This window comes from Protopterus annectens, chromosome 8.part0, assembly GCF_019279795.1.
Source record: "Protopterus annectens isolate FY-2018-M chromosome 8.part0, PAN1.0, whole genome shotgun sequence".
NCBI lineage: Eukaryota > Metazoa > Chordata > Ceratodontiformes > Protopteridae > Protopterus > Protopterus annectens.
Window position 1 is genome coordinate 958,805,984 of NC_056741.1, and position 72,089 is coordinate 958,878,072.

The following is a 72,089-nucleotide window of genomic DNA, read 5'->3' on the forward strand; positions in this document are numbered from 1 at the left end:
GCCATTCTCACAGGCAGTGTAGCAGTCATCAACCAAGGATGATTCTGCTGCTTGCGAAGAGAATGCTTCTTATATTGATGTGCCAGCCTAATCCTATCCTGCTATTATATCCTGGGACCGAGAAGTGGGTTGCACAGACATAGGAGCTGTATCCATGCATCCATAAATAAGGAGGGGATATGGTCATCACATTATCATTGTCTACCTCCATGGCCTCTGACTACTGTGCTGAGATATGGCAGCCATTATCATCAGGCCCAGACAGTTTCTTGACATCTGCCATGCGTACAGCCTTGGTGGAGGACCCTGACAATGCAGCACATATGAAAACACACAAGCATACTTAAATAAATGAATGTAGCCTTCACCAACATTCACTGTCCAGTACAGGTAAACATATATAACATTGAGTGATAGAAAATCTTACGTTTGCATACATTGAACAAACTGATGCTGTATTTGTAGTCCTGATGTACCTGCAACAAAAAGAAGACAAGCTTGGTAACCGTACTGCCTTAAAATAGGCAGGCAGCACATATTTACAAATATGTTAGGAAACATACACCCAGGATATTGCCATCTGATATACAAGGTGCTATATATAGTTCTGGTAACAGGTCTAGTATTCCAGTGTCAATATCTGCACTGCCTCGTCTCTCAGACAGATATATCAGGAAGTCCTCTGTGTCTGTTAATGGTGATTGAGGTGGTCTACCCCCCCACCAGTGACCCTTCTCTTCTGGGCCAGGTGAGTTGCTTGTAACACTCATGTGCAATCATCGATGCTCCTTTTTTAAACTTACTTTTAGGTTTTATTGTGGCCAATAACTACAGTGATTTGTTCTAAAAGCTCCCACAACACATGATTTCAAAGGCCTAGTCTAATTTCATATCCTGGAGCATCCACTGGTCATGCGTAAGGAATACCTACAGCAGGATGCTATTTTCTGCCAGGAAAACTTCACCTTCCATTGTCTCTCTGCATCAGGCATGACTTTCTCTAATAGCAAATAAATATATGTGTAAGTTGGTGGCATTTCATACACATTCTATTCATTCCCCAGCAACATACATACATGCCCAGTGCTCTCATGGCTTGTATTACATCTCACCCTTTATGTGGCATGGACCACATACATTAATACCTTCATTGCAGTGCAACCAGTATTGAATGGTGCTAGGTTTTGCACTGTTACATTATGCCATGTTTCTCCTCCACCTATAAAGGGGTCTGTATATCATAACATTGAAGTCTTATAACTCCGAATGTTATAATATCGACCCCAGTAGAGCGAAACACCAGAATACCGAACAGTCAGAATAGCAAATTTTTTCCCAGGGAAAAAATTTGCTGTTCCGACAAACATACACACAACACAAGCACACCAAAATAAATAATACACACACACACACACACACACTTCACAAAACCCTACACTAAACCATACATACACCACTAGCTATCCACTTACCTTAACCCAACCCTAACCCTAAGGTCCATCACTATCGCACACTCACCTTACCTGCTCCCTAACCCTAACCCTAACCCTAACCCACCTACCCCACCCTAACCCTTACGTCCACACAATCGCACACTTACCTGACCTGCGCCCTAACCCTAACTCACCTAACCCACCTTCCCTCACCTAACCCGTGCCCAATCGCGTACTCACCTTCGTTCGCACACTTACCTTAACCCGTAACCTTTGCTGCACAGTTGAGGAAATAGTGAAGCTGCAGAAACGGCCCACTGAATACTTTCCCTAGGAAAGTATTTGGTGTCCTGCAGCTTCACTATTTCCAGCATTTGCTCTACTGGGTTCGATATTATAACATTCAAAGTTTTTAAACTTCGATGTTATAATATAGACCCCTATAAAGAAACCCCCCACACACACACACACACACACACACACACACACACACACACACACACACAGACACACACACACACACATGCTCACACATACCTTCACCCATGGTCCTTCATAAGAGGTGCTTCTAAAAGATATATGGATAAGACCCCTCAAAATGGTGTGGCCATGGAGGTCTGAGGACCACAAAGTTCAGTATAATAATTCCCACTAGTAAAGCAGATTACAGGACCCTCCAACCATACAGTGGAACAGCTGCAACTAGTATGTGACTGTATCTTTAATAGCCAAAGTTGTACTACTCAATGGTTTCAGAAAGAGCAATGTCCACCAGGTAGCTGTAACCCTCTCTTACAGTACATACAGTGGCATATCAAAGTTACATAGAATCAGTCATAAACCTACAGACGTAATGGGTATGTACAGTGAGTATGAGATACACAGTCTTTGGCCTACAGCAGGACTTATGTCTTACATGTACTATAACACACATCAAGCCTTCCACTGCGGCAATTAAAGTTTTGCACAGCACATATTATACTGTGTCAGAAACCGCTGTCCACGTTCCTATCTCCTACCCAGTTAAAAGACACTGTTTGCGATATTTCAATAAAGAAAGTTTTAAGTTTCTAAATTTCATATACCAGTGCTAAGGCCCTAAACCACAGACTCCATCGCATTGTATAAACATTGATCCCCAATCCAGGTATCTAAACTAGTTTTAAATACAAATAGAAATGAACTGTTTCAAACTGCTACTAATCACGTATTCCATATTTTAAAACAAAAGGAGTTATGAACCTAAATATTACTCCTTTTTAGAGTTTTAGCTCCTTCCAGCACATTAGTGTATAGTAGAGTTCTCAGTTCTTTATCATGCAGTGCCTTATATGCTAGGCAAAGTTCAGCTCTTAACCACCTATAATTTAATGAATGTAAGTTAAGTCTCTGAAGGCTGTCTTGATAAGAGAGGTGTCTAATCAAAGTTTTTTTTTTCTGTAAACTTTCTCTGCACACTTTCCAAAACCAGGACACTCTCCTAGTAAGGGTACACAATTGTGAAATATATTGTAACAGCAATCTAACATAAGATGTAAATAACTTTAATAAAACACATGGGGAATTTGGGTCTGATATTCCTAGAGAGCAAACATAATATGTATAATGCCATATTTTTAACATTTTTTTACATTAAGCATAAACTTCAGTCTGCTTGTCATGATAACATATCCTTAAAATGGCTGACCTTCTTCATGTAACAATCTGCCATTCTAATACTGTAATCAGGTTTTACAGTCCCAAAAACATGATGGCATGTTTAACATAATTAATATGCACACTTTGTTGACTAAACCAATGTGAAGATTCTGATAATTAGTGATTAAACATATAGATGTCATTAGTGTTGGTAAGATAGACTCTGATCTTGACATCATCAGCAAAACTAGATATCTAGAATTGTCTACACATTGGTAAAAGGAAAAAGGCATAGTTAAATAAAGCTGACTCCAAAAGCAAGCCCTGAGGTACATGCCAATTTGAAAAGTGCCTTAATACTTTAATGTACTGCTGCTGATCTCCGAAACATTCCTTAATTCAATCAACAATCCACCTACCAAAACCTGTAGGCACCAGTTCTCATTCTGTTACCTCATATGAATTGTTGGCAAATGTTCAAAGTCTGAGGTCACTATACTCGTATGTATATAATGCCACTCCAATGCTTGCTCACAAGTGAATTCCATGAGTCTCATACGGTGGTCATTATGCTGATGAGCCTCTATAGAGAAAATACATCTGAATCAGACTTTCTCCAATGCAAGTATGACCAAGTCTGTGCAAAGAAGATTGTTAAACATGATGCACTTATATAAGTACTCACAAAGTGCAATGCATATGTTTGTTCTGGTGAATGGTCCTGGTAGGGATATGGAAAATAATGTTGCATTATTACAGTAAGTAAAGGTGCTAAAATGAAATGCATGTAGGTACTGTGCTACTGTTATACTCCTTATATATCACAGTTCATCACCTTAGGAAACCTTGTAAACTGCAATAGCCCCGCTACGTTTGCCCTCACTACGCTCGGGCTCTCTTCGCTCCCCTCCCTGCCCCCAATTCCCTCCCGTCCCAGTACCTCTAAATTTATAGTACTATAGCCACTCCCCCACTTTCTAGATCCTATCTGCTTTCATCTGGGATAATTCCACCCACCCCTATTCTACTACCTACATTTAATAGCACCTATTAGCTTTCATCTGGCATTCTCCCATCCCCACTTCCAGTACCTTTACCTCACCACTCTATCTTCTGGTGTTGCATCACCAGGTAAAACAGTTCCTTCACTCACTAGCTGAATCACATATAATGATATACTCCTCTTTACTACCTCTCTTGTTCACACCCCTCATGTTCACACCATACCTCCTTACCTTGTATGAAAACCAGTTTCTTATGGGATTTCAGGTCCCAAAAGGCCATACTATCACCCCAGCTGTAAATCCTTCCACCTTCAACCATACTTACAGTACCAGATCCTATCCAACATCTTGTTCAGTCTATCAACATCTCAACCCCAGGCACATTAGCTCTAGATCCAAACACTACCACAAACTAATAAACAAATTCCTGAAGTTCATCACCAAGTATAGACTCAACCTAATACTTGGTGGTGATATTCACCCCAACCCTGGCCAACTCACTTCAGATACACATACCCCCTCTACTTGTAATCTAAGCTACAAACCTACAATTAATAGGCCAACTAACTCTCTCCTAGTCTGTCATCTCAATATTAGAAGCATTAATAACAAGGTACATGAATTGCATGCACTTCTGGATGTCCACTCCTGAGATTCTCTGTTTATCTGAAACCTGGTTAAAACCTAACACTAAAGACAATGAAGTGTTACCACCTGGGTACAACATACACAGGCTGGATCGTGCTTCGAGGAAGGGGGTGGGGTAGCTGTACTCTATAAATCTGAGTTGAATGTCACCATAGATGTAATACAACCTCCTCAGATTAATAACTCTGAGATTCTTGCCACCAAATTGCAACTTAATAAAAATAAATGCATTAATATCATCTGTATGTACATTCCCCCAGGTAACAATATATCTACATTTGAAGATATCCTGCACTGGTTATCATGTCACTACCCCCAAGAAACCCTACTACTTGAAGACTTTAACATAGACTGGGGCACCTTTTCCTTAGAATCCCCAACCACCCATATTAACCTGCATGCATTTACACAAATCATATCCACCCCTACCAGGATAGGTAAACCCAACCAAAAAGAAAGTATACTTGACTGGGTACTCATAAACAGTCACCCCCAACTGTACACCTCTGGTACCCTCCTTAATGGCCTAAGTGATCACCTTCTCACATATGTAATTAAGCACAAAACCATTAATTCCCAACAACCCTTACTCAGAAAGGTTTGAAACAATAAAAACTTTGACCCTGCCAAATTCCAACAAGAACTAAACTCATGTAATTGGTCTACTCTAAAACACCTCCCCTTAGAGGAAGCAGTAGCATACTTTAACAACAAATTCCTTGAGATCCTTGATTTGCATGCACCTGTTCGTTCAAAGAGAACCATGGCAAAAACTGCACCATGGCTTTCTATAGAGTCTAAACTCAAAATTACCCTTAGAAACAAAGCATGGGCTTTATGGTGTTCTTCTAAAGACCCTCAAGATCACATTAAATACAGGCACTCCAGGAATGAAACCAAAAAATCAATTTTACAAGACAAAAAACAATACTACTGTAATTTAAAGACAGTAAATCAAAATAACCCTCAGAAGTTTTGGGCAGGTTTAAATAATCTACTACGTCCTGGACAAACTTCAACCCCAATCCCTGCTACTACTATTGATAAAACCCCTGAAGATGTTTCTGACAGTTTTAACCGATTCTTTATTGAGACAATTCAAGCCCTAGCTAGCCAACTACCTCCTAGCTCCCCTGGACCTGAAAGTAGTACCCCTAGAAACCTACTTGCGTTCAGCTTCCAACCAGTCACCACTTCACTTATCCGTACCTTGATCAAAAAATTAAAACCCACTACACTTTCTGCTGATCAACTCCCTGCCGAGTACCTACAAAAATCAGCTGATGCTATTGCTTACCCTGTCTCAATACTAATCAATCGAACCATAGTAGAAGCTAAAATTCCCACCATCTGGAAAATATCCTATGTAATCCCACTTCACAAAGGAGGCAGCTCTACTGAATTCTCCAATTATAGGCCAATAGCTATACTCTCTCCACTTGCAAAGATTATAGAAAAATGTATTCATAGACAACTCATGCACCACCTAATCCAAAATCGCCTTATGGCAGACACTCAACATGGCTTCCGTCCTCATCACAGCACTACTTCAGCCCTCCTAGCCTTTACTAACACCATAAACCATAATCGCAACAATAATTATATATCCTCAGCCCTCTTTTTGGATCTTTCCAAGGCATTCGATATGGTTGATCACCAACTTTTAATCCACACCCTGCAAACATTCTGTCTAGATACTGGAGCCCACCAATGGTTTCAATCCTACCTGAATGGTCGACAGCAGGCTGTCCTCTGGCAGAACAAACTCTCTAACCTTCTACCTAACACCCTCGGAGTACCACAAGGCTCTATACTAGGGCCCTTGCTGTTCTCCATCTTCATTAACGACCTTTATACTGTCATCCCAAAAGTCAGCTGTATCCAATATGCTGATGACTCTACTCTGATTTGCTCAGCCACATCTCCAGTAGAGTTATGGTCAGCTACCCAGACCACCTTTAATACAATAGAAAAGTGGCTTTCTGAACATCATCTGATCCTAAATCCCAAAAAAACTAAAATGATGTTATTTTCACCAACACGTAGGTCTACCGCTTTCACCTTTACCATAAAATCAAATGATGGCACAATAATCTCCCCTGACCCATCTACAAAACTATTAGGTGTCATCATAGACAATAATCTCAAATTTGACCTACATGTTAACCAAACTATCAAAACCATCAATAAAAAACTAGGGTCACTTTACAGAATAAAAGCCTTCCTAACCCCTCCAGCTAAAATTGCCATAGCTCGCTCTCACCTTCTTTCAACCCTTCTGTATGCATCCCTCTACTCTCGAATTTGAACAAGACTGTCCTTAACAAACTCTCAATTTGCTACAACCACATTGCCAGGTTTGCCACTGGGCTGCCTTTTAGGACACATCATTGCATCAATCTAAATCAGCTTGGTTGGCTTGAACTACCTAGCCTAATCCAGTATAACCAACTGATTATGGCCTATAAAATCCTCTATAATCCGGACAATTCTCCTGCACTTAAAAATATTATCACCCCCTATAACAATCCTAGACCACTTCGATCCTCTAACAAACTACTAATTCAGACTAGCAAAATTAATAACACAGCCGGTGATTCTCTCTTTGCAAACTCTGTAAGTTGATCCTGGAACTCTCTTCCAGCTGATATTATCTTACTTTGCACCTTAGGTCAATTTAAAACTAGACTCAAACAACATTTGTCACTTAACTGGCTATGTTAATGTATCAAGCCTGACTAACTCGAATGTGTAAAAATCTGTTAACCAGTTTACTGTGTAATTTAATTTAATCCTGACTTGTGCTCAGGACTAACTGTAACCTATGCAACTTGTTTAACTTGCTTACTTATGTAATCTCTGTAAATAGTCTGTTTGTAATATGTAATGCTGGTATTATGTAATGCTGTATCTGCTTACCCTTGGAGCTTTTCTCCCCGGGCCTCCGCTGAAAATGGACATGCATCCAGTCGGAGTATCCCGGTCAACAAATGTAAAATAAATAAAAATAAAATAAGTTCATGCCTTAATACCATTCTGTCCTGCAATATATATTTTTACTTTATATTATGGTAGCACCACAACTATGGTGGCATTGTGATGTGTAATGCAAAGTCTGAGCCCACTCTTATATATCACCTGTCAACAAAAGCAACATGTAGAAATGAGAGTACTATCATATGCCTCTGGACTGTGACCTGATACATAGTTATGGCTCTGAAGGCACAGAGAATAGTAGGACTCCAGTTTTTGCTCTCTGGAGAGCAGAATATTTCTGTACCTTATATACTGAGATCATGGGAGAGCTTGTTGGGAGAGGTCGTCTTATGAGATTTCATGGTATCAAGTGGATGACTGTCACAGCATTGCCATTGCCAAGGCAGTAACTGCTGGCACTGGCTTTTACTACTCTAGTGAGCAGTGTGAGCACCACTATAGTATCCCAAGGAGGAACCATCTCAACCTTCAAAGTCAGTGGGAAAGTGAGTATGGATGGAGTGTTCCAGAGAACTGTAGGAAGTATGCATCCATGTAGTTAAATGGGCCCTTGCAGGAAAATTATTTCATAATAATTATATTTCTTGTTACTGTTTTTCAGCTCCAGAGCAGATTGAGGAGAACAAACCCCTGTATAAGAAGTGAATGCAGGGTCTGTGCAGATGCAGATATAAAAATGATCACTGTCATTGTATAGATAGGTTTTGTGTAGCATAACAGCAATGTATTATACACTGCCATGGTTGCTTATTAATGATTATTAATGCCACTTCATCCTGCTTGAGGCAACTACTGTATATTTGCTGGCGTGATACTCCACATGCACACAAGACAAGTCCAAGGGATTTGTTCATTTTCCATTTGCAAATATATGCCCAGTGCAGCATGCCACTTCATCATGCCAAACAGTGCCAGATATCTAAGACTGAAGGCCTACTGTCATGCTATTGGCATTGCCATGGAGTAGAACATCACAAGCATATAGGGCACTTATTTCATTATATTTTCTCTGCATCAAACCAACGAATGCCCACGCAAGTGCACCAGCTGCAATCTTTCATTACATTAACCCTATCCCATAATTCTTATCAGCTTACAGTACATACGTGCCCACCATATGCTGTCACCTGTCATTTTTTCAACCAATGTTTGCCTTTAGAATGATACACTGGAACAGTATACTGATTGCTCTACATAGTTATTTACAATGTTCATGTCTGTTATTTCACATGATGTACACATACTGGCACACAGACAGACACAGATGCACACGCACACACACACACACACACACACACACACACACACACACACACACACACACACACACACACACACACACACACACACACACACACACACACACACACACACACACACACACACACACACACATTCCTTCTATTGCTTCTTATGGCCCATAGCACCATACTTACCTTACTGTCACCACTGCTGGCGGTAAGTGGTTCCATTAATGATAAGTTCTGCACTCCAGACAAGTGACAAGTGGAGTACCTCGGGGTTCAGTCCTGGGACCGCTATTGTTTGGCATCTACTTCTCTGAAGTACAGGCCAACACTAAGGGACTCTGGCTAACAAATTTCGCAGATGACTGCAAACTGGGAGCAATTATTGAATCCCCATATGATGTGGATACTCTACAAAAGGGCCTTACAGAAACAGATGTTTGGTGCCAGAGCCATGGGCTCAAGCTCAATGCCAAGAAATGTATATTTATCCCCTTTGGGAAAAAACATGTATCCATGAATTACCATATAGGTGGCAGTACACTATACACCGAAAGTGTGATAAGAGACTTAGGGACACAGGTGGACAGTGGTCTCACCTTCGATAACCACATCGCCACAACAGTCAGGAAATCCTTCTATGTGGCACACCTCATCACTAAGGGCTTTTCATCCAGAAAAAAGGAGGTCATTGTCTCACTGTACTCATCGCTCATTAGACCCCATTATAGAATACAACCCCCCATTTGGTATGTACCTCTCAAGACATCTGCAACAACTGGAAAGGTCGCAGAAATACCTCACTAAAAGAATCACAGGCCTAAAGCAGATGCCCTACCCTGACCGCCTTAAAAAACTCCAGCTATACTCTGTCGCATATCATCTACTCAGAGGCGATCTCTGCTTAACAAACAAGGCCATGTCAAACCCAGAGCTGTTGGACATGCTACACTTAAAGAAATCCCAATCCCTCAGAGCCACACGCTCCAGGGATCTAAACCTTGTCATCACAATAAACAAAACATGCTGGAGGGATAGGTTCCTGACCCAGAGACATCCCAGACTCTGGAATAGATTGCCCATACATGTCAAGCAGAGTGCCTCTTTGGCCCTCTTCAAAAGGAACCTTGATGACTGGATGGGAGAAAGGAAATTCACCCCGGGGATCACGTCAGTCGCCCTGCTAGATAGGGGTGCAGGGACGTAAATAGTGTGGGAAGAAATAGCCAGGGAATTGTTATGGCTAGGCTTGTATAGGCCCTGGAGCTGATAGCCTAGTACCAACCTATGAACCTATCACATTGTTGTGTAGCACCTTTAAGGTTCTAGACATAGTTAAGGAAAGCTTTGTGGCTGTCTTTGTCCTGGGACACTATCTTTACCTCAGAATTTGTTTTGGTAGACTTAATTTGCCCTCTTAGTTATTTGATTAGCCTGATGGGAGATTTTTTCATTTTTCCTGCTGGGCATTGCACTTCCTAATTATAGCTATGACATTTGCCTTTTGTTGTACAATCTGTTTAGATTTTGTCATGGTGGTTTGCTTTTTGAGTTTATTCTGGGCTTGTTTTTGATAGGCACAGCTGACTCTGTGCATCTATTAAAATGATTGTAAAGTGCTTCTTTGCACAATTTTACATTGGTGGCTGTATTATCCTGATTTGCAGGGGTTTGAAATTCTGTCAGGTAATTGCTAAATGATAGTTGCTTGCCTTAGAGTAGTTCCTAACTGTTACAGGATTGGCTGGCATCACAGCATTGTTTTTTTATTTTAGAAGCGACAACTTTATGATCTGACCTTACCATTCAAGACACAGCACTTGGGGGATGCTGCCTCTTCCAAACATTTTGTGAGTACCAGATATAGTATGTTTTCATTGCTAGTGGGCAGATAAGCTAACAAATCCAATTGGGTTTACAAAGTCCAGGTATCTCTAAGCCTGCAAGTTTGGAACCATGTAGGATTCCTACATAATAGAAAGATTGTTAAAGTCTCCCATGCATATGGTATTGGGTGGAATGGTAAGTGTCTCTGGTAGATCTAAGTATAAACTATAGGTTTTATGGATCATAGAGGGTGACTGATAACGTACAAGAATATGATATGGGATTCTACTTATAGTAATTTGGACATGGAGAAGCTCAAGTGCATCATCCTACTTGACCAAGCATGAGGTGTATTTGTTTCTGATATAGATCGAGATACCTCCTCCTTTAGTCCCCGCCCATGCAGTAACTGGTCTATATGTGTGGAATGCATTGTATATTAGCACTGTCAGGGTGCACGCCATGGCTTTAAACCATGTCTTGGTAACTGCATGGATGTCTGCTTTCTCCAAGGTGAGGAGAGCTTGTAGCATGTGGAGTTTCTTGTTTAGGTTCCTAGCATTGAGCAGTAAAATCTATACATTCCCTTGGGTTGATTTTGCTAAGTTGGAAGGTTTGTCAATTTGGTATTGCCTAAAAAAAACACTATGGAGGAGAAAAATGTTTTAGCTAATATTCAAAAGACTAGTGGAGACAAGTGCAGACCATGCTTGGCAAAGCAAAGTGGTCTGTTGACCATGTCCTCCCATGCTAACAAATACTGTACCCCCTTTGAATGACACTGGAAGCTAAGCCAAATATTAAAGTCAACCACCTTCTGTTGGAATAGTGATATCACACTTGGTGAAGGTAGAATGCTGCTCAATGCTCGGCTCACACTAGCCTGTTTCACATTATCTGAGAGCTTCATAATGTCTTTCTTCATATAGTCTAAAGAGGTGCATCTCAGGTTGTTTATACCTACATGGACTATGACTGAGTCATACTGGTACTTGTAGTTCAATGACCTGAGTGCATAAGTGAATTGGTGGATCCTGGACCCTGATAGGCAACTGACTGTGATTTTCTTTTTGTTTAGCTTGAAGGGTGTAGTATCTGTACGTCTTACAATCACTAGGATATTTAATAGTGTGTAGGCTCACCTTATGTGCTTTACAGTTAAGGCCCGATGGGGTGTGGTTGTATGTGTGATGTTGCAGTGGCGGATCTAGAACAGCTATGGATGGAGCTACCACTGTCTAAAAACAGATGTCAGCAGTTATCCAGTACTAGACATTCTTAAATCTTGATACACTCATCCTTCATTTTCTTTTCATGTTCTGTATATTTAGAAATTTACATATGAAGATATGAGCACTGCATTGAATAAAGCGAATACATTTCTTACAGACATTAAAGGCATAAGCATAATTTATAACACTATGTATTCATTTTTGTGAAAAGCAATTTCATATTTCGCTTACCCCATAACCCCCCAGAGTCTGCCTACACCATCTGGATGACATCATCCTATATTTCCTGTATTTTCATATCTTGTCTTAGTCTTCAGCTTTTTCTTCAGTTTCTTCAGCACACTAACTGGCCAATACTTCACTGAAATAAATTGATTAAGCCAGGGGTCCGGGTAGCTGGTAGGACCCCAGAAGCTATGGGGTTCTAGATTCTCTAAGGTATATTTTTGAGATGCTTTTTAATCTTTTGATCCAATGAAGTCCTGAATAAAAATCTTGACTAAGGAAAGAAAGAAGTTGTGTAGAGTGTTTAAGGTTAAAATAATATTTCTTAGAAAACAAAAAGAAGTATAAATGTTCATCTATTTTCTCAGGTCAATTGCTTCTCTTTACAATCTCAGTAAAGGATGGCCTCATGACTAAGAGATTACAAACATTAAGACACTCTAACCTCTCAAATCTAAGTTAAAAAGAGCAAATCATTGAAATGAAGGTTATTTTTTTGGTTTTGACCAAGTTTTGAGCAAAGATGGCAAGAGGTATACATTTCCACTGATATCTGCTTTGATCCTGCCAGGATTAAGGAAAATAAGAAAAACTTATCTCCTGCAATCCACAATGTGGAAACTCACAAAATGACTCACCCCAGCGTTTTCTGACCTTAGACATCTCTCTCATATGTTACATACACTGCAGCTTTATTCAGGGTTATAGTTTGGCCCACAACTAGAACTGGATCATGGACAAATGGGGCCCTAGCCTGGGTGATAGATTGGAGCTCCTCAGAGCAGCCCCTCCTGTGACAACCCCCAATCCCCCCCACAGCAGCCCCCTCCCCAGCCATTCCAGTGTTCCATTACTTGGCTATTTCTCCCCATTTACCATAAACACTGTTCAAACCTGTCAATGTGTGCACTGTTTTCTTATTTACTTCTACAATGCTTACAGATATTGAAATAAAATGCACAAACACTGATAGTCACTTACTATGCAAACAATACAGTCTCACAATGAAAACAGACTTAGCATGAGCAGTAAACTTCTCTGCTCTTGAAACTCACATTCATTGAAACTGCATTAAAACCCACATTCAAAGAAAATGCATCTGTCCATTAGAGAATTAAGATTATCTTTGGTCTGTTTTCAAATCATAGGCCCCTTACACACATTTTTAGGGCCATAAATATATGTATGTATTCTTTGATTTTCCTTCCTGATTGTATTAAATTATATTCTTTGTATAATATAGCACCACCTGTTAGAATGTAAAACCACAAAAATGCTTAGAACAAAAAACTAGAAAACCAAAAAAAAAAAATTACCTTATTCATTTTAGAATTTTATATTATACTTCCTGACTATTTAGGAAAAGTTTTGATTGGTCCAAGTGTGATTGGAGGAGAGCAAAACTATGTGACTTCAGTCATGGTTTTTCAGTCAACTTGCTGATTTGTCACTTTAATTCTGATGAAGTTCTATGTATATTTTATTAAAGAACAAAAATGCTCAGTCTTTTAAATTAACGGTCTTGTAGTGGTTCTTCTCAGCCACTTGTTAGAATGTGTTTTAAATTTGTATTTTTGAACATTATTCCAGTAAGCAATGAAACAATTTATATAAACCAATAATGACAAAACTAACCATTTCAGAAAATTTCAGCCATAAAAGGCCACTCGAGCTTCTGTCATTACAATCCAACAGTATTGGTCAATAAGCACAATCTCTGCAAAAGTGAAAGTATTCCAAATAATTTCACATTAAAGAGATCTGTAGCTAATGAAGAGGTTGCTGCTGACAAACAACTTTACATTTCAGTGTGTCATCTACAAATTTAGTGCCCGCTGCCCTTGAAGAATTAATTGTCGGTGGGCGAAGCCTAGATGGCCAACTGAGAGCAGTGAATTTTGAGAGATCCATAAACTAGCATAATAATATAGGACAATTTTATTATTTTCAATTTTAAAATGTCAGAAATCTATAGATAAACTACTAAACTACATAAGTATCAATTTTGGTGGAGATATACAAAAACTTTTCTGTCAAGTAACTTGGAGATATATTGAGTCACTGAATATGAACAACTCAAGGAATTCTCATCCAGATACTGCTTTGAAAAAAGAACTGCAATTGATGACATCTACTTTATAGGAATTACCTTTGAAGATGGATGGCTTTAAAAATGACTTAGAAAATCTCAAATTAATTTCTCAAAACAGACTGATACTCTTAAGGAACTATTACAGCAACACCATACAAAAATAACAAATACAGAGACTTCTCTAAATGACATTTAAGGGAGACTCAAAGAGGAAGAATTACAAAAAGAATTTCTGCTTAAACAGAATACATGGCTGCTTAACAAAATGGATGACTTAGAACACAGGGAAAGGAGAAACAGCATAAGGATCTTTGGTCTGCCTGAAAACACTGAAGGAGAATATATTATTTCATTCTTAACCTGGATTCCTGAATTTTTAGACTTGAAAGAGGGACTTTCATTTGGAATTGAAAGGGCACATAGAGCACTGAGGAAACCTGCCTCTACCTCAACAAATACTCCACCTAGATCCATAGTTATAAAATTTCTTTCATTTCTGAACAATGAACTAATATTAAAATCTGCTTGGCGAAAATCACCCTTAAAATACAATCAAAGTCTGATAATGTTTGACAATGATTATTCTTCAGAATACTAGAACAAAGGAAAAAAGTCTGGCCAATAATAAAACTGTTGAAACAAAACAACATTAAATCACAGCTGGCCTTTCCAGCCAAGATAAAAATACTTTTTGCCAATGAGATGAGAACCTTTAATGACTTAGAAGAAGCTACTATATTCATCAAAACAACAACATAGTGTCTATCCCAGAAGAAATGGAATAGATGGCCCCTATTCTTAAATGAATAAAAGAAACAAATCTTGGACTGATGCTAGAAAGAAGAAACAAAAAACTGATCACAAGATAGCTGTCCCAAAAAAATAACTCTTACAACAACATCTCTCAAAGTATCAACTGATATGGTATATCACTTGTCATATGTTTTTATTTTAAAAAAGGAGGGTTTATTAAACAACTGAGAAACAGTAATGATTTATTCAGAATGTTCAAAGAGTCCAATAATTCTTCACAAACAAAGGTAGGTCAAGATGGGTTACTATTTACATGATATATAAGCCAAACAAAGAAGCATATAATACAGACATAGAAGTTTCTATTCCCCTACTTGAACTCAGTGCATACTTATCTTGTTCATTTTTCACTGATTTTACTTATAATAATTTAAGTAATTAATTAATTAACTAATTCAACAATGTACTATTTATCAGAGTTCAGACTCTAATGTATCAAATTAGCATAACATATAATAGCAGTAACAGTGGAATGTTTTGAAAAAGAAGCTGTCATGGAGACTAATGCCTTCTTCAATTAAAGTATGATTTAGAAATATCATATATATCCTGTGTAAATAAATAGTAGCAAGATCTTAGTACAAATCTCATCATTATTCTGTCTAAATATAGTTAATATCAATTATGGTGGGTGGATGCAGCTGTGTCTGGCAACTAGGACAAATGTCATTATTATTCTGTCTAAACATAGTTAATATCAATTATAGCAGGTATCATAGCTTGAAGTGCTATTTGATTAAGCCTGACATGGTGTGTGTGAATGCAGCTGTGTCTGGCAGCTATTGTATGTTGCCATTTTCATCTCTGGGAAGCAGTGGGTTGCAGCTTGTGATTGAGGTTTACTGATGCTTGTGTATTAGGAAGAGATGTTTGGTGTTTTAGCCTGAATTCAGGGGAAGGGGTTGGACAAAACTGTGATTTGGGATATTTTTGCAGAGAATAGTTTGTTTATACATCTGCTGAGTGAGAGGTGGGAAGGCTGGAATAATGTGTCATCTCTTATTGTGACAGCTTGTTGGGAGTTTCTCTTTTTTATCTGTTTGTTCTCCATTCTTTTCCAGACTGTTGCCTCACTGAAAGGGGGGAGTTTAGGCTTGAATTTGCAGTGAAGTGAAGCTTTGCCTCAGGTGCATCACAAGCCTTTGGTATGCAGTATACAGACACACTAACAAAAACAGATGCTCCCAGGTTGCTATGGTAACGGAGACAGAGTGACAATAATGCTTAACGGCTCTGAGGAGCCTCTGAGATGATTCTCTGTAATGAAGTTTTTGGTTTAAAAAAAAAAAAAAAAATATATATATATATATATATATATATATATATATATATATATATATATATAATAAAAGGGCTGTTTTAAACCACATGTATACATATTGATGGTCTCCTAACACTTTGTTTAGCTTATTAATTTGATTCTTGATAAAAAAAAAAATAAAATAATAAGCGCAATTTTATATTTAAAATGTATTTTGGTCCAAACATATTAAGGACTTACATAAGAGTGGAAGTCTAAGCTATTTCGAAAGACTAAGAGCACTTGACCTTGTGCAATACCCTTTGCAGTAGTTTGGAAGGTGAGCTTGGTCGGACGTGTTGGGCATATGGGGATAGCTGATTCTAGGGGTGTTTGGGGTTGCTGGGAAGTGCTAGAGAGTCATCAGATTTCCTCATGGAAATATCTGTGGGAATGGAAGGTGCTGAGTGGTTCACTGGCAGAAATAGCCACTGCATGGAACAGGCTGGTAAAATGGAACAGGACAAATATGGGTTCAGATATTTTAAGAACAGCCTTGAAACACACCACATGAACTAGTGAATGGTATTTCGGCAAAACTGGATGGACATTGTTGCCCATGCTTGAAATACTGATATTTGTGTATGTAAGGATGGAAATATAACAAATAAGAAACTAGAAGGGTCTCATAATTTAAAGTCTATGGACTGTATAAACATGCTTGGAAGGAGCTAATAATAAGAATAAGCATTACAGCTTGTGGTCTCTCAAATAACTAAGCAACAGCCAAAAAAAAAAAAAAAAAAAAAAACGCACAGTGCTTATGTAATGCATGATTTTAGTAAATCTAGACATAAAATATATAATCATCATATAAGATGAAGCGGTCTGATAAATTTAAATATTAAAGACAGGATTTAATAACATGGGATTATGTATAATAACACTACTGTCTTAACTTGTTATAAATGATACTACATTGAACATCAAGGGGAAGCATGATGATTTTCTTATATAAGTAAATATGCATAACGGGTCATGTAATTGCTTTAACTTGAATTGCAATTTTTGTAACCCATCTTGAACATATATAATATGTAAGTGGTTACCAAGATAAATAATGTTTTATACATGACATCAAACTGACAAAGTTGTTCAAGAGAAACAATAGGAGCCTGAACTTGAAATGTCACAGAATGTAACAATCATATTCTGAACAAATAGTATTAAATTGGCAATAATCACTCAGTTTAACCTTTGCTGATTATACAAAATAGAATGTTGCCATTTAAATCTAAAAACTTTCAGTATACGCCATAAAATGGCAATTTATGAATATGGAAAGGGAACTTGTAATCATTAATCACAATAAGTGAATTTGCTGTTTTTAACCTATAATTTCACTAATTTTATAATACAAAATGACAGATATGAAAATTCTTATGTGTAGGAAATGGGGGAAGAGGGATGCACTGATAATTAAAATGCACTAACTTTCATCAATGTTCACATAAAACAAATTTGATGCTTTAAGTAAGTTAGCAACAAACAAAGTGATTACTTAAATGCTGGCAAGCAATGAAATATAAATTGTGATATATCCAGTAAAATACATTGTATTGTAAACATTAGGTATAAATATCATTGCCATCTATTTATATTAAGTAATAAGTTTTGAAAGATTTCATCAATAAGGGTGAATATGTTAAATAACTGTGTGCTATAATTTATATATGATACATCCTACTTTACTATGATTGAATTGCTTGCTATCTATCTTTCATGCAAATATTAATTGCTTATACAATAAGTAGACATTTATATTGTATTAGAACTCTGTCTAATCTACAATAGAAAAATATCTGTTCAAAATAATATAAATATTGCTCATTCCTATTACAAATATTTTCCATATGATCATTTAATTTGTGGAGCTCAGATGTTCTGGATTGTCAAGGTTTGAGTGATAATCTGATGGACTTAGGTTTATCCATCAGATTAGGAATGATTTTCATTCCATGGCTAGTGCAGATCTTAGTTTTGTTAACATTTATTAATTTAAATTTATTTCGCAAAAACATTTTAGTTTGCCTGACCAAAACATTACTTTATTGGTAAACACTCAAAATATAAAACTGACAAATTTCTTTTAAAAACTCAAACATATACTTTATAGTTATCAGAGGAAAATGTTTAATAGTCACAATAAAACAAAAAATGCATAGTCTAAATAACCTAAGATGGAGTTAATTTTATTATCTTTAAATACCAATGGCTTAAACAATCCTAGCAAGAAATTAAATCTACTGAAATATTTAAAACTGAACAAAGCACAAATTGTCTTCCTTCAAGAAATTAATTTCAAAACAAATGACAATTACAAATGGAATCCTAAGGAATATATGATATTAGCGCAATCCACTAATAAGGCAGAGACAATAGGGGTAACAATTTTATGGAAAACAAATGTGATTAACCCTGAAATCATTTATAAGTATGAAGATAAAGAAAGCCTTATGGCATTAGTAATAGTTAAATATAACAGAATGTGGACCCTAGCCAATCTATACTGGTTCCCAGGCATTGGAACAGGAACTGTTAAAAAAATATTTGGATTTCATTTCCAATAATTATAAAGGCAACTTAATATTAGGAGGAGATTTTAACTGTATATTTGATATTTCTGAAACTACAAATAAAAGACTGCTGCATACATCTGCTGTATCAAATGCTTCAAACAAGTGGGTAGAATAATTTCATCTTGTAAATACTTTCAAATTTAAAGAAGATAAATCTTTGGTGCTTTCCCATCAAGATCACAGATTTGGTACCCAAACTAGAATAGATAAACACTTGGTGACCAGGACTTACACTCTAAAATCATTAATTTCTCAATCACTCCCTGCTCCTTTTCAGACCACAATTCATTGATACTAAAACTTCAAAATGGGTACAAACCATTAATCTTTAACTCCACAATTCTAGCATATATAACTAAAATTAAAGAGTTCAAACCCTGGTTATTTTCTGAATTACAGTTCTTCTTAGATATTAATTACACAACAGAGATAAATTAAATAATGATATGGGACTCATTAAAGGCTTACATATATGGTAAATCCCTAACTTGGTATAACAAAAACTCAGAGAATAGGATTCTGAATTATTAGATCTACAATACAAACTTTTGTCAGTAAAAGCTGAAAAACATCAAAATCATTTGGACATGAAAAAGAAAGTAGAAGTATTAAACAATAAATACAACAACATTCTAACACATAAAACTAGTTTAGCTTTAGAAAAACTAAAAATTAATACTTTGGCCACTTCTCCCAAATATCTACATAATTTATCCACAAGAATCAAAACACAATCAAAAGCTAATAACATTAAAAGTATCTTCCATGAAAAGAAAGGGAAAAATGTATTGGATATAGGTGATATTCTTGATGCCTATAGAAATCATTATATGGAACATTTCCAAAAATAAAATATACATATTGATCAATTAAATCTAGATGAAAAATGCCCTTATATAAAAAAAATTGAAAAAATAAAACTAGATCTGCAAGCACCCATATCCTACAAAGAAATTACAGATGCAATAAAAGAGGGTAAAAATAATAAAGCTCCAGGTATAGATGGCATAATTATGGAAATATATAAACATTTTCCTTCAAAGATACTATCCCTCTTCCATAAAACTTTATTAGAAATTCAGTCACAAGCTTTAATACCACACTCTTGGAGATATTCCTTAATCACACTGATCCTAAAGTAAAACAAATCCTCAAACCTTTGTACCTCATATAGACCTATATCATTATTAAATAATGACTATAAGATATCTATGAAAAAAATAACTAACAGAATGAAAATACCACTATTCAAAACAATAAATAATGATCAAACTGGATTTATATATCATAGACACACACTTGACAATATTAAAAGGATAATTTCTCTTATAAATTATGCTAATAAAGAAAATAAAGAAACACTCATAATTGGCTTAGATATAGAGAAATCCATTGATTCCCTAAACTGGGACTATTTATTCAAAATCCTAATGTTATTTGAATTTCCTGCATCCTTTGTTCATCTCCTAAAAATATATATACAAATAATTTAGTGTATGTCAAGTTAGGTCCTTTTTCCTCTGAATCTATACATATAACAAAAGGCACTAAACAAGGCTGTCCCATGTCACTGATTCTATTTGCTCTGGCTATTGAAATATTGAAAGATTCAATTTGTAACAATATAAAAATCAACGGAATAGATTGTTTATGAACAATACAGTTCTAAACTAATGCTATTGGCTGATGACATATTACTAACATTATCTAATACTAAAGATATATTAGAAGAATTAGATATATCAATTGACAAATTTCACATGACTTCAAGACTCCAATTCAATAAATCAAAATCCAAATTTGTTTTTTCAATAAAAAAAGAACTGCAGACTAGGGGGGATCACATCATAGGGAAACAAGAATCTACCTTAAAATATTTAGGAATTGAGTTATGCAAGGATAATAATGAATTAGTCTAAAAAAACTACAATAATATCATCAATACAATTAAAATCTCTGTGGAAAAATGGAAGAAAATAATATTAACATGTGAAGATAGACTGCAGTTAATAAAAATGGTTTTACTGCCCAAGATCCTATATATAACCTTGGCAATACAACTGTTACCAGAAAGGAATATACTTAAAGAAATAAATTCATGCCTAATATAATTTTTATGGTTTCCCAAAAGAAACCAAATAGCTTTAATACATCATATCAGACCATGGAAACAGGGAGGATTAAACTTTCCTGATATAGAAACATATATAAAAGCATCAATATCTAAAACAATCTCAGATTGGATAAGTCCAAATTACTCTGCAAATTGGAAATAATTACTAACTGTAATATCAATAAATGAATTTGATTTACAAAAACATTCCAAATAACAGATAAAAACAATTTGCCATGGCACATATTATGTATTAGTATGCAATATAACATAATTAAATCCACTAAAACGTGTATGATTAATTATTACATTGACTCATTTAGAACAATGATTAATGCAAATATAGATTTAACATTCTGGTTTGATTTTTTAACACCATTTATAGTCACAAAGACCTTTCCACATAAAATATATAGAGACATTATTAATTCCTGAGAACAGAAAGGGTTTGTTTGTTGGCTCCAATATATCAAAGAATGAAAAGTTGTAGATATGCAAGTAATAAAACATACAAAATTCCACAACAGGACTGGCTAACTTTGCAGAGTATTCTGTCATATTCGCAAGATTTAAGTAGAATAATTAACAATTCTTCATTTAAGGAAATACCTACATTTATGAAATACATATATGAAATCATATATAATGACTTTGACATGGGAAACAGTATTTCAAAATTTTACAAAATATTGATAAACTATAAAACAACACCCAAAACCTCATATTGGAAATATATAATAAAAGGAGACTCAGTACAGTAAACTGAAGATATTAAAACAAATATCTTATTATCAATAAAATATACATCCTTTACACAATACTGGAATGTTTTTAATTGGAAATGCTTGCACAGAGCATTCGTAACCCTATACAGAATCAGTACAATTAGTTTTTACATACAAGGAATATGTTGGAGATGTGAGCTAGTACACAATGTAGATTGGAACCACATTTTCTTTCATTGTGTCAAAAGTAAGCCATTTTGGAATGGTATTAATAACTTTCTACAAGCTTTATTTAATGAATCATTTTATTTAACTAAAGCTCTCGTATTATTAAATGTGAACCAAGGTCCTCATTTGAATAGGTCAAACATGTATCTAGTATGGGCTATACTTGAAATTTCAAGGAAGTGTATAACAAGAAAATGGAATACAAACACAATACCAACTTTGGAAGACTTCTACAGCCTACTGAAGGCCACAGCATTATTGGAAATTAAAATTAAAGAACTAAGAATTTATCCAAAGCCATTTATCAACAACCCTTGGGGAAAAGTCTTATTGTTGTTTGACACTATACAATAATTGATCCAACACTCTGATAATGGATTGGATATACTTATAAAGTAACTGTGTACATTAAGATCTGTTATAGTGTCAGGCTAATGTAAATAGTGTACATAATTATTTAAGATGTTATATATAAATATTATGGAATTCATTCAAATGTATTTGAAAAATAAAAAAAAAATTGAGAAAAAAAAAGACTTAATTGCCTATGTTACATTGAAAAAAAATTGGTAAACTTGTAATATGGCAATGGTAATTGACTGACAAGCCAACAACAAGTTCATAGTTACTAGGCATCCTATACAAAGGAGGACACACTCCATAGTGCAGAGCACCTATCCCCCCTTAAAATGCATCCAATAATCAGAAATCCAAAGGGCACTCCAATATCAGCACTCCATATACATGGTGTGGGAGAAGAATCCACAGCCTTCTGCACCAAAGACAAGTATGCTAATAATGTTGTTGTGTCTTTTGGCTTTTCCCGGTTAGGGGTCGCCACAGCGGAACTCCGGTCTGCTAATGATTGGCAGTAGATTTTTACATGCCGAGTTGTCGGCCCTGACGCACAACCTTCAACGAAGGTATGGCCATTCACGCATGTTTCCACACAGAAGACGCTCTAGCTGAGATTCGAACAGGACAACGTCTTACTGTGAGGCGACAATGCTACCGCAGCACCACCTACTAATGCTGTTTTTAAATTCTTCAGTACAAACAGTGACTGCCAATTGTTAAACAAAACCGTTAGTTACACATTGAAAACAGACTTAATATGAGCAACAGTAAACCTCTCTTTCCTTAAAACTCACATTTCCATGAAAATGCATTGAAACTCATAATTCCCTGAAAGTGTACTGAAACTCAAACTTACAATTTCGTAAGCAGTCTGGTATTTGATGTAGAGGATTCAAGCACGACTCCACTGAAGCTCACAATTTCTTCAGCAGTCTGGTAGTTGGTGTAGAGGATTCAGGCAATTGTGCCCTGTCACCAAGTAACAGGGTCAAGCCTGATCAAGTTAATTGACTAATCTGCCCCCCCCCCAACTAGGGCATTACATTCCATGATATCTCTCAACCTCTTAGTTCAGGAAATCTGGACAAAGCCTAAAATAATGGGGATGCAATGGCACAAAGATAGGGATAAAGTTTTAATATTGCTCTTTTTAACTTAGAAAGTTGCTAGAATGATAGGATTTGTGTTAGCATCCATTTTTGAAGGAAATTAAATATGAAATTCAGATGCATATTATTTATAGGTTCATAGGTTCATAGGTTTGTACTAGGCTATCTGCCCTAGGGCATTTATAAGCCTAGCCAGAGTGTATGTGGCTTACACCACCCCTTAGGATGAGAATACTATGCCTTTTTAGGGTTTAGTTTACTATGCCTCTGTCTAGTAGTGACAAAGAGATGACCCCCAGGGTAAACCCACGATCTCCCATCCACTCATCGAGATTTCTCTTGAATAGAGTCAGGCTCTGCCTAACATGGACTGGGATTCTGTTCCAGAGTGTAGGGAGCCTCTGGGTTATGAATCTGTCCCTCCAGCACATTCTATTTATTTCTTTGTTGAGGTTTAAGTCACTTGTTCTCGTGGCTCTGATGGATTTGGATTTTCTGAGGTGGAGCATGTCCATTAATTCAGGATTGGACATGGCCTTGTACGTCAGGCACAGATCACCTCTGAGTAGGCGGTATGCGACTGAATAGAGTTGGAGTTTTTTCAGTCGGGCAGCATATGACATATGTTTAAGACCCTTTATCCTCTTGGTGAGGAACTTTTGGGGTCTTTCCAACTGCTGCAGGTGTCGGGTGAGATACATCCCAAATGGGGCATTGTACTCAATCATTGGCCTGATAAGAGAAGAGTACAGGGGCACAATGACCTCTCTTGATCTAGATGTGAAACCCTTCATGATAAGGTGGGCAATATAGAAGGTCTTCCTAACCACTTTGGCAATGTGAGTGTCAAATGAGAGGTTACTGTCAACCTGGGTCTCTAGGTCCCTAATTACCTCTTCCGTACTTAATGGATTACCGCCTATGTGGTAATTTGTCGGTACCTTGTTTTTCCCAAAGGGTATGACTATACATTTTTTGGCGTTTAGCTTAAGGCCATGGCTCTGGCACCAATTATCCATTTCTATGAGGCCTCTCTGAAGGATGTTTGTGTCCGCTGGAGTATCAATTATGGCGCCCAGTTTGCAGTCATCTGCGAACTTTGTCAGCCACAATCCTCCTATGTTTGCCTGTACCTCGGAAAAATAAATGCCTTACAAGAGGGGTCCCAGGACTGAGCCCAGTGGGACACCACTTGTGACTGGCTTAGAGTCTGACATAGCTCCAGCAACTCTGACCCTGTGGGTTCTGTCCTTGAGCCAGTTTGCAACCCATCTTGTGACATATGGGTTTACATTTAAGCTGGTGAGTTTGTCTATGATGCCCGTGTGGGGTATTGTGTCAAAGGCTTTTGCAAGGTCAAGGTAGGCTGTGTGAACTGCCTTACCCTCATCAATGGCCTTAGTGACTGTTTCAAAAAAGTCGACCAAGTTCAGAAGGCAGGATCTGCCCTTGACAAAGCCAAATTGGGTAGGATCCAATGTCTGTAGGTCCCCAATGTCTTTGTTTATGAGTTCCATAATGATCCTCTCCATAGCTTTGCAGACCAGGCTTGTCAGGCTTATGGGGTGGTAATTTCCAGGGTCCGTAGAAGCACCGCCTTTGTGAAGTGGGACCACTGTTGCCGTACGCCACTCTTTGGCGTATCCTGTGGTAAGGCTAAGATTAAACAGCAGCCTTATGTGTGGGTTTAGTTCCTCTTGGAGTTCATGTAGCACACAACCCAGGACACCATCCGGTCCCATTGATGCTGTGTTTTTAGCTTTAGAGAGGGCGGCTGTCACCTGGGCATCTGAGATTTTAGGAGGCTACACTCTGCTGGGATAGATATTTCTCCTTTCGGGAGGGAGGAGAAATTTGCACTGAACCTGTCTGCCAGAATGTTGGCAATGTCAGTGGGTTCAGTGTATTTTGTGTCATTTTGGACTAACTCTGGGCATATCTGGGAGTTTCCACCCAGGTTTCTAACATAGCTAAAGAAGGCCTTGTGATTGTCTTTTGTGTCATTTGCGATTTTTCTCTCAAAGTTGGCCTTGGATGATTTTTATGAGTGATCGTAGTTTTTTGCTAGTACTGATCAGAGATGCCTTTCCTTTTAGGGATTTTGCTCTGTCATGTAGTAGCTTCCTCCTTCTGTTGTAAAGTTTGTTTATGGCTGGGGTCCACCAGACGTCGCCTGCCTTTGGGGAATGGGTCTTGGTTTTATTTGGGATTGCATGATCCATGCATTCTTGAAGGTGCCCATAGAAGGCATTTGCAAGGGATTCAGCAGTGTGGGTTGTGGTTTCCACTGGCCCAGGGCCTTGAAAGATACCACTTCAGTCTTAAGAAGTGTGAAGTTTGCTTTTGAGAAGTTCTTCACTGTGGTCTTTTGTGCAGGGGTGGGGGGATGTGGATTTCCAGTGAGATTAATTTATGGTCTGATCTTACCAAAGAGGGATGTACTTCGGTGTGGAGCATTTTGTCCCCATGTTTGTGATGATCAGGTCTAGTATATTGTCTCCTCTTGTGGGAATGGTGACTAGTTGTTCCATTGCATTTGAGTTTATGAATTCTAAGAACCTTTGGGCTAGAGTGTTGGGGCTTGAGTAATGTTCCAAGTCTATGTTTGGGTAGTTGAAGTCTCCCAAAATGATGGTATTTGGAGAGACATTCATACTCTCCAGTGTCTTCAGGAAGGCTGTGGGTTCCTGAGTTTGAGAGGGTGGTCTGTAGCATGCTACAAACTGTAAGGCAGTTTTGCCTATGGTTAGTTGCACCTGGATAGTCTCCGATGCTTCGTGCGTTGCCACTAACCTGGAGGTGTGGGTATCTTTGATGAAAATGGATACTCCCCTCCTTTTTGTGGTTCTGTCCAAGTTTTGGGGCCGGAAAGCATGATATGAGGTAAAACCTGATAGTGCTGGGGTGCTCTCAGAGCCTTGAACCAGGTTTCAGTCACTGCACAGACATCGATGTTCTCCATACTGAGAAGGGCTTTGGGAGGATGATCAAGAAAAAAAAAAAGGATTAACTTTGCAGAGTATTCTGTCATATTCGCAAGATTTAAGTAGAATAATTAACAATTCTTCATTTAAGGAAATACCTACATTTATGAAATACATATATGAAATCATATATAATGACTTTGACATGGGAAACAGTATTTCAAAATTTTACAAAATATTGATAAACTATAAAACAACACCCAAAACCTCATATTGGAAATATATAATAAAAGGAGACTCAGTACAGTAAACTGAAGATATTAAAACAAATATCTTATTATCAATAAAATATACATCCTTTACACAATACTGGAATGTTTTTAATTGGAAATGCTTGCACAGAGCATTCGTAACCCTATACAGAATCAGTACAATTCGTTTTTACATACAAGGAATATGTTGGAGATGTGAGCTAGTACACAATGTAGATTGGAACCACATTTTCTTTGATTGTGTTAAAATTAAGCCATTTTGGAATGGTATTAATAACTTTCTACAAGCTTTATTTAATGAATCATTTTATTTAACTAAAGCTCTTGTATTATTAAATGTGAACCAAGGTCCTCATTTGAATAGGTCAAACATGTATCTAGTATGGGCTATACTTGAAATTTCAAGGAAGTGTATAACAAGAAAATGGAATACAAACACAATACCAACTTTGGAAGACTTCTACAGCCTACTGAAGGCCACAGCATTATTGGAAATTAAAATTAAAGAACTAAGAATTTATCCAAAGCCATTTATCAACAACCCTTGCGGAAAAGTCTTATTGTTGTTTGACACTATACAATAATTGATCCGACACTCTGATAATGGAGGATATACTTATAAAGTAACTGTGTACATTAAGATTTGTTATAGTGTCAGGCTAATGTAAATAGTGTACATAATTATTTAAGATGTTATATATAAATATTATGGAATTCATTCAAATGTATTTGAAAAATAAAAAAAATTGAGAAAAAAAAGACTTAATTGTCTATGTTACATTGAAAAAAAATTGGTAAACTTGTAATATGGCAATGGTGATTGACTGACAAGCCAACAACAAGTTCATAGTTACTAGGCATCCTATACAAAGGAGGACACACTCCATAGTGCAGAGCACCTATCCCCCCTTAAAATGCATCAAATAATCAGAAATCAAAAGGGCACTCCAATATCAGCACTCCATATACATGGTGTGGGCGAAGAATCCACAGCCTTCTGCACCAAAGACAAGTATGCTAATAATGTTGTTGTGTCTTTCAGCTTTTCCCAGTTAGGGGTCGCCACAGCGGAACTCTGGTCTGCTAATGATTGGCAGTAGATTTTTACATGCCGAGTTGTCGGCCCTGATGCACAACCTTCAACGAAGGTATGCCCATTCACGCATGTTTCCACACAGAAGACGCTCTAGCTGAGAGTCGAACAGGACAACGTCTTACTGTGAGGCGACAATGCTACCGCAGCACCACCTACTAATGCTGTTTTTAAATTCTTCAGCACAAACAGTGACTGCCAATTGTTAAACAAAACCGTTAGTTACACATTGAAAACAGACTTAATATGAGCAACAGTAAACCTCTCTTTCTTTAAAACTCACATTTCCATGAAAATGCACTGAAACTCATAATTCCCTGAAAGTGTACTGCAACTCAAACTTACAATTTCGTAAGCAGTCTGGTAGTTGATGTAGAGGATTCAAGCACGTCTCCACTGAAGCTCACAATTTCTTCAGCAGTCTGGTAGTTGGTGTAGAGGATTCAGGCAATTGTGCCCTGTCACCAAGTAACAGGGTCAAACCTGATCAGGTTAATTGACTAATCTGCCCCCCCCCCAACTAGGGCATTACATACCATGATATCTCTCAACCTCTTAGTTCAAGAAATCTGGGCAAAGCCTAAAATAATGGGGATGCAATGGCACAAAGATAGGGATAAAGTTTTAATATTGCTCTTTTTAACTTAGAAAGTTGCTAGAATGACAGGATTTGTGTTAGCATCCATTTTTGAAGGAAATTAAATATGAAATTCAGATGCATATTATTTAGTTATTTCAATCCTTAGTGATTTGCCAAAAAAAGACACAGATTTTATGAGGACTAGGCCAAAAATATGAGGCAAAAATCTAGACATTTCAGAGATATGCATCCCCCTCAACTGCTTAGTGCAAGAAATCTGGGCAAAGTCTAAAATAATGGGGATACAATGGCCCAAAAATAGGGATAGATTTTAAATATTGTTCTTTTTAATTTAGAACATTGCTAGAATTACAGGATTTGTGTTAGCATGCATTTTCTGAAGGACATGAATTCTGAAACTCATATATATGTCATTATTTAGTGACTTCAATCCTCTGATTTGCCAGAAAACTCCAAATTTTATGAAAAACAGACCAACACTATGAGGTTAAATCTGGACTGTTCAGATGTATGTTAAACACACGCACACATACACACCTACCTTCTTTGCTCTCTCTCTCTCTCTCACATACACACACACACACACACACACACACACACACACACACACACACACACACACACACACACACACACACACCTACCAACTCTCTGCTCTCACACACACACACATATACCTTCTCTCTGCTCTCACACACACACACACACACACACAAACCTACCTTCTCTCTGCTTACTCGCTCACAACCAAATCAAAACTGAAAAATGGCTTTGTCATAACCCTGCAGCAGGTACTGCTAAAGGGGGAGCTTTAGCTTCCTTGCCCCCCAAATAAATTTGCCAGTTTGTTGGGTGTTGTTTTGGTAGAGTGCTTTTAGGTTTGCTGAGGATAACTGTTGTGGATCGAGTGTTTGGGAGGTCTTTGTGGTTTAGGAAGATGGCTTTTTGCTCCTCAGCACATGTTGGGCTATGTGTCTGGTGCATACTACGCTTGGTGGGTGTAGTGCATGTGTTATTGACAACATGATTGTTATATTAAGTGGTTGTATGTAAATGTCTTGCCTCTAGTGATAGTGTGTAATTACATCTCAAGCATAATGTATCAGTTTCTCTAAGGACTAGTTGGTTACCACTGGACATGAGTCAACTGTTACATGCCCATATTCACCAGACTTTTGATGGAGAAATTGGGAAAGGTTATATACATGATGTCACTTCTTTCTAGGTAAATGGGTTAATAATGGTCTGGCTTTGGTGTAGAAGCACAAACTTGGCTATCTAGGAATAGATTCATGGGGCTATGCCACTTAGTGCTCTTTGTGCAACTAATTCACTGGGTACAGTTTCATAGGTAGTTTTATATGGAAAATGTATTTTTTAAGTGCCTGCATCTATACAAGTCTGTGCTAAACACCAGTAGCCCCTAGCCAATAAAAGAACTGTACTTTGATCCTTCCTGGACAGACCAGGCTACCCCCCAATGCCACTAGATGAGTAACCAGGCACCTTCTTAATGCAAGAATACACAAGGATTAGCTAAAAGTGAAAAGCTAACAGAAACCAGTTCAACAATTTTAGAAGGAATACTATCCCTGACAAGCACTGAGATTCACTTGCCATTTCCAGTAGACTTAAAAGTCATGATAGCCACATAATCCTGTTGGGGGGGTTGGAGGCTGGGGGCTCTTGCTGCACTTAAACCAATTCAGACTGACTAACAAAAATAGGCACGTTCAAGATGCAGAGGTGTCTCCAGTTCAAGCATTTTCCTGGCATTACGATGGACCACCTTAATGTTGACCAGTTCATTATTTGATCCATTAGTTAGGTCGATATGTTCATTAGAAAAAAAAAGTACAATGAGGGCAGCAAAAGCACTGGCCAACACACAGAAACTCTTGAATTAGAGATGTAGATAATCCTTTGCAAAGTATGCTGGGTTGTCAATCATTTCATCCCAGGGAGAGACATAGAAGGACCCCTTAGAATGTCACACACTGCTTAGCTAATTTTTGAATCTAATTATCATTTACTTTTATCTAGATACCATTCTCAGTGAATGGAAGACTAGTGTCCTACCTTTGACCGAAGCCATTGTAGCAAGCTCCTTCAAGTACTTTCCTGCATGTCCTTCATGGGTTTCTGTGCCAGACTGTTCATTCTTACATGGACTACAACCTTGCCTTAGTTTTTTTACTGTTGTAGGAGCACCTGAGATCTTCTGATATATCAGCATTCTTGACTTTTGAGGGGGACCTTTAACTGTAAATCATTTCTGGTTCTACCTTGAGAGCATGAAGTTAGAGTGTGTAACAATGGAGTCACTGATTATTAAAATTATTCTTGTTAGACATCAGAGTGGTGTGATGCTGATGAAACATTGAAGTTACCCTTAAGTCACTACTGGTGACTGGTACTAATCCAGTCTGAGTTTTACTTGTTTGTGCTAAATTGTGCTAGCCTGTTCAAACCTGCTAACAAATACCCAATTCTGCATGGTCCTAGTCTCTAGGAATTTAGTTGGATTATGTAATCACCTTCCTTCCTTGTCCTCTTCCAAGTTGATATAAATAATAGCACTGTGCAACATGAAAAGACAACAGAATGCTTCCATTTCTACTGCCAGCCTTCTACCTCTTGGTATCGTAAGGTGTTGTAAAATCTGCCTCATGCTCACTGAAAAAGAACTCTTGCTTAACCTAACATATACTGTCTCCAAGAGGTGAAAACACATAGCTGACTTGCTGGAAATCCTCTCAATATCTGTTGTATTGAGTGAGCATCACACCATCATAGCCCCTTCCATACAAAAGCAATATTTCCATCTTGATAACTGTAAACTGTCATATTATGTTACCATAACAACATAAAAAATCACTACTGACACATCCCAGAATTAAGAGTAGGTATCAACACCCCCCTGAACACACCTACCAAGCACACCCCTTCATCAATGTTTCATCAGCATCATACCACTCTGATGTCTAACAAGAATAATTTTAATAATCAGTGACTCCACTGTTACACAGACTAACTTCATGCTCTCAAGGTAGAACCAGAAATGGGTACCATAGACACCACTATTCAGCTAAAGCTACAGTGGTGGTGTGCTCAGCTGTTCCCAGTAAATATCAAACAATATAAAGTATAAGACTAATAAAAAGTAGCAGAAAATTAGACCAATTAGTGCTGGGAGAAGAAATAACTGCAATTAATGCACTCTGTCTACACGAGCCACTATTGACTCAAGATGGTCCCCACACCAGGCTAGAAACAAGGTAGGTAAGACCAATACAAGCAGTCATTTAAGTGGAAAAAAGGCAAAAGCAGCTGAAATTTGGCAGAATAAACTAAACAACTTTAAGTGCATGGAAAATGGAAAAAGAAAAAAACTTGACAGAGTTTATTTTTTCTGCTATGTCAAATGTTCAAAACCACTTAAGCAGTCCATTGATTGATACAAACACAGCTTTCCAGAGTCCCTCATAAAACAACAGGAGGGTACAGGTATTCTCGGTAAATAGCAAGCAATTAAAAACACAAGACCAATGAAAAACAGCTGCTAATTAGATCAATTAGTGCTGGACTGCCAGATATAGCAGCAAATAAAGTACTCTCACTACAAGAATAAGTATTTTCTGAAGATGGGTCCCGAAGCAAGCCAGAAACAAATTAATTGAAACCAGTGCAAACCAAGACAAATGAGTGTGAGGATGTAAATGCAGATGGCTATTTTCCAGTAAGAAGTACTGCTAGTGCAGTTTCTGTGTGCATATCTGTGTGATTCCCTATTTTAGGGAGATTTTTACCTTTATGAAGTTTGTGCAACCATGGAATTGGCATATTTAACTAATCAAATCCTTGCCACCAAATTTATTTTCCTGGGTCCCATGGTACTACTTTTCATTCCTTCATTTCTAGTGCTATTCATTTCTTTACATCTGCTGCTACCAGCAGAATCTCAAATCTACCTTCCTTGTCTCATTTTCAGCCTTTAGCTCTCTTCTACTAAGGGTGAAATACCAATATATCCCCTATATTCTCCCTGTGTCTTCTATGCATCCAGAATTATTCCCCATATTCTTTGAATCTTCTTACCTGCCCATCACATATGTAGTTGATAGACTCCATCCTTGCCAAAACCTCCAACAGTTATCATCTGGCCATCAAGCCTCCTTTCTCACCTTCACTGGTGTCATAATGACCACCATAAGTACTGCCAATATACATGCACAACTATGCTGCAAGCAGCAACCTTCATAATGAGAACCTGTGTGTCCTCCCAAATGTCTTCTTCCCCATGTTCACGTTCCTGCACCCACATCTTCCATTAATGCCTCATTACTTACTCCTATTTAATATTTGTATCAACTTATAAATCATTCTTATCCATCCTTTCTGTAATCTTCTCCAGTCTCTTATCTGCACCTTTGTTCTCTCTCTGTCCTCTAAAGACCCTTTCTATTTAGGCTGCTAATATCTTATTCCTACTTTATTCGTTTTCACTCAAGCTCCACAGAATGGCCAATCTCATCTACATATAACACATTTTCTCCTTAATTCCTCATCATCGTTACATTTCCACTGCTCATCCACCTCCCCCTTAACCAAAACATCTCTTTCATCTTTTCTACACTTAAGTGAAGTCATCTCCAGACTTTCCTTGTCCTATGGAGTGTTTCTGCTCTCATTCTTAGTACCCAAACAATGTGGCCGTAGGTCTTGCATGTCTAATACATCCTCCTTCTGCAAATATGTTTACATACTACCTTTTCCATTTAGACTGTTTCATTAAGTTAAACATGCCTCCTTGCCATCTTACTTCCCCTCTTTCCCCATTTAACCCACTTAAAACACTGGAGTCCTTGTGTTATCTTCAAAGCAGCAATATATCTTGGACTATCCAGTGGCCAACAAACCACCGACCTTTATTTCTTCATGCAGTCTCTCTCTAGAAGTTCTTTCCCATTCCCCTTTCCACACATATCTACTGTGTGACTTCTGTATATCCTGCAAAGTCTTACCTTTTGTATTTATACCCTCATGCCTTCACAAGTCAATCACATGAGGAAAAATCCACACTCTAACCTCTTTGTCATTACAGCTCAAATGAGCAACACAAGTGGACTAAATATTTACTACATACTTAATAATGTTTCCACCTCGTCTTTCACCTCCTTCCAATTTTTAATGCAAATTTCGCCTACTGAGCGATACACCCTCACACCCTGATATTACTCCTTTTCTTCTGACCAGGAAAGACACACCTTTTCTCTCATCTTTTCACCAACTTTAACGATTATTGACTTCTCAAGTAAAATTTTAGCCCTGATTCATCTTTAAATCTACCATTACTATATAAAATCATGGACAACTTTTCCTCTGTATTGTCTAACAGAGTCATACAGTCATCAGCAAAACAATAGATACTACCTTTTATTCTCTGTTTCAGGACCTCTGTTTCTGTTGGAAACAACATTGTTATAAGTGACATCCTGTTTTTCTTCTTCACCCTTTCTCTGACCACCCCACATTTAATAATATGCTTACCAATAGTTTTTTGCATAACTCCCATTCTCTATTCTGCCACATTTCAGTTCTCACTACCTGGTGTAATAAATGATACAAGAATTTCTACCTTATACTATCAAAATACTTTCTATTGTCCATTAATGCTGTAGGCACCTGCCTCTGAGGTTCAGTCCAACTAAAACGCTACTAGTTTTCTGCAATGATCAGCTGAGCACTTAGCCTTTAGCAAAGCCAAGCTGTTACTCCCGTATTGAATTTGTTAAAAAATTGTTCCAAGCATTTCATCAAAGTTTTGGATAAAATTTCAGCATCCCCATTTTACAAAGTGATTGTCCTACAATTGCAGGTATTCTCCTCTTTCTCTCCATTTTCCTTATCTAGTACCATGACAATGGTTTTACTTCTAGAATCTGGCAACACTCCCTCAGTCAAGATATTACTAAAAATCCTTGTTATTTGCTCTTTACTTGTAGCCCCAACTTTGTTTTAAAAATCTATGTGGGGGCCACCATGGCCATCTGCCTTATTATGCATCAGATATCATACTGCCTCCACAGCTTCCTCACTCTCATATACTTGCACAATATCTGTTTCTGGTTTTACTGTAAAAATCTTTCCATTGTACTCCCCAGAACTTAGGTTTAATCCTTCCCTTACGAAATGCAGGTTTTTCAGAACACCAGGTGTTTACAAGTGTAAGCTCCTGCAGAAGGTCTTGCATGTTATACAGGGATTTATTTTAGTTTAGTTTATTAATTATTTTGAATTTGTTAACCAGAGTACAGCACTGATCATATTAGATGCATTTTGACTCACACTGTGTGCTCCTCTTCAGTCCTGCTTCATAGTCGGGAGAGTAAATGCCAAACAAAGATGTCCCAGCACTCAGCCTTGTTGGCCACCACTGGTCACTTTTCTATTCTCTGATGAGTCACCTACCACCTGCACTGTGTGAATTCTATCCTTTAGCCAGTTAGCTATACATCTTATCACACAGAGATCAATTTGTAATGCATTCAGCTCACTAACTGTGCTAGTATGGAGGTTAGTGTCAAATACCCTGACCAAGTCAAGGAATGCTATTTAGACAACATGACCACTCTTACTCTTTCAAAGAAGTAAACAAGATTTATTAGGCAGGATCTACCCTAATCAAAGCCAGACTGCTATGGATCTAGACAAATGACAATTTTAATATCATATTCTATCAGGTCTACTATAATATGCTCATAGCTTTGCAAATAAGACTAATAAGGCTGACTGGCCTATAACTCCCTGGGTCAGGATGGGTCCACTCTTTAGCAGAAGCATCACTTTTACTGTAAGCAAGACCACAGGGACATATCTATGGCTATAGTCAGGTTAAATAATTTAAGGAGTAACTTTGTCAGGGTCTATTTAGTATTGGTTGCTATTAGGTCCCATTGAGAAAGTATTTTTGGTTTTGAAGAACATCTTCAAATGATGATCTTAATGATAATGGGTGGTTTTAGAGATTTGGAGATAAGTGGGTTTTGTCTGGTTTTCTCTTGGGTAAAACAAGCATTCCTTTCCTTAATACCCACACCTTTCTTAGATCCCCCATTTCCTGCCATCACCTATGTCACCATTCCTTAAAGCTACTCTGCCTGCTTGAAATCACATCAATGTCCAGGATTTCATCTAAATTTACTTCTACTTCTGAAGCAGTAGATAAGAGAGAGCTCCTCAATGATATCTTAATGTCCAAGCTCAAATGACCAAATCAAAGGCACTCAGTGTAAAAACAAAAACAAAACTCTGAAAGCTGCAGAGGAAAGACTCATGAACTTTAGCTTGAAATGAATTTATTCAATGTTTTTGCTGATTAGACTTCTTCAAAAATACAAAATAGTTAGAACACTCATGTTTATATATTAAATACATACACATCCATATGTTTAATTATATCAATAAACTCAATAAATCAATTAACTCATACTTTTAAAGTAAAATGCCATAAAAATTAAAATGATTATACACAAACTTATAAAACTAACTTCTCTCCAACCAAAAAACATTTAATATTGATTGTGCCATTAAGTCCAGGTAGACTATCAGCACCTAACTTTAGTTGCCATAAAGTTTCTGAGAGGTGGAAATATTAAAAATAGAGTGGAAAGTAGAGAAACTTTATGGCAACTAAACTTACTTACCCCTTACTTTTCAAGTTTTCCAACTTCTTTGATCATAGCATTCTGATTAATGAGAAAATATTATTGCATACATGTTATGTGAAATATGTTTCCCCAGGCCACTGACTGTATTATATGATTCTTTGACTTTAGTAGTATTCTTCTGCATAAATCTTTACATGTATATTTTTTTTAAATTCCCATTTCATAAAATCTAGTAGAGCATACATAAGAACAGAACTACCAATACAGTAATATGTATTTGTTAAAGTAGCAACTGGAAAATATTCTCCTGAGGGAAAGCACAATAAGGTGAAAAGTGACAAGAACAAAATTAACATGCATTGTCTTTTTAAGAACATTTTAGTAATTCAAAATATTTACAATATGTGCACAAAAGGAAGAAATTCAACACCACACATTGTTATACAATGCTAGGAAATCATCAAGTAATCTTATACAATTAGCACATTAATAGCCTTTGTATTTCAATAGCAACATTTAAGGTTATCCCCATCACTAAAATCTTCTGATCACTTTTTCTGAGTTTTATATAGTATTGTAGTTAAATTCAAAAATTATTTGAATGTAGGAACTGAGTGTGATTTCCATTTTTTTGTAATAACTTTTCTAGCAACTGCCAAAAGAGCCCAAAACATTTTTTGGCGTTTGGGTTTTACAGATGTAGGAAGTGGAGCATTCATTAGTATCACTGATCTAGTTAAAGAACAATTATCAGACCATAACACCTTAAAAATATATTAACTTATCTCTTCCCAATGTACATTTAATTTTTTCACAATCCCTAAATGTGTATTCAGCAAACTTTTACATCTTTACTACATCTCCAACAAAGTGAAGAAGTAATTTTACTAAACTTAGAGATTTTATAGGAAGTAACAAACATTCCATGTGTATATATATATATATATATATATATATGTATATATCCACTTAAAAGCTTTCCAGTACAAACTTGAAGAAGTTTGGCTAACTGATTTAATCAACAAAGCATTATTATTACCATCTATTGAGCCACTCAGTCTTCTACTATCTAAAAAGTTCTAAAAATTTTCATTGAGATTATTGCTATTATTATTAGTAGTAGTAGTAGTAGTAATATCTATATTTATATTTAACATATATAGCTTTGACAAGCTTTCTGTGTATGTCAATCTCCCTTCGATAACAGCATTCATACATAGTATTCATATAACTGAGGAATAGTGTTCTGTTCCTCTTCACTCATATTATCCACAAATTCATTTAATTTCTTACTGATCGATAAAATTTACTGATTAACAGAGTTATCCAACTTATATTCTATCATTAAATATTGTGGGGACTTAGCATTTATTTTTTTCAAAGCAATCAGACAATAATACTAATCCAGTCCTTTTTAGTAAATTCATTTTAATATTGTTCTGAGTTTCCTTAAATCTAGAGGTATATGCAAAGGGAAAGCATCAACATTTTTATTTTGATATTAATGGAGGTTTAAAAGCATATTTCTTAACTGTTTTAAGAATTAATCTCATATTTGCAAAGTATAAAGATTGAAATCAAGTTCCTTCTAAGGTAAATTGTGTCAAGCAGATAAAAGGATTATTACATATTTCTAGTTTATCACCTTTAGTAAACTTAAATAACTTAGCATAATCTACTCCTGGATGGTTTTCCATTGAATAGTGCACATTGAGTCTATCCAGATTATAATGGAGTTCAAACTTGCAGCAATAGAATAAGATTCTACATCTGAAAAGCTAATACCACAATACTCCCATGAATGTTTATGATTTCTATAAAAATTCTCAGCTTTGTAAGATACCATAATAATGAAGTTAACATGTATTCCATTTTCTTTAAAAGTTTTTTTTGTCAGGTATTAAAACTGTTGAATGCAATGATATATAATCTTGGGTGGTATAATCATTTTAGTAAGGATTAACCTATCCTCAAAAGTAAAGAAGCATTCATTCCATTTTTAAATAAGAAGTAACACTTCCTCGATTACTTTTTCAAAATTATTATGAATAATCTTATTCACATCTTAATAGATTTTTATTCCTAAATATTTTAGTTCTTTTCATTCCCAATTATATTTTCATTTGTCTTTAAATTTATTATCTAGTAATTGATTCAAAACTACAGTTTCAGTTTTATTATTATTAAATTTCAGCAGTGATACTTCTTGAAACATTTCAGTTTCCTCATCAATGTATTTGAACAAATATTTTAAATTTCCTATAGCTAGTAAAATATCATCTTCAAAAAGTGGTATTTTTAAATTGGCAATCTCTATTAATTGAGAATCCATCAATGTTTTCACTGCTTCTTATACTATTAGCTAAAGGTTCACTAACTAATGCAACGAGGAAAGGAGACAATGGACACCCTTGTTTTGTGCCTTTGTTTAAAGTGAATCCTTGAGAAATGTAAGATGCAGTTTTAATGTATGCTTTGGAGCCTTTATACAGGTATTTTTTTAACACTGCAATAAACTGTTCTGGAATGCTAATGCTTCTAAAGTTTTAAACAAGTAGGGCCAATTTATAGAATCAAAAGCTCTCTTATTATCTAAGCTAATTAGGGTCAATTTCTTGTTCATTCCTTTTGCTAAATCTAAGATAGTTACTACCCTTTATACATTATCATATGTTCATCTATTGACTGTAAATCTTGCTTGATCTTTATTATCTGCTATATATCTTTATTGTATGGCAAAAATGAAAATAAATATTTTATAGTCTACATTTAATAATGAAAAAGGTTTATATAGACTAACTTATCCTTTCTTTGTTTACATATAGATAAGAAACAGAAAATTTACATATGAGAAGCATTATTTTGTCACAATTATCCTGAAAACATCACTCAGTAATTCTAAAATATTTAACAGAAACAGACTATATAATTCCATATATAAACCATCTAACCTTGGAGCTTTATCATTTTACCTTTTTTTAAGCTTCTTTAACTTCTATCAGGGTAATAAGCTTATTCAGTTTGAGATATTTGTCCGTCATTAAGTTTACTAGTAACATTTTCTTGGAATAATTGTCAGTTTTATAATTATCAGGATTATTATTTTTATCTTTATTAAGATGTGCATGGAATTTTTTAAATAGTAAGCATTTCTTCTATTTCTGAAGTAAGCTTTCTAGTGTGAGGATTTCAGATATTGATTTAGGCCCTTTTTCTTAACATCTTACTTCAATTAGCTAATCTTTATAGACTTTTTAAAGTCATCACATAACTATGCAATTTTATTTTTTCCTAAATCTATCTCTACTTTATGCATTAGAACTGTTTGCTATTTTATCATTCGTTTATTAATGACTTCAGTTTTATCTAATTTCTTTGCTGTTCATACCTTGCTTTCTGTATTTCAGTTTGCATTTCTAAAAACTCTTTATCCCAGTCTTTTAGTTATTATTAGCCCATCTTCCCATTCTAGCTTTAATATGCATTTTAAGGAGACCCATAGAAGGACTTTATTAGCCTGACTGTTACCATTCAAAAACAAAACATTTTTGATTTGTTGCTTCAGGTAACTCTTAAACTCTTAATTTCATCATATATACTGGGATTCCATAAATAATCTGAAATTTCCTTATATCCATTATTATGTTATTACTTAGTGCATTATGATCAGATAAAGGACACAGAATAGTTTTAAAATATTTCACTTTATTAGGTAAATCCATAGAGGCATAAATCCTATCAGCACTAGTTTGCATCCCATGTGCATAAGAATAATACGTGAAGAAAAATGTCTTACTAGCTGCTTTTTCTAGCAAATCAACACAATTATTATTATTAATCTGTGTATTTAGTGTTTTAGCTAATGTCAGTATTTTATCCTTCTTCTGTTCACTTGTATCTTCTATACTATTTGTAGTTAAAATACCCTGCTAAAATTAAATTCCAAGCTTCTGGAGCATTTCTCCCCAGGCCTGAGCTGAAAACAGGATCTGTGGAACCTAGTTGGACTTTCCCGGTCAACAAATGTTAAATAAATAAATAAAATAAATAAATAAATAAATTACCCTTCCAATGACTTTGTAGTAAGTAAAAGCGATCTTTAGCCACTCTTGCACCTATTCCTGGGATCTAGCAAAAACTAGCTAATGTATAGAGTTTGCTATTATATTTAATTATCACACATGTATAAATTCCTTAGGGATCATTAATGCATTCCATGACCTTAGGCATTACAGTGGATTTTCTCCAGACTATAGCAGTTCATGTCCTCTTTTCGTTAAAAGAAGCAGATGATAACATTTCATAATCTAAGCTGCTTAAATATTATATATCTTTACCTATCAAATGAGTCACTTGTAAGAATATCATGTCTCTTCAATTTAATTTTAGATAACTCATTAATGATTTCCTTTTATTGCCATTATTTAGTCCATATACATCAATAGATAATAGATTGAAAGTACCCATATTGTGTATTTAAAAAGATTTATTTTAAATATACATTTATCCAATATTAATTTAATTATACACACACACACATATATATACTCTAATGCATTCCACAGACACTATTTTAACATTCCAGATTTTTTTGAACTCTTCCTTTCTATAAACTAAACTACTAAAATTCAAAAATAACACAAAGACAAATCTACAACTATAACTGTAAATATTAATAATAAAACAGAACCTGCCATAGATACCAGAGTTCCTAATCTACCCATCAAATAGTCACACTACTATACAACCACTCTGCCAAGCAATACCTAAAAATTCATCAAAAACTAGCCAAAAGCTACTGTGACATACACATAATTATTATAATATTATATATATGTCAAAATAATACAATACTATTCATTTAGTTATATATTCATTTAGTTATATATTTGCCATTTAAAACTATCCCCCCATTACTGCATATTAGTTTAATAATCCTCTTCTATTAATCATAGATAGTAAATAATACAAATAGTATACTATACACCTATTTATATAATAGTATAAATAATCTATTTAATATTCCTAAATTAATCATTCATTTAACATTATTATAACTACAGCTTAGATAAATAAGTATGACAGAATGGGACCTGAAGAGATATAGACATCTGTAAACATACAGGTCACAGGCAAAGTTATCATACTAAACTATAATACAAAAGAGAGATCAATGCACATATATATTTATCATGCCAAAAGACATACACATGCTTTATAGCTCTAACAAAAAGCTCTGAATTAGTTTTTAAAGTATGAGTGTCAATATTTCAAGTTTTTATAACAGTCTTAGCACATCAAATATCAAAATATTTAAAAATCTGTTAGCTTATTAAACTACTTCATAAAAATATTATATTACTGAAATCAAATAGAATGTCTTACTATTTCTATGGAGTCCAAAACATTGCAGTCTATATTGTATTCAAAAGTTACAAAATGTTCAAGTCAAATCCCATTCTCCTTTCCTGGATTCAAACATATTGAAATATCTACTTTACTTTCTATCAAAATGGATGTACTGTTTCAGTAATAAAGCACTCAAGTTTCAACTTTGCCTTATGAAATGACTTATTGCAGGCAGTCTTAGTTAATCTAACAACATACAATGTGTAAAAAGCTTCAAAGTTAATATGATCAAACTTCAAATGTCAATCTTATTATGAGCTATTTTTTAAGATTTTCTACGTAAATTATATGAAATGTACATTCACATTTCTGTCATATGCAAGTATATATAACAGACATATTTCTTAAAAGCAATTTGTTATTTAAATATATTTCTGTCCTATTTTACCACTAGTATTATGCCCTATTCTATATGTCTTGTATTTTAAAATCTCCTATCAAAGAGCTATTTAATCATCAGCTCTCTATTAGAGATTATAGTATGTGTACATATTTCTTAATTTACTGATACTGCTCTTCTCTTATTCTTACACAGTAGATATTGCATGCCTTATGTATATGCATATGCATATTATTCATATGATGTTTAGTCTCATTAATTCTAATATTACAAGCAATATTGACTGTATGTAAAAGAATTAACGTTTATTTAATTTGCATATATTTGTTTAGCCATTTTGAACTGCTGCTCTGATCTATGCTTTACTAGCTGCAATATGTGAAAATGACAACTCACAGCACACAGCTGCTGCTAATTTCCTCTGTAAGTTTGTTATTCTTCTTAGTTCTTTTCAGCTGTTGTAATCAGTAACACTCATCTAACTTTACTTCTTCCAAATAATCTGTACAGTTAAAATGTATAGTTAAAGTTAATAACATTATAGCATAAGCTATTAACATGTAGCATGTAAGCAGATTATATGTTACTACATTCTAAAATTAAACATTGCTTTCTTTTGTCTTTCCAATTCTTTACTTTTAAGGAAAGAAAAGGGGTATTATTTTGAGTAGATTTCTTTCAGATATACTTGAGACAAGAAATCAAAATATAAAGTACTTTTTCTTCTTTCTTAAACATCAGTGATGAACATTGACCTAGATTTACTTCAGGAAAGGTCAGGGTGGGAAATCCAAAGAAATCAAACATTCTTTTGTTCTCAAGTTAAGTGTCAGTTTTTCATAAATGACCTGCGAAATCAATGTATTACACATGAACAGTGAAAACAAAACCACCAGCACTTAAACACTTCTGATTAACATATTACTTAGATATGACATTCAGTTAACCCAGTAATCTGCACACTAAGCAATGTTGAACAAATAAAATAAAATCCTTACCTTATATAGCTTTAAAGTTTCCAGTGCTATTGCTTGAAGTATAATGGCATTTTCATACAGGAAGTATATGTTTAATATTTAGAAGCACACTTATAGCTTTAGTGAAATTAAATATATTGTCTTTCACTGTAAATATAGTAACACAGTAAAAGTAATCCTTTATACTCAACAAAACTAAGTAGACTGTGTGGATAAACAGGTGCTCTCACAACAAAGGAAAATATGAGAAAAAGTAAATGTAAAGAGCACGTAACCACGGCTAAACAAAACACTGATTTAATAGAATAAATAAATACAAAGGTGAGCGCTTTCACAGCCAAGCTGCTTCCTCAGACGCTAAATAAAACACTGATTTAATAGAATAAATAAATACAAAGGTGAGTGCTTTCACAGCCAAGCTGCTTCCTCAGATTAGGACAAAACAAAGCATAAACAACAGAATCCTGCTAAAAAAATGCAATAATTAACAATTCACTTATGTTGCTGATCCGCCATCCCAACATTGCAGGTAGAGAAACCTTTACACTCCCACTCTACAACCTGTCAAAAATAAGCTGCCAAAAATAACTAACTGCCCTATCAGCTATGCCAGGTGAACTTCTATATGAGATATTTAATCTCAATTTTGACAAAGCCTCAGTATTATTAACTACATCTTTTTTATAATTCTACATACTCCTTCAAAAAACATGCCTAGTAGCAAAATATACTTGCCCATTTGTATTTATTTATTTATTGAGGCATGCTCACAACATTTGTCTTTTTCATATACCTTGAAAACCTCCCTTTGAAGTTTCCTATGAAATGTGTAGAAGATCAGCTGAATAACCCCTCCTAAATGCATTTGTACTATTTCCTCAGCCAACTTCTCAAAATCATCATCATCTGAGCAAAAAGTTCTAGCTCTCAAGAACTCTCCATCTAGAACAGTTTTCACAGGATGTGCCATATGTGCATTTGATGCAAATAAGAAAGTGTTGGCTGAAGAAGGTTTCCTATACATAGCAGAACATATACTCCCATTACTAATATACATTTTTACATCTAAATAATGCCTGTCTTTGTATATTTCAAGTTAAACACAAGCCAAATCCATTGTTTTTCTTTTGTAATTGATAAAAAAAAATATGAAAAACTCCCCTAGTTCTCCCTCTGCTATGAAAAACAAATAATCTGCACATCTTTTATAACAAATAACATCCTGATATATGGGTGGCACAATGGTGTACCAGTTAGCATTGACACCTCATAGCAAAAGGATCTCCAGTTTGATTCTTGACTGGAGTGCCTTCTGTACAGTCTGCATGTCCTCCCTTCATTTGCATGGGTTTCTTCTAGGTTCTCCGGTTTCCTCCCATATTCCAAATACACGCAGTAGGTAAATTGCGCAATTTAAACTGGCCCTAGATGTGAGTGTGTGCATGTAAGTGTGTGCGCTGCATCCTCTGAGGTGGGTTGGACCTTGGACTATCAACCTGAGCCCATAAAACCTGTAACTTCTGCAGAAAAAAGAGCACTGAAAGGTGTTTGCTGCCCGATGTACACATGGTATGTAAATGGGAAGGAGAGAGAAATTCTGATATATAACAGATCTTCCAACCTCTACATGAAAAAGTTCACATGACTGGGAGCAAACGTTGCCCCCATTGCAGTTCCCTGACCATGCTACTAATAAATACCACCAAAAACAACACATTCATTCACAAGAATAAATTTCAAGAGTTACAAAACACTTTGGTATCCTGGAATATTCTCCAAGTAAAAAGCAATTGTTTGTAAACCCTTCTCATAGGAAATCAAGGAATATAAACTACAGACATCTACTGTAACCAAAAAAGTTAGGGTCTAGCCAACGTATCCATTTTTTAGTAAAAATAGACTTACTGTTCTTAACATACAAAGCAAGTTTTAATACAAATGGTTGTGCAATTATATCCAAAATCATTCCTAACCTTTCAAGAAGTCTACCAGGAGGATTACATGGACGTTTATTATATTTGTTTTGGTAACACATAAAAAAGACAACCTGGGATTCTTAAGAATTAACTTATTACCTAACAAGTGTGACAGAGTTACCTAGCAGGTGTGTCAGAGACTGAAGATTTACCAATTAAATTCTCAGCCAGTCCAACAACTTTTTCTTACAACAATTCCAAAGATTTTTCATACATTTTATATTATTTTTTCAGCATTATCTAATACATTTAAATACATGTGCACATATTACTTTCTCTCTTGATATCACCACAAAATTCCCACCCTTATCAGCAGACTTTACAATGAATCCTGGGTCACTTAAAATAAATTTTAAAGCTCTCCATATTTAGACAGTAGTATTAAATGTTTTAGAATCTTTTACATATTTACAAGTTTTATCTTTTAATACATTGCAAGAATAATTTTTTAAGTGGAATGAATAGAACTTGACTCTTAAAATTAGAGTAATTTTAACTGTTGTCCCTCACTCTTAAAAAAATAATCACTTAGTTTTATTTTTTTTTTTACATTTTTTTTCTAACAATATTTCACATAATCACATTTTTGAAAAAAATTTGTTTTTTGGAAAATCAAGCAACAGAACAAGCTGCTATAACTTTTTCAGGTAAATGAATGTCAACAGAAAGCTTCTCTTCTTCTGGTTCTTTTTTCTCACATACAATCAGTGCACATCAGTCTTTAGTGTGGTGTGCTCTCTCTCCCTCACCTGCTCACTACTGCTTAGCAGCTGCATATGCCCCCCCTAGGTTTATTACAATGGCATCTACATTGATATGCAAACTATAGAATGCCTGTAGCTATAGATAACTTCTACTTTCTTGAAGTATCCATCCTAATGAGCAATTAGCTGCTGCTGGAAGTGCCTCTGAAAGAGAAAAAAAAATCATCGGCTGTTTCATATATCACACAGGATATATATCTATATATATATATATATCTATATATCTGTGCCTTTGGATATTGCAGGCCACCTTCTTAAATGATGTGTAAAATCAAATGTTAAAGCAAAGCAAAAGACACTTTGTGCATGTACATGATCCTGAAATTGACATTATGTGATTCATAGAAGTACAATCTGTGTTGCCTTATTTACCTATGTTGTAAGCAAACAGTATATAAAGTAATGAAGGTAGGAGCATTGTTAGTATTTTCTTCATGTTCAGTTACTATTTGCAGTGGTTTCTGGAAGATTTCCTATCACCAGATGTTTTGGATGCTGTGGTATATGTTCATTTTAACAATATTCTGAGATATCAGGATAAAGCCAGAGTACTAGATATCTTTCCTAGTACATTTTTATATTTCTCTAAATCTATATATCTATATCAATATAGACATATAGATATAGATTATATAGGTACATTGACATCTACATATATATCTATTTATATATATATATATATATATATATATATATATATGCATGTGTATATATATATATATATATATATATTATATATATATATATATATATATATATATATATATATATATATATATACATATTTATAGATAGATATAGCTGGATCTACTTCAAAAGAACAAACACCCACATTACTGAAGATGACATCACTAAGATGAGATTGCCGAAACCTAACTTTAATGAATGACCACAATACCGAAGGATTTCACAGAGTAAGTATCCAACTGGCCACCATATAACAACGAAACACACCGCACTACCTGAAAACCACCCAGATAGGGGGCTACACCCCCACACCACCAACTAAATATACCAACTGTGAGATTGCTGGGTAAAAGGGCAAATTTACCCTTGTTGGCCACCTGGATAGTTACCCTGTGAAATCCTTTGGCATTGTGGTCATTCATTAAAGTATGTTTTCAGCAATGTCATATTGGTGATGTCATCTTCAGTATTGTTGGTTTTCATTCATTTGAAGTAGACCAATATAGCTATCTTTCTCTCTCTCTCTCTCTCTATATATATATATATATATATATATACATACATACACACTTAAATATACATATTTGTGTGTGTGTGTGTGTGTGTGTGTGTGTGTGTGTGTGTGTGTGTGTGTGTGTGTGTGTGTGTGTGTCTATATATATATATCTATATATATATATATATACATATATATATAAAGCCAAAATGATTTCTTATGTTTTAGTCTCTAGTCCTACAGCTGTACCTAATGTGCTGGGGAGGACTTTAGCATTCCTTTTCAGCACACCATTTCACATGACAACATCTGTCAATAATTATTATGTTGCACTCTAGCAGACTTCAGAGGGCCACTATACTGCAAACATGTGCTTCTATGGAAGGTGTGCATTCTGAATACCTAAAAACATATCCTTAAGAGGTCTCGTCTACAGGATGAAGCAGACAGAGTCTGTAGAGTTTCAGCAATGTTGAAAGTGGCATTTGGCTACAGACCTATGGGCAGCATGGAGTGCAGCTGAGAAACTGTGGGGTGCAAACCAAATATTATAAAATCATGTGTAGAGGTTGTGCTGGAGTATATTAATGTGGTGGGTGATTATAACTGCACACTGAATTAGAGTAACTGTCACATGACTAATACGATCATCTCTGCCAAGTAGAAGATAGAGAAATTTGCAAATCAGAGATCCAGTAGAAGCGGTGGTCCTCCATAACACACAAGAGTGACAGATGTTAAAGAGTTTCTTGTTTCACTAGGAGAATGAGATACAGCAGAATGTATGCATGGCAGTGTTGTGGATATTGTCACCAGGCTGACCCATAGCACCCATGTCATGGTCAGCATGTGATAGTTCGAGATAGTAACAAGAAGGAGAGGATTGCCAATATAGTTATATTACATACTAGATGCTGTACCTCTAGTTATATGACCTATTAGATGTATACTTGCTGTACTTATACTTCTATTCTGCATTTCACATAGGTATGCTTGTAGCATATTTCAATGTGTTAGCTATTGTTTTCTGTATACTATGCATTCCCAGCTACAAGTGGTAGTGTTAACAGGTGAAACATTTTGAAGCTGGACAAAGAACTTATGTCATCACCTCTGCAGTACCGTCAATGATACTGAGTGAAATGGACATATGTCCTCATCATAGTACAGAGCGACATTCACATCTCCTTTCTGAGTGGAAATCTCTTTTCCACATAAAATTAGGTCCATATTGAGCATCCTGCAGCTGTAGTGGTTAAGCACACGCTATACCCTATGAAGGAAGCCTTCTGGGAATGAAAGTCTCACATGTGTTCCTCCTGAGAATGTAACAGCAGCAGCTGCAGTAGTGTGCATTGCTTCTTCTGTGGTCATAGCCACTGTAACAGTGGCACCTGATGCTGTCATAGCTAACATTTGCTTTGGCTGTGCATTATTGTCAGCTAGACACAAACTGCTGCCACACAGTGCATTGTGTGTCATTTCAAACCAAAGTATAGACAGCCCACTGTCCTGGGTTGGTAATATTAACGTTTCATCTTTTGGTTTAAATTCACCTCTCCTTAACCATTCCTGGGTCAATTCTTGATCGACAGGAAGCTATTCCAAGAGTTTTTTGTACTTGCAACTATATTTCTTCTCCATGTTTCTTGCCCTCTCATCAGATCTTTCTTCTTATATCCTTTCTTTTGCTTTTTGGTACATTCAGTTATTGACTGATTTTTTCCATTTCTGCTTGACACCAATATGCTTCTGCTAAACTAAGCAATGAAGTCATGTTACATTTGTTCTCTATGTGTTTCAAAACTTTCACTATATTTGTATCTAGTGAGGTCAACAGATCTGTATGGAGTCCTACAATTGCAGATCTCTACATGCAATCAGTTCCAAGGAGGCCCATACTTCCTTCCCAACAAGGAATATATAATGTTGGTATAAACTGATTTTTATATATCATTTGATAAGTGTGAAGCATTTTTCTTGTTTTCTTGTCCAACTGATCCAATACCTTTTGGGACCAGTCAATCACCCAGAAGCTGTAAGTTGGAACAGGAAGAGCACATCGGTTTACAAGTTGGACTTTGTTCCTAGATGCCAGGGCTGTTTTTAGTATTAATTTTAATCTTCTAAAATATTTCTTATTGAGTTTTGTTCACATTTGTTCATGTTTTATTGTCAATCTTTCATCAATTCCCAAATATTTATAAACTCCCTCCTGCTCAAGTTTCTTTATATCACATTTCTATTAAGGACTGATATATTCTTGCTGCTCCACCTTTCCTGCTTTAAATGTTGCTTTTTCACATTTATCAAGACCAAATGGCATTTTTATATCATCCGCGAAAGTTTGGCCAATTCCAGTTTTGCTTTCTGCTCCTCATCTGATGTACTATACAGTTCTAAATCATCCACAAAAAGAAGATGAGAAGTCTTTACCCTTTGTTGTTGTTTGGGAGCCAAATTTTAACCATGACCTAATCTGTTAAATAGACAGCTTAATGGGTTAAGGCCAAAACCAAAGAACAGCGGTGATCAAGAGTTACCCTGGAATATCCCCTATGAATTTTTATCTCTGCGATAATAAGTTGTCCTTTATCATGGCTTAGCTGAAAAGTGGATTACCACTGTTTCATGGTGACTGTAATTTAATTGATCAATGTACGGTGTATTTTATACATCTGCAAGCACTCCTCTTCCATGAATATGGAATGCTATCAAATGCTTTTTTGTAATCTATGCATGCCATACTTAGATTCTTCACCTTTTAAGAATTTTTCATCATGACTTTATTTAACAAGAAATTATCTTTTGTTTTATGTGACTTTCTTTTGTTATCTTTTTGTTCTATTACCATACTATCTTGGGAGATGTACAATATGCATTGTAGTACAAGACAAGTGCAGTGCAAGCTCCTCAATAGTCCTGGGGAACCTTGTATGCTCTTCCAGATAAAGTAGCATGATAGAGGAACCTAATGAGTATTTATGTGGCAGATGAATGCAAACTACTCAAAGTTTCCTTTGTAAGTCATTGAAAGCTTACTGTAGATAAGGTGGTAAGAGTTATACCTATCTCAATATCCAATGGGCTGGGAAGAGTGTGCATTTCCACAAATTCAGCACATGGGCAAATATGCTGATGAATCTCCTGCTGATATTCATCTCTACTCTGTAGCAACTGATTATGCTTTCTTTAGTCAGACTATTGTGCAGAAATGCTGTCTGTATTATTTCTGGGCCCTAAGCCTTTCAGGCTGTTACCAAACAGCCAGCACTTGAGGTGGCTAAAGCAGTTAAATGCTGCTGAGCAGAAACTGCAGCTTCAACGCTGACATTTTTGGCATACTTCCTTTCTATATTAACAAGCACAATGAGACATGCAAACAGACTCAATGACAGTCATGTACTGCAGCTTTTTTATTTGCTTCATTTAAATGTCATTATTCACTCATTTTCTCCCACAACACAATTTTCATAGGCTTAGGCTCTCATTTGCATGTGCTACTTACTATGTTGTGCAAGTTAACTAGGGCTTCTGCCATTGATATCTATGGAATGGCACCACCCAGTGCATTGCTAAAAAAATTTAAAAAATGTTTTGTGCATTTTGCAAATTGTCAGTTAATTCCATGCTAAATACTCATTAGTGCAAAAAGAAGCAATCTTTCTGAGGCCCTAAGAAATTGGAACTTTACATTTTACTGACTGAGCATTACCAACTCCTGCAACATACTACTTTTCCTAGAGGTTGATAATGTACCTCTCTACATATCTGATACGATAAATGTTGTCTTCTAGTGTTCTAGAATCATGCTTTGGTCATTTGTTCCTTAGCTCTTCAGAAGAGTCCCCTTCTTATATACTCATTTCTACTGAAAAACTGAATATTATTCATTTTTCTTTATTTGGCAAATATTAAGTATATCAACTGTCTGCTATGCATATTTTTATACATTGCAGCATTGCTTTTATTGTCATGCACTCATGTACTAGTAGAACATATTTACTTATATGTTTGCCTTTGTTGCCTAGGAACACCTCACTGGACAAAATTCTTTTTCAGTAGAGGCCCAGGGAGAAAAGTTCAGGCATATTCCAAATTGCCAGTGAATATACTTTGCAGTTTATCTCAAGATGCCCTTTGATCAGCTTTTCCACACTGCTGCATTAATTAGATATTTTGTTTTATGTCTCTGTTCCTTGATCTGTGTCACAGTGAATTGGACCAAATCATTTGACATATCAAGCACTGGCTCTACTAGTCTACATTATTTTTACATATGCTCATCACTTACACCACATCACCGGGCATTATAATTGGCAAGTAATTTGAGTCTATTCTAACACAGATATCTGGTATATGCACAATCTGGTTTTCATGTCTCCTTTGCCATGACCCGCATCAACTGTATACTAATGACATGAGGTCCGTTTCACATATGGGGTTTCTAATTAAAGACGTCTACATTATTTGTTATCCTTATGTAAGAATGCTTAATCTATTACTAGAAATGCATTCACACTTACTGAATTAAAGTCCTATAGCGAGTGAAATAAACACAGTATGGTTTTGTGCATAGATTTAACAATAGTCTCTTAATTTTCCTTTACCACGAGTGTACACATACCACTAAGTTTTAACCCATTTAAAACTGACATCTATTCTTAGTATGCACTTCAGCAAAAACAGAAATGTGATTCCCTTGCCTTGGATATTAAAAAAAAGACTTTATTTAGGGTAGTGTGATCTTCTTGAGGTCAATGATCCTTTGCAGATATTTCATAATAGTTTGAAATTCTTGTATTGCTATAGAGAACACCAATACTCAGCTACTATTACCTCTTTGTACATGTAACATTCAGGAAATACAAAACGCACCAAATTTTAAATTATTGTTTTCTCTTTTCAGATCAGATGAGTTGACTCTCTTATCAATATAGCCTACACAGTTTGACTTTCACTATTTTAAATCAGGTACATTTTGTTATGGTGCCTTCATGCTGACATTTTATATGCATTTTGGAGCTGAGATATTGAAAGCTGCAGTTAGGATATGTTGTGTTTTTAATAATGTTTCCCAAAAAAAAGTGTGTCTTTAATTCAGGCTTCTACAGCACAGGTCCACAAAATGCATTCTTCACCTGACTAGTGGGACTACTCCACGAGGAGGCAGGCCTAAAGGAGCAACACATTTTGATATTAAAATAAAATAAATATTGAACTCCATTGTATGTTTCTGAGAAATCACTTGAACTGAAGCTGCAGTAGAAAAGGCTATCATTATGCATGTTAGCAAATCATTAATGAAATGCTTTGCATGATCCATAAAGCAGTTTCCCTTAAAATAAAACAACCTGAAAATAAATCTTTGTTCTACATTCATATCACATAATGGTTTTCATTCAGAATATGCTTGCAATTGTTTTACTTCCTTGTTGCCTTATATTTTCATCTGGGCTTATTGTAACTTAATCTGACTAATGTAAATGCTGCCTTTTTTCACTAGATTTTTGTGTAAACGATACAGTGATGAGTTCCTCATCTTAAGGCAACATTTCCTTTTGCGTTCTATCTGCTGTCTGAATCTGTTTATTGGTCACTGGCATTATATGCATTATTACTCTTTGAAATATACCCTATTTAAAATGTTAAGGTGACTTGCAACACTGTATTTATGCTGTTATATGTCTTCAGAATAAGTAAAGAATATAAGAATATACAGAGGTATAAGCAAGCAAACCTGGTTTATTTGTTTATTTATTTATTTAATGCTGTCTCCATTTATAGGGAAATGATGATGTAGAACATTGTACAAATGTTTATATTTTTTTCTACTACAGTAACAAAATAAGCCTACTAAAGACCTGAAGATTCTTAAAACTGGGACATAATAAATGGGGCAAGAATGGTCACTTGATGGACTCTTTTGAGTATTATGAAGGTTTACAAATGAAATATTCTACTTTTACTATGAAGATCCTGTTGGAGAGAATGTCTATGAACCACACAAAGGCTTCAGCACTGTTTCTGTTACTCTGTGAAGGAGCAGAGAGTGGTTAATGAGGTCAAAGGCATTTGACAGGTCTGCAAAGATTGTGCCTGTAAGGTTGCTTTTATCCATGTTAAATAGTGTTACATGTATTATGATTTACAGGGCTGTTATGGTGCTGCATCCTGGCCACAGGTTATGCTGTTGGTTTGGAAAGCAGGTGGTATTGCTGGAGGCATGTGATAGTTCCCTTATACATAACATTTTCTGGGATTTTGCCTAGTTAAGCAGAAGAGAGACAATAGAAAAATAGGAGGGATCTTCAAGTTTCTGTTGTTTTGTGACAGAGTTAATTAAGGTGGTTTTCCATATTTGAGGTACTGGGTTTCTAGTTAGATGGAGATTGTAAGTGTGAGCGAGGGAAATATATATGGTATTCTTTACACAGGTGAATGAACAAGCAATAGAGGATGTCAGATCCTGTAGCAGTATCTATGTCTACTTTTGCTGAGAAGTGATATCTTTAGATAATATTTCCTTAAATTATAAGAAAGATATGAGGACAGGTCATGGTTGGAGAGCTCTGAACTGACTTTTTTAATTCAATAACAAAGTTGGAGCAAGAAATCTGGGAATTAATGCATTTGATCACAGTATGCATGCTGACCTTACTCCGTAAGTGACTGACTTCTGAATGGTTGATTTTGTACCTACGTATAGATCATTTAGAAACATCACACAGAGTGGTAAAATTTGACTGAGCTTCTGGTGTGGGGTTTGAGTCCCTTAGACAGTAGATGTTTGAGTTCTGTAGTCATGTGTTACTGTCCAACTTAGACAGAATAACTAGCAGGTAGATACGTTTCAGGGCTAGGTCTACTTTCTACAAAAACAGGCCTTCAGCCACATTTAAATTTGAATATAACAGTTTATCGAACTATGACTGTATGATCAATATTCAGCATCATGCCTGGACATCACCTGCATAGCCACACTGAAACAATAGCATTTCATGTAGGATTGAACATTGACATTTGTTACTGAAGACATTTGGATTATAAAGCCAGTGTTAAGTCTGACATAATTATTTTAATTCTCATCAGTTCAGCCACCTGTAGCATAGGGTTGAAGGAATGGATAGCTGGCTGATTCAAGAGTGTACAGAGTCTGTTTGCTAGGAGTTTGTTCTGGCTTTTCAAGGAAAGACTGTCAGCTGTTGCCACCAATTTAATGTTTATTCCTTGTTTTTTTTTCAAAGAGTATATATCTTCAACAGAACGGTTTGATTCTATTTTTTTATTATACCAGGAATAAGATCCTAAAGATGGAAGGCATTAACACCAGGAATCATAAACAATTAAAGCTTCACTTTTTCATACTTTGACCATAACAGTGCACCACTAGTACAATAATACAACAGTAAACAGCAGATCAAACATGCATGGTTAATCATTAAGCAGACTTCTGCATCATATCCATGCAAAATGCAAATATCCCTAAATATTCAAATGCATGTCTATAACCTTTCTACAGAAAAAGATGTAAGAAAGAGTTTTGCATGTCTATGTTACTGTTTAAACATGCTTTGTTAGCTTCTCAGGATATAGACTGAAATTATTAATATGGTCACTAACCTCAAATGGCAAAACAAACATACTTACCCTTGCAGCACACCTCTCAACTGTCCAGCTTTCACAGAATGTTAAGATTTTTGCCTCATGTTTTTAGTCCATTCCTCATAAAATGTGTGTTTTTTCTGGTAAATTACTGAGGACTGAAGTCAATAAATAATGACCTACAATTGAGTTTCAGACTGCCTATCATTCAGAAAATGCAAGCTAACACAAATACTGTTATTCTGACAAGATTCTGAGTTTTTATGAGCAATATTTAAATACATCTCTATTTTTGGACCTTTGCCCCCCCCCCCCCCCAATATTTAAGGCTTTATTCAGATTTCTTGCACTTAGAGGGTGACAGGTATTCCCTGCAGTAGTACAAGAAAGTATTAAATAATGAAGCAGCATGCTTATTTGTGCATTCTCCAGTCAAAAATTACTGTGATAACAAGTAATGTTTTTCTGTCAAATTAGTTTAAAATAAATCTGCGTCCTCACTTCATGGGTTGGTTAAGTTCATTACTCAAATGAATGCTACTTTTATTATGTGCATTGCATTTATTAAACAGATTACACTGCATTATTTTAGAAACAAACAAGTTTAAACTTTTCATATTATTCTATAATCCATAGGTTTAATGGTAAATTCCCATGCATCATGTTTTTTGAAATATGTTATTGTATTCTTAAGATGACGTATGTAATTGACTGCAGTGGTAGGATGCCTTTGTAGTGCTATATTTTTACTGGCTAGAACAAAAGAATCATGTTTTTCTCTCATTTGGTCTTTTTCTCATTCTTTCACTCCCTCTGATGTTTGCAAGGCAGCACTGCAACCTAGGTTACCTTTTAATCTGCCATCTGGTGTAGAAAATATATGACAGTATACCTCTGGGGAATGAACGTGTGTGTGTAACTGTGCATCAATCTGAGTGCTATGCTCACAGTATGACTGCAAGTTTGATATAAACTGACAGTAAGTAACTGTGTACAAGGGCGCCTGTAGGCAGGCGCAAGGAGGTGCACATGTACCCCCCTGAAATCAGCCAACTGGGAGATTAATCTTCTTTTAATTAAAAAAAAATGTTTTTTTTTTGTTTGTTTTGTGTTGAGGGTGTTCTTTTTTAAGAATGACCTTTGTGTTCAGTTGCATAGATGCTTCTGTGTCTGTGAGACCGATGGTTTATGTTTTTCCCCAGGATTCAGCAAGCTCTGCACAGTGTGCAGGAATGGTGCAAGAGCTGCTGCAGGCGATATGGCATAAAGTCTGAGGTGAGGCTATGATTGAACATGGTACTTAGGTGGGGTGCCAGCTCGTTCTGTAGTTCATGTAGAAGGCAGCCTGGGATGTTTTGTGGTCCCATGGATGCTGTGTTCTTGGCTTTGGAGAGTGTAGTTTTTACCTGTGCAGCTGTGATTACAGGAACTTTGCATTCTTCCGGTATAGAGATGTGCCCTTTAGGGGATGAGAGGGGGGTAAAGTTAGCACTGAACCTATCTGCCAGGATGTTGGCAATATCAGTTGGGTCTGTATATTTAGTGCCATTGTGCTGTAACTCAGAGCAGATCTGAGTGTTGCCATTGACATTCTTGACATAGCTATACAATGCTTTGTGGTTGTCTTTAGAATCAGTGGCAATTTTGTTTTTGTAACTAGCTTTGGAGGATTTTATGAGGGATCACAGCTTCTCACTGAGGCTAACAGGGAGCTCCTCCACTCATGGGATTTTACTCTCTTTTGCAACAGATTCTTCCTTCTGTTGTACAGTTTGTTTATGGCATGGGACTACCAGATTGGCTTCCTTTTTTTGGAGGATAGTATCTTGGTTCTGTTTGGGATAACATGATCCATGCACTCATGTAAGTTCGCACTGACAGTCAAGAGGAGAAGGAAATACTTGCAACACACCACGAGTCTCACATAGACCTAATAAACCAACACTGGCAAATAACACACATGAATACATGAAAACATACTCAGACGCTCTAAATAAAAATCTGCAAAAGCAACAGAGACCTCCAAAACAGACATCAAAGCAACCTCCACACCCCATCACCAACTATGAAACACATACTTCACATAATTAGTGTGCCATACAATCACAGCCCTACAAAATAACATACCCAACACACTAGTAATAGGTGACTCTATAGTCAGGCACACTGATGTCCCACTAACTAGGCTGGACAAGGATAAGGTTACAGTTAGCTGCCTGTCAGGTGCCAGGATCCGCCACATAACACAAGCACTCAGGTCACTCCAGAACAAGTACAAATACAACTATGTCATTGTCCATGTTGGTGTGAATGACCTGAGACGTACCTCCCTGGACTACATGAAAAGAGACATGGAAGAGCTCTCTGATCATGTAGCCCAGGCCAGTATGACCCAGACCCTGAGTAGCATCCTGCCCTCACCAAGAATGATGCCACAGTATAAAGAAAAAATGATAAATTTCAACAACTGGCTAAGTTTCTGGTGTCATTCAAAGGGGATCCAATATCTGTCCACCTGGGATGACATGCTTGACAAGCCACATTGCTTCGCAAGAGATGGCTTGCACCTGTCACCCTTAGGCTTTCAAATACTGGCGAAGGCTCTTGCAACCCCCATAGTGCCTTTTTTAGGCAAGCTCAAAAGACAAACACACCACCATTAATAGCACAAGTAACCAAAAACTGAGGGTAATGCTACTCAACGCTAGAAGTCTAAACCTCAAAATGCATGCACTCAAGGCACTCCTCAGTATGGAGAACATTGACATCTGTGTAGTAACAGAAACCTGGTTTAAGGCTCCTGAGAGCACCCCAGCACTACTAGGCTATAACTCTTACCATATCTTTCGGCCACAGAACCAGGACCAAAACACAAAAGGTGGGGGTGTATCCATATTCATTAAGGATACCCACACCTCCAGGTTAGTGGTGCAGCACAATGCATCAGAGATCATCCATGTGCAACTAACAATGGGCAAAGCTGCAATCCAAATTTTAGCTTGTTACAGATCACCCACCATGGCCCAGGACCCCCATTCCGCATTTCTGGAGACACTGGGAAATATGAAGGTCCTACCAAACACCTTAATACTGGGCGATTTCAATTACCCAAACATAAACTGGGAGATCTACTCAAGTACTAACTCCCTTGCCCAATGCTTCCTAGAATTTATAAACTCAAACGCCCTGGATCAACAAAAAACTTTTCAAAAGCAAACTTCACATTACTTAAGACCGAGGTGGAAAGGTTCACAGCCCCCATGCTAAAGGATCATGCTGTCCAAGCTGCTGAAATCTTTACAAAGGCACTCTATGAGCATCTGCAGGAATGCATGGATTGTGCTATACCAAGAAAACCAAGACTCACTCTTCCAAGAAAAGGAATGCAGTCTGGTGGACCCCTGTCATAAACAAACTATACAACAGAAGGAGGAAATTGTACAGAAAAGAGTAAAATCCCAAGAAGGAAAGACATCCCTGATCAGTACCAGCAAGAAACTATGATCCTTCATTAAATCATCCAAGGCTAGTTTCAAAATAAAAATTGCCAATGACTCCAAAGATAACCACAAAGCGTTCTTTAGCTATGTCAAGAACCTAAGTGGAAACTCTCAGATCTGCTCTGAGTTAGTGCAGAATGGCACAAAATACACTGAACCGACTGATATTTCAAACATTCTGGCAGACAGGTGTAGTGCAAACTTCACCCCCCTCTCACTCCCTAAAGGGCCCATAACCATACCAGAAGAATGTAGGGCCCTGTCAATCACCAACACACAGGTTAAAACAGCCCTATCCAAAGCCAAAAACACAGCTTAAATGGGACCAGACGGGGTCCCAAGCTGTGTCTTACAAGAGCGCCAAAATGAACTAACTGCTCACCTAAACACACTATTCAAACTCAGCCACTCTACAGGCTATGTACCCACAGAGTGGTGCACAGCAACAGTTATCCCGCTCCACAAAGGTGGAGCCACAACGGACCCCCGGAACTATTTCCCTATAAGCCTGACTAGCCTGGTCTGCAAGGCTGTGGAATGCATCATCATGGATCTCATTAACAGAGACATTGGAAACCTCCAAACCTTGGATCCTACCCAGTTTGGTTTTGTTAAGGGCAGATCATGCCTCCTAAACCTGGTGGACTTCTTTGAGATGGTTACCAAGGCATTAGGAAAAAGAGGTCCACACAGCCTACCTAGACCTTGCAAAGGCTTTTGACACCATTCCCCGTTCTAGTATTATAGACAAGCTCACCAGCTTGAACATAGACTCCTATGTCATGAGATTGGTTGCCAACTGGCTCATGGATAGAATCCACATGGTGAGAGTTGCAGGCTCTACATCCGGCTCTAAACTGGTTACAAGTGGTGTCCACCAGGGCTCAGTCCTAGGACCCCTTCTGTTTGGTATATACTTCTCAGAGGTACAGGAAAGCACAGGAGGACTATGGCTGACCAAGTTCGCAGACGGCTGCAAACTAGGGGCCATAACTGATTCTCCGGCTGATACAGACACCCTCCAGATGGGTCTCACTGAGACGGATACATGATGTCAAAATCATGGCCTCAAGCTATATGCCAAAAAGTGCATAGTCATCCCCTTTGGAAAAAACAAAGTACCCGTGAACTACCACATAGGTGGTAGTCCCCTAAATACAGAAAATGTAATAAGGGATCTGGGGACCCAAGTAGATAGTAATCTCTCCTTTGATAATCTTATTGCCAAGGTGGTTAGAAAATCCTCTATGTGGCCCACCTAATTACAAAAGGGTTTGCATCTAGATCAAAAGAGGTTATTGTGCCTCTCTACTCATCACTCATTAGACCCATCATAGAATACAATTCCCCATTTGGGATGTACCTTACAAGACACCTGCAACAGCTGGAAAGGCCACAAAAGTACCTCACCAAGAGGATTACTGGCCTCAGACAGATGCTCTATGCAGGCCGACTCAAGAAACTCCAGCTACTCAGAGGTGATCTCTGCCTGACATACAAGGCCATGTCCAACCCAGAATTGATGTACATGCTCCACCTAAAAAAAAAAACAAATCCCAGAGAGCCACATGCTCTAGAGATATAAACCTCACCACAATGATAAATAGGACATGTTGGAGGGATAGATTCCTATCCCAAAGACTCCCCATGCTTTGGAACAGGATTCCAATATACATCAGGCAGAGCCCCTCACTAACACTCTTCAAGAGAAACCTTGATGGGTGGATGGGAAACAGAAAATTTACCCCGGGAATCACTGCACTGGCTCTGCTGGACAGTGGCGCAGGGAACTAATGGCTCTGCTGGACATAGGCACAGGGAACTAATCTAAGAGGGTGGCAAAAGCCAACACATTCTGGCTAGGCTTATAAATGCCCTTGGGCAGATAGCCTAGTACTTACCTATGAACCTATGAACCTATAAAATGGCCTCACTGAGACAGATGCCTGATGTCAATGCCATGGCCTCAAGCTCAATGCCAAAAAGTGCATTGTCATCCCCTTTGGTAAAAACTCTGTATCCATGAACTACAACATAGGCGGTAGTATACTTAACACCGCAAGTGTGATAAGAGACCTTGGGACACAGGTGGACAGCAGTCTCTCCTTTGATAATCACATCACCACAGTAGTAAGGAAATCCTTCTACATGACACACCTCATCACAAAAGGTTTCTCATCCAGAAAAAAAGAGGTCATTGTTCCCCTCTACTCATCACTCATTAGACCCATTATAGAGTACAACACCCCTTTTGGTATGTACCTCACAAGACATCTACAACAACTGGAAAGGTTGCAGAAATACCTCACAAAGAGGATTACCAGCCTCAAAGAGATGCCCTATGCAGACCATCTCAAAAAACTCCAGCTTTACTCCATTGCATATCACCTGCTCAGAGGTGATCTCTGCCTAACATACAAATCTATGTCAAACCCAGAGCTGTTGGACATGCTCCACTTAAAGAAATCCCAATCCCTCTGAGCTACATGCTCTAGGGACCTAAACCTTGTCACCACAATAAACAGAACATGCCAGAGGGATAGATTCCTGTCCCAGAGACTTCCCATACTCTGGAATAAACTACCTATCTATATCAAACAAAGCTCCTCATTAGTACTCTTCAAGAAAAATCTTGATGAGTGGATGGGAAATAGGAAATTCACCCTGGGGATCACTTCTGTGGCTCTGCTCGACAGTGGCACAGGAAAATAATTTTCTTGGATGGCAAAAGCCAGAGTACCTTTTTGGCTGGGCCTGTATAGGCTCTAGGGCCGATAGCCTAGTACCTACCTATGAACCTATGGCAGAGCCATGGACTAAAACTAAATGCCAAGAAATGCCTAATAGTATCTTTTGGCATGTAATTTACCTCTGATAACTATCATATTGGCAACACATCCCTAAGAGTTGACCCACTAGTCAGGGACTTAAGGACATGCATAGACAGTAATCTAGCCTTTGACCATCAGGTGTCTACAGTAGTGAGGAACTCACTCTATGTTGTGCAACTTATAAACAAAGGTATGGCATCTAGGTCCAAGGAAGTCATTGTTCCACTGTATTTGGCAATCATGAGACCTATCATGCCACCTTTGGTATGTACCTTATCAGGCATCTTCAATAGTTAGAACATCAACAGACGTTCCTCACTAAAGGAATACAAGGTGTAAGTAACATGTCCTATTTAGACTGCCTCAATGCCAGATTCCTGTATTCTGTCTCCTACAGGCTGTTGAGGGGGATCTATGCCTGGCATAAAAGACATTGTGAGAGCCACTCTCTGATGGACCTTCTGCATATCTACAAAATAAATAGCATCAGAATTACCCATTCTAATGACTCAAACCTTGCCTGTGATATAAATAGGACCTGCTGGAGTGACAGGCATGTATCTTAGAGACTACCTCTTCTCTGGAACAGGCTTCACATCCATGTGAAGCAAAGTTCCTCCCTGACCCAATTCAAAGGTAACTTGGACAATTAGTTGGGGAACAGGAAATGTATCCAGAGGTTGGCACCTATGTCTCTAATGCATGCAGGCAGTCTGTAAATGTTTCATCTTCCTGGTCCCTGTTTGTAAATATTTCATCTTCCAAGCTCCCCTTGTCAGACATTTCGGATGCATGGATAGGCTTAAAAAGGCTCTTGTGGTTGTTAGCCTAGTAAACACCTATGAAACGTATGAACGAACATGTTATTAGAGTGGGGGAATCCACATCCAACAAGAGGCAGGCACCAGTGTAGCACCACAGGGCTCAGTGCAGTGTCCGCTCCTGTTTGAGATATACTTCTGAGATGTCAAGGCTGGTCTTTGGCGGGACATGTTTGCTGAGTACTGCAATCTGGAAACATAATGCTGATATCCTACAGAAAGGACTGATGCAGACTAATGATTTATGTCAAAACAATGGCCTCAAACTAAATGTGAAAACGTGCATAACAATACTCCTTAGCAAATCAAATACCCCTGCAAATTGCAACATTGATAGCACCCCCCTGCTAAGAATGGACCCAGTGATGAAAAATCTAGGTACTCAGACAGATAGTAATCTGAACTTTGACCACTATGTGTCCACGGTGGTGAGGATATCCTTTTTTGTAGCTCAGGTGATAAGTAAGGGCATGACATCCATATCTAAGGATGTCATAATAACAATGTAGTCGGCCTTCATCAGACCAATAATCAAGTACTTTTTGCATGTACCTTGCCAGGCACCTGCAAATGTTGAAGCATCCTCAGTGGTTTCTCACCAAAAAATGAAGGGTATAACCGACATGTCATATGCAGACCAATTAAAAGTCCTATTACTGTATTCAGTTTCCTATCAATTACTGAGGGGTGAGCTTTGCCTGGCCTACAAGGCAGGCTCTGGCATAGCTCTGTTGGAAATGCTGCATATTTGCAAAACTAACTGCATGAGTGTTATCCACTCCAAGGATCTAAACCTGATCTCTGACATGAATAGATCATGCTGGAGAGGCAGAAATGTGTCCCAGAGATTATTCCTCCTATGGAATAGGCTTCCTATTGAGATGAAGCACAGCACTACCCTGACCATCTTTGTTTGTAATCTGGACCAATGAATGGGAAATCGCAAACTCACTCTAGGGGTTGTGCCCATGTCCATTATGGACAAAGGCAGTCTGTAAAAATTGTCAAAAACCCACTTACTGGCCCTTGTTATCTTTCCCTTAGGGATAGAAAATTGGGTAAAATCTGGGAAAGAAAACTGGCTAGGCTTGTCAGAGCTCTTAAGCTGTTAGCCTAGTTATCTGATATGAACTTATGAACCTAAAAGAATACATCTAATGGTGTCACTGTTGTGTGCTGAAGGCGATTCTGGATATACACTGGAGCATCAGCTGATAAACCCCATGAACAACCCCAAATTTGAAATGAAGTCTGACCTATAAATGCCTGTCTGTATTTACTGTCTCATTGATTTGCCAGAAAACTACAGATTTTATGAGAAACAGACCCAAAAATGTAGAAAAAAATCTTGACATTCTGTGAAAATCTACACAGCTGAGATCTATGGATCAATATCTGTGCAGGCTGGTCTGGCATTTACCTTGCAAGCTGCTCATTTCCTCAAATAGTATTCCCCTGCCTTATATGTCACTGCCTGCACTTTTTTGTACAACACTCCCCATCATAAGGTATCTAACTTGTCTCTGTCTGTGCATTTTTACAACTGACTGTACCTTTAGTGTGAATGCCACCTGTGTTGGTCTGTGTCTGCATTTTGTGTTTGTCTATACCTGCAACTTTCTCATCTCCCTTTAGTTCTATCACTGCTATTCCTTACTACTGTCCTCACCTTCCATTCATCTTCTTATTTTACAAATGGAGGACCTTCTGATAATAAAGCCTTTCTTACTTTTATCCTGTTGTTCCTTATGGTTACCTTATGCATTTTCATTTGCTTGCTATTCTTCCGTTCCTCTCCATTTATACAATAAACTGTGTTGGCACTCTGCTTCTCTGGCTTACCTTGGGATGTCTTTTAATGCTCACATGATAGTGATTTGGCGTTTTGTTGCATGCATAAGCATACTCAGCTTTGGGTGCACTCATTCACTCTTGACTGCACTGCTTGTGATGTCGGACAATCACATGAACTTTGCTAGCACTTACCCTGCTACTTGTTCTCATAATGCAGCTCTCCAACTTTACCACACACTCTTTTTTATCAGACTACTGGCACTATGCATACCCTGATATATATCTGTGTAGCAACAGGCCATGTACCATTGCAGACTTCTTGCTACTCACTACTGCACACGTGGAAAGTTCTTGTTTATGAAAAGCAGTCTGTCTCAGTGCTGTTGATAAGTTTCATGTTATAGCCATGGGTTTTATTCTTTCTTTCATCATTTTCCTGTTATGTGTTTCTTAGCATGTTTTGAAATTCAGAGTGCTCCTAGTTCATCCCTGAAAGTAGGCAGTTGTTTCTAGGGTTTGCCATTAATAAATAAATATAATAAAATAAAATAATAAAGTAAATACAAGGAGGGATTGTCACTCCACTATAAAGTAAACCGAGGATAAGTAACTTACAATGATATCTTGTAGTATTTCATGCATTGTCAAGTGTAGTGTTAATGAACCTTCCTTTGATGACTGGATTCACATGACTGTACAATGCAGCCTTGACCAAAACTAAAAACACTAGCTCCATTGTTCAAAATAACATTCCGTGCTGTCTGCTTGCAAGTTTTAAGCACCTTATAATCTCTGTGAAATGTATCTATCCTTAGTCTTTTCACAGGTTATGCACATGGAATAGCCATAGCTATACACTTCTATAAGGTGGCCCACAATAGTAGCTATATGCTTATCAGTTTTAGTATCTGACGTTGACCTAGTGTTATCTGTAAAGCGATGGAATGCATTATAACTGAACTGGTTTAATGGTCATTCCCACTCAATCTGATCATTTTTTAGACAAGGTCATAGAAGCTTTAGACAAAATCCATACTGACCGTACTGCATACCTCAAACTTGCTAAAGCCTTTGACACCATTTCCAATGTGGTCATCATAAGCAAACTCTCTAGTCTCATTGGTAGCACCTACAATGCTCATTGCAGACTTAATCTTCTTAAGGCATGAACCCAAACTCCAACTATTGAGTATGTTATCTACCCATAGAAATGCCATTAGTGACATCCCACAGCTTTCATTCCTTCGTCCCTTCCTGTTTTTCCATTTACTTCTTTGAAGTAAAATCATGCATCCATAGTTTATGGATAGCAATGCTTGCAAACAGCTGTAGATTGGCTGCTGCTTTTAGCTTGTCCATGATAATCCGATTCTTCAGCAAAGTTTTGATCAGCTTTACCTACTAAAAATGTTCCTTATCAGGCTAGAAGGATACCTGTTGTATGAATTTCATCTATTTCAGGTCAGCAAATCAACAGTATTCTAAAAAAGTCAGGATATCTTCTCCCGGACAAAAGTGCTTAACTAATAAAAATATTTTCTACATGTCTTGGAAAGTGATTTTTGCAGATTTGTGTTTGCACTGGCTTTGGGTATTGGTGACATCAATTCAGTTACTTTAGTTTGTGTAGGTCACCTAATGCCTTGCAAGTGTTCCAAAGTTTAGATCACCTGTTATACAAGTTATTGACTCATCATTAATGCTGAGAAGTATAGCATGGTTAGCTTTGATAAGTCCCTATCCCCTTAATTTTATAAGATCTCTAGCATTTTTTAAAACTAACACCATTATACCAGACTTTGGTACACACATTGAGAATGAGTACTCTTTTAGCTACCATACCTTAGCTTTGGTCAGACATTTCTTCTGCCTTGTACAGCTTATCTGATGTGGCAATTCATCTAGGTCCAAGATTGTCCCCATTCCCCTTTATTCATTAATTATCAGAATTATCATCAAATGCAATTCTCATATTGGAATGCATCTTTCTAAGTAGATTATACAACTTGAAAAGCCTCAACTATTCATAGCTATGTAAATTTCTTGTTTAAGTCACTCAGTCTATTCTGATAAATACGCTAATTCCCTACTCACTCTCTTACAGGCTCCTGTCAAGTGATCTTTGTCTAGCATTTTGTGCTATAAAAGACAACTCACTTTTCAACCTACTTCACCTCCTTAGAGCAAACAGCTCAATTAACACTCATTCCAAGAACATAAAAACTGCAAGGTCATCAAAACCTTGTAGCAGGATAGGTTTCTTGCTCAATGAGTCCCCCATCTTTGGAATAGACTTCCACACCACATTGAGAAGACCTCCTTGATAAAAGCCTTTAAAACAAAATTCAGTGACTAGATAGGTCACTGTAACATTATGCTGGTATTAATGCTGTTGACTTCCAAGACCTAGCCATTGCAAAATAGTCTGGCCCTTTATTATAAGTGAGAGAAGTCTTAGCTCTGCAATAGCTCCAGCCCTAAGCTTAGTATAAACATATGAACCTATAAACTTATGAATTTCCCTATGCTAGTTCTAAAACAGAGAAAATGTATTCCAGTATATAAAGCCATGCAGCTAAGTAGTGCAGTCCCAGCTACTCAGGGAGGCATCTCTGGTAAATTACACTGATTTTTGATTCATTGATATATTGCAATGGAGGCATAACTCTCAGCTATCCAGAATTTCATGGAATGTACAGATTTTGCCTCATATTTTTAGTTTGTTCCTTATAACATTTGGGAAACAAAGTCACTGAACAATGACAAACATTTGTGTTTCAGACTTCATATACTTCAGAAAAATGTCACAAAATGAAAATAATGGGCACAATGCATGCTTTGGACAGGCCATACCTTCCCTGGCCACTTGTTTGCCTATCAAACTGCAAACAACCACATATGGCCAGACTGGTAAGTGTACACACATAGCGGGGATATTACCAGGTCTCCCACCTCTTGGACATTAGATAAAATAACAGTACCAAGCACTATCACTCTACAGGCTACACATGCTGTCTAAAACAAGACCACTTTGTGAACTCCACAAGCGCTGTGTCTGCATCAACATATACAACAGACATAACGTGTAGCACATGTGATAAGTACTGTGAACTTTAGTGTGCACTACAAGATAGGTAGGAGTTCTAATCTCACATCATCCAACTCTGTAATGTGTATCAATTTAGCCCCTCACAGCACTATGGTCATGCCCATGTGGACTATCTCTGCACAATGGTATGAATGTTATGGCCTTGTGACTGGCTGCTGGCAGCTAGCTACCTTAAATTCCCTCCTCTACAGGGCCTGCTGATGTCATCTACCCTAAGAGCGCTGGCTGACAATCTTGTGACAAATAAACTCTGTGACATATGCGATAAGTACTTCAAGCTATAGTGTGTGCTCTTAGATAGGTAGGGGTTCTAATCTCACAATATCCAATGTGTGTGTCTGTGTGTGTGTGTGTGTGTGAACATATTCCTATGCAGCACTCCAGACAAGCATGTACAGGCTATCTCTGTGCACTGGTTATACATTTTATGCCCTGTGACTAGCTGCTGGCCTCAGTATTGGCCTCCTTCACAAGGCCTGTTTATTCATCCAACTTAAGAGTGCTGGCTGACAGTATAATATCAGATAAACAGTGTGGCACATGTGATAAATACTGTGAGTTATAGTGTGTACTATTAGATAGGTAGGGGTTCTAGTCTCACAACATCCAACTTGTGTTTGTGTGTAAATATATCCCCTCACAGCACTAAAGACATGCCCATGTGGTCTACCTCTGTGCATTGGTTATGCATTTTATGGTCCTGTGACTAGCTGCTGACCATAAATTGTCCTCATCTGCATAAGTATAATTGATGTCTGTCACCATCTAGAGCTGTACATGCAGAATACCCAGGTCACACACATCAAGGGTAGTAGACCATGTCAGGGGGTATAAAAAGCATGATGATGATGACTGTCCCCATTGTCCCTGACACACTGCCCTACACATATGCACCTAGAGAGCCATACATGTATACTGGCTTACCTTGCTGATGTCATATTTCTGCTTTACTGCCTTGCCATCCTGTGCCACTGTATTGGTACTATGTCCACAGTAGAACAACAGAGACTCCTGGGACAAAAACATACACAGGTCCATGACACACTGTCATTCTGTAACACTACTGCCAGTGTTCCTGCAGGCAATAAAGGTGCACAAAGCTTGATGTGTAGTTATGACACATGTCAGCATACAGTGCCTGTCATGGCTCACAACAACTGTCATGGCATAACACTACTTCACTACACAAATACATGTAAAGTAATATAGTCACGCTGTGCACCAGACATATATTTGCAGGTCCCTGCATCGAAGGCATGTATGGCAGGGATGTGGCACAGGTATCATCACTGCACAGGGTGCAGTGTGGGGGTGCCAGAGGCCTAGGATATGCCAAACAGTTGACAGCATGTGTGTGAGTCAGGAAAGGGTGCTCATTAGATGGGTCATGGAGAGGTGCTATGTGTGTCTGTTGGTGACCTGCATGTGACAGTGGCATTTGGAGTGTATGCATGTACACAGTCAAGCCCAGTGCTAGCCCTACATGTGTGTATGGTGGACAGCTGTGGACCGTGCATGGTAGAGTGGACAGTTCACTGTCTCTGGCCATGGACATGGGAACTGGCTTCATCAGGAGAAGCATTTTCTCCACCAAGCCCGAGGTAAAATGTGGTGCTTGTACCTGACAGTGACTACTGTCTGCTGGGCCTGTGTCCCCCATGGGACCACCCAGGACCATGGGCAGATGGCTTGCCACTTCATGATGTGGACAGCACACTTCCCTATGTAGTGCTGAAGGTACTGCCACTATGAGAGCATGAGTGTACATGGACACGTGGACTCTTAGCAGATGGTGTTGCTGACCTATGTCCAAATGTCCGATGCCCAACTCCAAACAAATATTCTAGCACAGACAAAGTACGATCAAAGACAGACACTGTCTCAGCCCACCATCTCTCCACTACATCAGTGAAACTATTCAGGGCCTAATCAATGTGGTGGAGGCAGTCACAGATGTCAGACTGTGCTGCCTCTGTAACCCTAAGCATCCATTTGGTGTTGTGTTCAGAATGTGCCTGTGCCTCCATGACAGCCCGAAACATGAGCCAAGTGACTTGTGATATGACACCTGCAACAGGAGGTGGATGGGCAGCAGTTTTCCTTTGAGCACACCTGTCAATCTGCCTGTGTGTTACCTTGCCAGGTCTCTAGCTATGACCACCGTCTACACTCACTGATGCCATAGTTCTCACACTGTTCTGTACTATGTTTCCACACTCTGTCCAATATCTGTGGCCTCTGGTGAGTGGATGTGTGTGGGCATACTGACTGTGTGTGAGGACAATGGGGGCAGAAGAGATGTCATTCTCTGGGACAGATTCAGCACCCGACAACCCCACCTGTGCCTCACTATGGTCACCATCATCATCAGTGTCCTATGACAATGATATCAGGTTATGAGGGGGACAGACTCCAACCCCACTGTTCACCTGTGAGAAGCAAGACAAAAGCAATACATTACTACCTGCACTATTATATATGGTAATCCACACAGACTCATACAGATAAGGATCTACAACTTCATTACATGTCCCACATCTTCTCTTCTCTAATCCTATGCACAGCACACAAACCCAAAACAACATACACCATCAAGTCGGCCCTGTATAATATGCATGTCACCTACATCCAGCTAACATTGTCAGTGCAATAAACCTGCAAGGTATGCAATATGACAGTGTATGTGATAAAACTACACAGTAAATTCAGTACACCTATCTTGCGAATGATATGCTAGATGTAGTATCACTGCCTCAAGTATGTACCATCTCCCTGCAGTGTTTGAATATTCATCTTAGAGTAACTGCCTCATGTAAAGCAGGCTACATAGTTGCCCATAACTATAACTGCAAACATGTTAATGTTTGGACAGATACACACCTGTCATTACCTAGGATATACACTGTAGTTAATTGCTCCGAATTGGAACATACATCTATTCTACTCTAGCTAAGCACAACAGTTGTGCATAAGGCAAAATGGCAGCCCTTAACTTTCATGGGGTATATATGATCCATAAAACGACAGTATCACACTTACCAGGACCATGGACTTCAGCCACACCTGACAGACCTATGAAAAGGTGAGGGAGAGGTATTGTCAGCAACACCAAATGTTGCAGTGTTACAAGGTAATATGTTTGTATATCCACATGTACAGTACCTAATGTGATACTGTCTATATTGCTGACATTCAGAGTATGTGTACAAAACTGTGCATAAAAGCCACCCCCCCCCCAATGCGCATAAACCTGACATCCATGTACTGGTATATAGAGCCTGCAACAATGACTGATACAGTAAGCTTACCTGGACCCTCTTCTAATGTGAAAGCTGGGGCACCCACCACCAGGAAGTATGGTGTGATGGATGCCTGGGAGCTGCTGGCTGATACTAGGATTGCCAGGAATTCCTCTGTGGCTGAGAGTGATTGTTCTGTCACAGGCCCTCCAATGGTAGCAGCACGATCCCTGGCAACAGCAGCTGCCCTTTGACATGCAGCATTAACCATATCCATGGCCCAGTGTTGGACTTGCTCATAGGTCCTGTCCTTTTGGCAATCAGATTAACAGCCCTCACAAGGATGCCTCACAATGCGGCCCACTGTTTCTGATTGTGGCAACCCCTGGAAAGCAGGATGTGATTGTGAAATCTGAGTGCATCCATTATAGCATTATTATCTGCAGATGAAAATGGTGGATGTCTCCGTTGGTACATCATACCTGCAAGACAACAAGTGGGGAACACATTACAGGACCAGATACATGGATGTCCACTATGTACAGACCTTACACACCCATAATGGCCTGCACTATCCACTGCTCCCTCGCAAGTCGTACCCCACAGTCTGGCAACACACTGCATGTGTGTCAATCACCAAGATAGTAGCTATAATGGGTAATGTCCTTGTGTGCCATGATACATTCTGCTGTATGTCTCTACACCCACAAGTGCAGTCTACTGTGGAGTGTCCCCTATGGACAAATCCCCACTAATATGTCATACGGCCACTGTTGGACAAATAGCAATGCACTATGACAACAACTATTTGGGGACAGTCCAGCAACACCAGTATGCCACAATGACATAAAGCAATGCAAACCTGCTGTAGTATATGTTCCCATAGGCATCATACCTCTCAACTATACAGATGTTTGCAGAATGTCAACATGTTTGCATCATAGATGTGGTCCTTTTTGCACAAACTTGTGGATGTCTGACAAATGGTTGTCCAATTATTGATGGTTACTCTCAGAAAATTACAACAGAATCTGTCACACATGTCTGCTACAGTAATATCTGTTAGTCTATTCACATTCTTGCTTTGTGTGATCAGTATGTATACTCTGTCACTGCCTTTGAGCCTTTGCTCCCCATTCATTATGTCTTTGTCCTGGTTTCTTACTGTAAGAGGTTAAGAAGTATGTTAGGCATTGCTCTCAACCAGACAGGTACAATGTCCATGAAACAGAGACTTAGCCAGAGTACATCAGAGACATTCAGGGACACTTTTACAATGTTAGGACTATTTATGTGTGACATTGACATACTGAGAGGAGGTGAATTACAGTACATCTGTACTCACCACACACATGGTGCAACCTGGCCAAGCAACTGGCATGCGCCTCAAGGTTGTGAGTTCTCTCCTCTGCAGCTGTTGGGAGAGAAGCGCACCATTATGCATACCAGTTTATCAAACATGCAGATTAGGATTGGTGAAACAAAGGTTAAATTACTTGCACACTTGTGTGGCATTCCTGCCCAAGCTTCTGAGACCCAGGTGTCTAGGAGATCCTCCTACCTACATTTCAGGTCATCATGGTGGTGTTGAACCTGCTCATCTGTGCTGGGTATAGCTGACATACTGGTGAGTTCATGTACCAGCCGATCCCAGGCCTCCACCTTGCACTCTGAGCCCTGGAACCCTCCCTGCAGCAGACAATCATGTTTTGTCACCAGGAGTCCAATCATGACCCTGGACTCCTGAATGCCCCACCACTGCACTCATAATCATGCACTCTCTCCAACCCCAGCCATAGTCACTACACAGGTAAAATTTCAACAGATTATGTGTATTCCTGCCTAGTGAGGTTAATATAGCCTGTTTTCCCACTCTTAAATGTCATCGGGCAACATTTAAAAATGTTGCGCGTCACTTAGCACTGCACAAACCAGTGCAGCTCAGCCAGCAAGTGTTGCCAAGTAGTGCATAAATGTTATCAGCTGTTATTTTGTTTATGAAGTACTTAGGAGGTCTTAGCAGAACTTAACTGAGTGCAGTGGGCCAGTATTTAAAAATTATTTGCATAATTTGTATTTTGAACAATAATGGCAATTTCCCCTTCCATGTTTTCAAACTATGCGCCTAGTGCACATGAGGTCATAACTCTACCAATTTAGCTATGTGGATATGTGGAATTTTGCTATACATTTGCATTTACCTCAGCGCTACCTTTTAGCACAGTGCAAACCTGCTCAGCTATGCCTAAACTTGACCTTTAAATAAACAATTAAATACATCCAGTTTCTATTTTTAAATGTTCGACAGGTGTCTCACCACTGCTTGGCACTGCTGTCCTCTGTGCCGCACCTCGCAAACAGGCTTTTAAAAAAAAAAAAAATACATTACTTTGATATAGTACAATTGGATAGTG